Here is a 70,573-nt window from a genome sequence, read left to right as displayed (position 1 = left end):
TCATCCTGACATAGTCAAGACTTCTTTCAAACACTTGAGGTCCTATATATTTGCAATACATTTGTAGAAATAAGATTATTATGTTTTGTAGAAATAAGATTATTATTGTAGAAATAAGATTATTATGTAGAAATAAGATTATGTTTTGTTCTGTTCTTTAATGATGAAGAGGGGGGCTGTGTATTGTTTGGTACCTGAATGTGATAAAGCCTGTGCCAGGCACCAAGATTAATGCAGGTGGGAGTGGGCCAGCACTGAACCCCCGGACATTGTCTGGGCATCCAGGATTTGGTAAGGTCACAGGTGAGGTCAGGTGTAATTCTCTGCCTGTTTGCTGGTCAAGACCTGACCCGAACCTGGTATGAGTAAGATGTCTGAGCAGTTGGCCAGAAAATGCTTTCAAGCCCACTTGAAGTGGCAGTGGGCAGATACCCATTACCACACCTTGTTTTCTCCAGTGAGCCCCTATGACTCCTTCTGGAAATGTGCTTTTAGCCCAAGAACAGATATGAAAGTCCTTTGGCACAGATGCAGGCACGTAGAGATGTGAAGCCCTCGGACCTGGCACCTCCTGGGGAGGCAGCTTGTATGGCTTGGTGGCTCAGCATGTGCTCCAAATGGTGCCAAGCACCTTGGCCTTTTGGAAGTGACAAACAGAAAGCCAAGCACTGCTGCCACCTGACAGGAAACATCTGCAATCAGTGAATCATAAAGCAAGCCCATCATGTTTTTTCCCCTTTTTTTTTTTTAATGACAAAAATAAAGTGATAAGTTCACTTTGAAACTCCTTTAGTGCCTAGGAACTTAAAACAAGCTGGTTTATACCCCCCATCCCCCCCACTCTGATATCTCTGCTTGCAGGTGGCAGAGGCAGGCTCAGCCTGATAAGATTACTGATAGGGGGGCAATGCGGCACAGAGCAAATGCACTCATTAAGCAGGAATCTTGAGAAGCCGGGGATATTTGCCTAATGCCCTCCTCCTCCCCATTCTCTCGGGGCCAGGCAGTAGCTGGGCGAACAGGAGGGGGAGCAGAGGGGCTGGGGGCAGAGCCGGGCTGCCCCGGCATGGCCCGAAACTCAAGCAGGCACAGAGGGAAGCAGGACTCAGCTGACCCCTTGCCATAGGGATTGCAGCCAGGCTGGATGTGGGACCCTAAAGGGACTCAGGGCTGTCTGGTGAGCCTAAGCTGAGCAGCTACACCACAGTGCCCTTGGCACAGCGCCCCTGAAGACACCACTGCAGAGTGCCTCCAGATTTGGTGTCATCGTTGCTCATGCAGTGCAATAACTTGCCCTGGTTTAGCACGTGATAAATGTCTTAGTCATGGGACCAAAGACAGGGAACAGGCCTGCAACAAGCACAGCTCTGTTCCACCTTTATTTGAAGACCAGTTGTTAAGCAACCCATTTTTGTCGGCCTTTTTAGTGGTTTAGCGGTTACACCAGACATGTTTCGCTCTTGCCTTTTTCTTTTCAGGAGGGGATAAAACTGTCACGGTGAAAGGAAATAAGTTCCTCAAACTGATTTCTCTCTGTTTTCTGCTCTTTGGCCAAGCATTTCCATACGCCTGAATTCAGAACTTCCTTCTTCCTTATTTATTGTCAATTAAAATAAAAGCCACGGCTGTTTGCCATGATGGAAATAAGAGGGGGAGGCACAAAATGTTACCTATCATGGATGGGGCATCGTCTCCCTCCTTGCTCTGCTCCTTCCCTCCCCTGATGGAGCAGGTGAGACAGCCAGGGACACCAGGGCTCAGGGGCTGCTCCACCTTGTTCAGTTTGAAGTTTTACATATAATTGGAGAGATACAGACCTAAAGAGTATAATTCTGGAGTGCTTCAGCCAAGATAAAACAATTACAGGGAGAACAGCACTATGTCAGAAAGGGCACAGATCTAGGAAAGCCAGAGTTCTTAATGAAAGAGGATTTCCCACATTTCCATGAGTTTATTTGGTGCCCAGCAGCAGTAACAACACCAAGAAAGAAATGCCTGGAAACTCAAAGTGGGACTGCTGTAGTTGAGTATATTTATAACTTGGTTTGATTACATTTCTCACCTTGATTCTAAACTTCCTTTGGGAACTTACCAAAAAGTAAGGATAGGTCCCAGTCTCCATGGCCTCACCCCTCTCCTTGCAGTGTGTCCTCTCTCTGGCACAGCCTTCTCTCACCACATCTCATCTGTCAGCTCTATGGCAATTACTTAGGGCAAAAGATAACATGCAAACACCTAATTAGTATTCAAAGTGCCCTGCAATATCAGCTTCTGTAACTACTATATAACAAAGCACAGAGACCACAGATCACAGCCCATGGCCCAGCTCTGTGACTTGCCCAGGGAAGCAATACCAGATGTAAACACAAAAGCTGCACGATCTCTTTTGCATGTTAACCGATCAGGCTGGGCAATCATGGACACAGGAGCACTGCCTTGGTCTCACTGAGCCTCCTGATTTGCTCCTGTGGCCCATACTTGGAGATGTTTCACCTCTGTCTCCTCCAGGCATAGCCTTACAGTGGTTCAGGTACTTCTCCTTCACCTGCACAATCAAACCTACCAAGGTTTTCCCCATCACTGATCCCCCACTGGAATGCACTGCCTGGTGCTTTGCAAAACCCACCTCCAGCAGCAAGACATGGCCTGAGTGGACAGGAGGGAGATTTCACAGAGCTCTTACCAAAAAAAGAGTGGCACCTCTTTATGTGCCATGCTGAGGACTGCACAGCTGAGGTGCGGGGTGAAAAGGGAAGGTGTCATCTAACACAACAAAACCCTGCCAAGATGTGAACAGGGAGGGATGTATGGAAGCAGAGAGTGCAGGTGAAGGGTGGAAAAGGGCTGGTGTGGCCTGGAGAGATGAAGGACAGGACTGAGGTGGGCAGGGGAGCACAGGCCATAGGGAGCTAAGGGAGGGATGAATGGCACAGACCGACTCCTTCCCTTGTTAGAGCCTTGATTTCTGTGTTTGCACACCCAGGCTGCTGAGTATCTCCTGCAGCAGCACAGATGTGGCAAAGAGCCCTGCAGAGGCAGACTCTTTTTTCTTAAATGAGCAGTGTGCTGGCCATAAACAGGGTATCAGTCTGGCCCTTCTAGAAAACAAACAAAAAACCACCCCAAGTGAAACTCACTGACATTCCAGAAATAACAAATCTGCATCCCTCAGTGTCTAAATCACCCAGGAGGCGGCTCAAGCTGGAACACGCTGGCTGGTTTCTGCCCCGTGCCGCGTTTTAGCCAACTCTCCGCAGCAAGCCGAGAGCCTCGGCTCCTCCTCCCGGGCCAGCAATAGAGAAAGACACCCTAAATTACTGCAAGCAGGAGAAGTCTTGCTCAAGGCTGTGCGGTGCCTCAGCGGGGATCCGTGTAAAGCAGCCGGCGTGAGAGGACGTGACACGACCTGCCGCAGGAATTGTACTGAAACTCGGAGCGTGTCAGAGCAGGAGAGCATCGGGGCAATGACTGATGAAGATTAGCCTAGATAGCGAGGAGGAATGGTATGTCAAAGAAGGAGGGGGGAAACGATATGGCTAGAGGGAAGGGAAGGCAGGGTGGAGCCAGGATTCGGGCTGGTGCCCTGCCAAGGTACATATATGTTAATTGAGCAATCCTGCTCCTCCGCTTCCCTGGCAGGCAACAAAAGGCGTGCACACCTCTGTGGAAAGGGTGCATGGGGAACGCTCCACCGGCAGCACGGAGCTGGTCCCCGGCAGAGCCCGCACCAGACAGGTGCCCCCTGCCCTATGATGGGCCAGGGTTCACTGCCACTACTGCCAAGCCATAGGGGAGCTACCTGGAATAAAATAAAATTAAAATAAAATAAAACAAAATATAATACAATAAAATAGAGTAAAATAAAAATGAATAAAATAAAAATGAATAAAATAAAATAAAATAAAATAAAATAAAATAAAATAAAATAAAATAAAATAAAATAAAATCCCTAAAAAGGCTGGTAAGCCAATGGCAGATGTGTAGGAGAAGGATTAACCAGCCACTTATGGCAGGACAGAGGTGCAAGGGTCCACAGGGATTTTAGGGTTGTTGAGGATGAGGAAGCTGACCAAAATCTCCCACTGCAGCAAGGAGAAGCTGGCTGCTGCCTCATAAAGGGCCTCTGCTTCACCCAGACACCTTTACAGCCACGAAGACAGAGATGTGTGGCCACTGTCTCCACCACCATCACGCAGCAGAACCCTGCCATCCTCTTCCCTGCTGGCCTTCAGCCCTGGGGCTGCTGCCTCTGCTTATGAGTTTTGGCCCTCCAGGCTGATGTCTGCACCAAGCAATGGGAATAACTGGGATTTCCTGGCACAGAAGAGAAACTTGGGAACCTGCCCTCTCTGAAGAGCTGTGCTCTGCTGCACCAGCAGGCATAAGGAATATTGCCACTCCATTGCAGCTTAACTCAGCAGGCTGCAGTGCTCTTCTTGTGAACCCTTCTCTGAGGAAAGGAAAAGGAAAAGGAAAAGGAAAAGGAAAAGGAAAAGGAAAAGGAAAAGGAAAAGGAAAAGGAAAAGGAAAAGGAAAAGGAAAAGGAAAAGGAAAAGGAAAAGGAAAAGGAAAAGGAAAAGGAAGCAGGGCAAGGCAAGGAAAGATGTGAGGAAGGATTTTACTGTGCAGATGACTGCACACTGGACAAATTTCCCAGAGTATTTGTGGAGTCTCACTGGAGATTCAAAACCATTTGGACACAATCCTGTGCACGAGCTCTGGGATGGTCCTGCCTGAACAGGGGGGTTGGACCTGATGTCCCACTGTGGCCCCTTCCAACCTGACCCATTCTGGGATTCTGTGAAAGCCTAGGCAAGGACAGAGGCTCATGGTCTAAAGTTGGGTTTTTATGAAGCCCAGCAGCAGCCACTGCAATCACTGATGCTCCCTCACTGTACAAATCATCTCAACAGCCACCCAGACTCATAAGTCAGCACATAACAAAGAGTGAAGGAAGTCTTCATAACTTTTGTGTCCTTCCACATACTCAAGCCTTCCTTGGAAGATATTTTTTCCTAATTGTCATGGCTTGAGCAGGTCTTTCCCTGGCCACTGAGGGTGATGAGTGCATGGGAGGAGGGTTTCAGAGCAGCACAGCACCTCTCTGTCACAAAGCTGCAGAGCTGGTGCCCTTTGGTACCCAGGCTGTCCTCCCAGAAGGAGGACCATGGATGTCCCCAGAGATGGTTGAGGTCTAGGGCTGTCCTTGAGAGCTGTCATAACACATGAGTCGAGTCTCCTTTACACATGCACTGGCTTTTGTTGCTGTTGGTATTCTTGGTTTTGTTTTCTTATAGCAAATCCTGATGGCATGATTCGGAGGGCAGGAAACTCTCCCTCCTCTGAGCCGGTGAAGAAAAGGGTACTAATTCTCTGTGCTGCCTGCCTGCAGCCCACACATCACAGATGATCCTTTCTGATGGAAACCCAGGACTGCAGGCCATGGAGCCACCCTGGGCAAGACCTTGTGTTGAGAAGCAGTGCTGCCTACAGGAGGAGTGGGGCTGGGGGCAGCCAGTGGGTTGGTTAGCGCAGCAATAATCCCTGGGGCCACTGCTGCTCCATCAGGGAAACATGCTGCAAAGCACAAATTAATCCCAAGTAGAAGGGATTCGGGTGGCAGCTCCCTTTCCTTCCTCCCAGGGATTTCTGCTGGTGTCTGCAAGCTGTAAGCAGCTCTTAAGAGCACTTACCAAATAGGAAGCACTTGTACCTCTCCACACAAGTATATATTCCAGACAAGAGGTGTGCAGGGCTCTGGGAGTCTTGCTGCATTTCCGTGCTGCTGGGAAGCACTGGCACAGGTTTCAAGGAGAGAAGCTGCATCAGGCTCATTTCCAGCTCTGTTGTTCGCCCTTGCCTAAGGAGGGATAAAATACAAATAGGGCACCCAGAAATAAGGCACCTGTAGGTTTACCCTCCTCCATTCCTAGAAACAGTGCCAATCTTCACTGCTGCCTGGCACTGGGAGGGTGAAATGCATAACACATGAGACAAAGGTGTCCTGAGCTGGCAGCCCTCTGACTGCAGTGGGAGTGATGGGTCTTTAGCCCTGTCTCTCTAGCTGGACAATATGTGACCAGCCAGTATGTGACACTGCTGGCTGTCAGGCACAGGCTGCACAGGGCCACTGGCACCCTCTCAGCTAGCTCAGGTCCACCCAGAGCAACGTCAGCTGTGACTCACATGCAGCACTCCCGCTGTCCTTTCATCAAAGCACTGAGATCTGCGACATCCAGCAAGCCAAAAGACACCTTTTGTACATGCATTGCAATGGTTGGGGCTGTCAGCAGATCATCTGTTGGTCACAACACATGACAGGTTTCAGTGAACACTACTGCCTCCTCCTTCTCTGAAACAGGCCACCATTAGACATTGCTGACACCCAGCATTTGCATGGATTTGATTATGTGGCAAAGTAAACTGGAGCCTTTCTGTTAAGAAGCCGGGGCAGAGCATCTCATTTGCCTCTCCTCTTGTTCACTTCCTGCCTGTGTGCAAACTAAATTTGAGTGATGGTGCAGCAAAAGGCACCCTTGGCAAAGCAGAGCCCAGGAGGAGCACAAAGCAGGGGAAATCACAGGTTTGCTATTTCATCACCACAGTGTCCTGTGTTCAGGCTCCTTGGGGTGTGCAAGGCAGCAGGCAGGCCAGGTTCACAGGATCTCTGCCCAGACACCAGCATCTTTACACCCTCCTGACCCAAAAGCAAAATGGTAGTGATGACTTGCCAAGAAATAATTGCATGAATTTTCATGAGCCCTGTTTTCTTTCCACTCTCGCCTATGTCCACTGTTTGACCCTTGGGGAAAAGACATAAATGAAGATCCCTCAGACAGTTCTGTCACACTGATGGATCTATTTTGCCATTTGAATGCACAAGGGAATTGATGCTTTCACATTAATGGGGTGAAATATGCTCAGTTCCTTGAAGTCTGAGGCAAGAGCAGAGCCTCTGAGCTTTCTCCTTTCAATAGCTACAAAATGCCAAGAGAAAGTGGAACTGACCCTCAATGCAAATAATGTGATACTGGTGAAACAGGAACACTTCAACAGAAAGGCTGTAGCTCTAAGCAGCACAGAGGCTTGTTTGCTGTGAGGAAAGCATGGATACGAGAAATCAGGTGTAGTGCTTAGGGCTCTACTTAGGTCCTACACCAGCTCTGCTTTCACTGAACCTCTGATTTCACACACACACACACACACACACACACACACACACACACACACACACACACACACACAGGTCTTTTCTTGCTCTTTTGTTTTCAGCTGAGATGAACAAAAACAAATGGTCATAAACCAGCAAGACAGCAAGGGAGAAGGAGAGAGGACATGCATGCTCCTGGTGGTCAAACAGTGTTATCACGAAGGAGGGTGCAAAAGGCACTGCCACAAACCTGGTGAGAGGGAACTCACATGCTGGGACCTGTTCAGGCTTAGAGAGGTGTTTGTAGCATCTGTGTCATTATCAGCCCCATGCGTCCCATAAAGAGAGAAACAGCATGGAGCAGGATGCTAGCAGGTCACAACTGCAGGGTGAGAGGGAGCACAGCAGGACAAATGACAATCATCCTCATCCAGGGACCCAAAACACAAGTCATCCACAGAGCAAGTGTAGCAGAGACACAGATGCAGTGAGTGAGCCATTGGATTTCTCAGTAAAGTAACGTCATCAAAACTATACAAAACTGGGCTTCAAAGGATAACTTGGAGTGGCACCAGACTTTGGGCAGCTGAAACATGTACTGTTCAAGAAACATGGGTAGTGTGTGCACAGGGCCCAGTGCTTGCTGCACAGCTCTCCTTAGGGATGTGCATGTCTTGGGCCCACATCTGAGGCACTTGTTTCTGAAGACATAGCCCCAGGGCTTAAGTTTATAGCTACCTTCAGTGATAACCAGTACATCCAAGCAGGCAAAGAATGCAGTTACACACGTGGCCAGCTGCAAGCAGAGCAATAGCTCATGAAATCTTTCATACTTTGCAAACAGAGACCAACCTTATCATCTCTGTTGGCATATAAAAACCAGCCAAGGCAGGGCAAGGTGGATTGAAGTTCCACAGGCTGTGCAGAAATCAGTGGTGTGCAGTGGCACCTTGGCTGCAGCCTCTGGGTGCACCAGTGACCTGTGCACAAAAGAGGTCTCAGGAGCCACAGAGGACTGGATTTTCCCCTGGGCACCTGCTGTGGTTTAACCTCAGCTGGAATATGAGCACTACAGAGCTGCTCACTTACTCCCCCAACCAGTGGGATGGGAGGAAGAGAACTGGAAGTGTAAAGTGAGAAAACTCGTGGGCTAGAATAAGAACAGCTTAAAAATGGAACCAAAATACAACAATAATAATACTAAATTGTAATAAAATGAAAATAATAGTAATAGAGAGAAAGAAGTCAAGCATTGCTGGGTACCTAAAGATATAAACAAGCCAGTACCTAGAATTGCAGACTATAATTTAGAGTGCTTTTAAAAATCTCAGTAGATGCTTATGTGCCTCACGGGCCTGAATCATCTACAAAGCCCAGCCCTCAGTCAGTATTGCTAATACATTCTTGGCCAATATAACATGTCTGAAGAAACACTTTAATGCATGTTACATTCAGTAAAAGGTTGCAGCATCAGTATAGCTCCTTTGAAGAGATCATTTGAGGACACAGGTAGCAAGGGAAGCAGAAAACATATCTGCTATTGCAGGAAAGGTTATTGCAGAAGAAAAAAAAGACAGATTATTATAACCAGTCCTCTGCTGTGACAATGAACTGCAGCTGAGGGTGAAAATTTTCTCTTTTCCTGGGTCATATTTGGCAAGATCTCAAATCAGAGAAGCTAAACCATAGCCCATGGTGAGCTTCCTCCTGTTTCCTTGATTTGCTTCACTCACATGACCTTTCATAATCAAAACTTTGACTTCTGCTCAGCAATACTCCAAAGAGGTGGGCTGGGGAAGCTGCGTGCTCTGCTTTCAAGTGTTTCTTGTGACAAAGCTTTAACACTCTGGCAGTGGGGTGAAAATTATGCTTATTTGGGTCTCAGTATAGTTTAAACTGAATAATAATTTCACAAAGCAGCTATTAGGATAAATTTGTAAATGCAGTGAACAGTGGTGCTTTGAATGAGTAGATTATGGTATGTGTGCTGTCAACAGGGTTTTCCTCTTCCGTTTCCAAAGAAAGCTCTCAAAATAGGGAAAGGTCTGGGCATTTTGGGATTCAGCCTTTGTCTCTACTTGTAGAGGCTGGCACCAGGCTTGCTCCAAGCCACATTTGTCAGCAAATGACAATCACCTTTCCTGACAATTGGTAGGACCCTGGTGGCTCAGCATCACTCGAGCAGGACAAGGCAGAAGGAAGGAAGGCCACTGGGATGGCAGGACAGGGTTTAGCCTTCCCACTGTGAATTGGAGTCCATTATATGGCTCAGGGGTGACAAGTGGCACATCCCCAAGGGACAGCTTCCACCACCACGTGCCAACGCTGCAACCCATCCACAGGAGGAGATTCAGGGGAGCAGTGAGAGACATGGGCACACCCAAGGCCACATCCCCCTTGCCTGGGGCAGAGAGGATGAATGGTTGGGAGGGTCGGTGGTCGGGAGGGCCAGTCAAATAGGCTGAAACCACACATGCTCTCCACAGTCTGACTCTTGTTTCCTGGAAGAAGTTTTATTGCCACTGAAATGCTTCATGCTCTGTGAAGCCCTTGCCAGCTGGAATAGTCTCTTTGCACCTGTCTTTTTGTTTACACAAATCCCTTCTCTAATAGAGCTAATCACTCCGCTTTGATAAATCTGCCAGGCCCCCGATACGAGCTCCCCCCATGCTAAACAAACAGACCATTGTCTCAGCAGGGCCAGCCAGCCTGTTAATGGTTAAACTGGGAGAGGGCAGCATGGGGGGAAAGAGGCATTGGCCACGGGCAGCCTCTTTCTTTTTCCTCCCCCCAAACCTGCAGGTTTCCCCATCCGTTGTGGGGGCTTGAAACTCTGCCTGGGTCCCTGATGTCAGCTGGGGACACCAAGCATGGTCTGACTGCTTGGGGATGTGCAATTCACTGGGAAGCATCCAGGGCCAGGATCTAAGGTAGGATGGCCGTTCCCAAAAGAGGAGTGATGAGGCACAGAGAGGTTCTTTTAGGATGTACTCAGGAGGACATCAGGCAGGACAGAAAAAAGCTAAGTCAGTCTGAAGCCTGACTGACTTAACAGTGAGGTTTAAGAGTGTCACAAGTAAGAAATATTGACTGTCAAGAGAAGACAGCTGGAGACAGAAAAATGAAAGCTTGGGCATCAAATAACAAAACCTAGGTAAAAGCAAGGAACAGGAGGTATTTGACTTCACTGGTGCTTTCCTCCAGCAGATCTCCTCCAGCTTTGGAGACCTGGTCAATGCCAAAACCTTGGAGTAATGCAGCACCAACATAGTTTCCAGTGCTCTGCTGCACCCACATAACCCTGATTTAAAGTGGGTGATGCTGCGACAAACACAAGTTCTCTGCAGATTTCTCTCCCCTGAGGAAGCACTACATGAACTGCTTCCCATCACAGAGCCTTGGCTGGTCATTTCCCAGCTTGTGTTGCCGAGCTGAAGAGTCACCTCTGGTGACACTTCGATCCAGACTCTTCTGCATGCATAAGGTGAGCAAATGCAGAAGTTTTGACATGCTGTTTCATGGTAATTGAGCAATGCCTGCAAAATTCAGTCGTGCCATCTAGCTCCAAGGCAGAGCAGCAAACAAACATTAGCCTCAGCCCTTGGCTGATATTAGCTGCATCTGTAGGAAGATCTTTGAATGCAACAGCCAGGAGAGCTCTTTAGCAAGGTGTAATCAGCCTTGTGGTGTTCAGATGAAACCAGTATACCCTTTACACCACCTAACAAATCCATCAGCACCGTTGGATGATTTCTGGATTGCTTTGCTTGGGCCTGCTGTGTGCCTCAGGCAAGCATTATTTGTTTAAGCAGGGAGACAGGAGATGCCCCCGAGGCAGCTCTGGCAGCCTCAGTTACACTCCAAGCACCAAACAAGGATCCAGCCTCGTGTCCCATCTACATTTGCATGGTGTCCAGCCCACCCACATCCCCACCACCACCGAATAACCCTGTGTGCCTCGATGTCCTTCATGGCTCCAAGGGAAGAAGCAGCCGCCAGGTTATTGTTGTTTGGAGATGCTGTACATAATGGGTACCTGTCGGATCTCAGCCTAAAATGCGTGTACTTGTGTGTCCATGCTTTTTTTTGGAGCTGTGCTCATGAGAGTTCTTCAGCCGAGGCTGGCACAGGTTGCAGGCTGGAAAGGGGTAGCGGGAATTGGCACCAGAGCTGCCACAGCACCATCCTCCCCTGAGCCCCTGCAAACACTGGCGCTGCTTTGCAGGGAGCTGCCACACGCTTGAGACCGGAGATTAGCTCCCTGCTGGGAGGGGTGAGGTGGCTTACCGTGAGATTGCCAAACTGTATGATTAGGGACTTGTTCGTGCACGGTCTAATCCTTCTCCACTGCTTGTGTGGGTGCAGGAGCCTTCCAGCTCCTCTATACCCACCCCCAGAACAGGACAAAACTTGTGCCTGAGGAACTCGGCGATGCAGGGGAGCTGCGAGGTCAGGAGCCTGGCAGCGCCCGGCAGGGGATTACACACGGTACAGGGAGAGAAAACAATAGCAGGAACCAAGGCTGATATAAGACACTCAGAGGTTTAAACCACCAATACCTTTAGCAAGCATTCGGATCCTCAGGCATCGCTCGGGAATGAAGCGGTAGAGGAAGGCAGAGGGGGTCTGGGCGCAAGAGCTAGAGGGCTTTGGGTGCCTTTACTGCAGCACCCACCGCCGGGCAGCCCCAGAGCCCGCTCAGCCACCCGGGCACGGGCACACAGCGAGCACCGCGCGGCGGGAGGAGGGGGTTCTTCCCTTCTTCCCCGAACAATTAATGTCAATGCGGAGAGGCAGGTGCTCCTGGCGCCCTGCCCTCCGTTCTGTTTACAGAACACTCCTTGAAGATTATTTGTGTTGAAATCTTTCAGCTTTTCTCTCTCTCCGTCTTTTTCCCCCCCTCCCCCCAGCTTGTTAGCATTCTTCCAGCCGGTTTTCGTGCCCCTGGGCGAGCAGCCCGAGCGGCGGCGGAGCTGCGGCCGGGCCGCCCTCGCCCTGCCCGGGCCGGGGGCAGCGGAGCGGGGCTCCCCGGCAGCGACCCCCGCTCCTTTGTGCCCGCGGGGAGCGGAGCGAACGGGGCCATTGTCCAAGGGCGGCTGCTGACCCTCCATTTCCATCTGAAAAGCCGCTTTCAATGGAAAGGGGCAGCTCCCGTCCCCTCGCCTGGCCGCGAACCCCTCCTTGCACCTTCCTCCTCTCCCCGGCGCTGCGCTCAGGCTGCCTGTCCCTGCTCGCCCCTCCGCTCCTTCCTCCTCTCCTCTTCCTCCTGCTCCCCCTTGCTCCGTGCCCAGCATCCTCATTGTCTCCCCCTTCTTCAGCTCGGAGAGCGCCCGCGCAGGATGTCCCGGGTGAAAGAGAGCGGAGAGAGGTGGGAACAACTGCGGCAGCTCCAGCCAAAATCCTCGGCGGGATGCAAGATGCTCGTCTCTCCTTGGAGCATGAAAAATCCCAGCTGTGGCTCTGCAGAGCCTTTTGTTACCCATCTCAGCCATAGAAACCCTTCAGCCATGTTTATAAAGAGATAGCACGGGGTCAATGGAATAAGCACGGCCTCTTTTCTTCCAGCCCTCTTGAAAGCATGCCCTTTTAATGGCAAAATGCATGAAAAATTAGATAGCTGGCTGTATCACCTTCCTGAGGGATAGGTACAGCAAACCCAGGGATTAACAAACAAAGAATTACACAAGTTCCTGCATAAAACGTCTTTATTGCCTTTCAAATCCACTCACTTGGCTGCACATTTGTACTCATCAGCCCCACAAGGCTCCAGGCAGATGGAGGTGAGGCTCCAGGGGTACCCCACACTTCCATCCACCCCTGGCTGGTCCTCACTCTAAATCCCACTAAATCCCACTCAGGGACCCAGTCAGGGAGCACAGAGCCACCGTCATGGACCTGTGGCATTTTGGAGTGAGTCATCCCAGTGAGACAGACAGACTACAGGGAGCTTTGCTGTCATCTTCTCACCATTTCAAAACAGTAAGTGGCTGGAACAGGTTTGAGGCAGTGTTTGAAGGTTGCAGAAGATTGAGACAAAAGACAACAGTGCACTCATTTTTAATTTTTTTTTTTTAATGAAAACTGACCCTGAAGTCTGTCGTAAAAATTCCCATTGATTTAATCTCCACCAAAATTTTGCTCCACAGTGCTGGGGATGGCTCTGCTCAGCAGCAGTCTGTGATCCTCCCTGCAGGGCTGAGGAGGGCTTCCAGCAGCTCCCCACCTGAAGGAGTCCATCACTAAATGCTGAGTGAGCATCCCTAACTTTCACTCAGAGGAAGGTGGTGACCTTGAATGGCATCTGCATCCACTCAGCACCTCCTCTGGGCTCCCAGGCAGCAGTGGTCAGGCTGAACTCTTGTTCTACCCAGTCACTGAGTTTTGGTAAACAATGATGAATGCTCTGGTTAAACTGTTGCTGCAGTATAGCTCGGCCAAATATTTCTCTGCCTGTAAAATTAGCAAACAACCAAGCGTTTAAGTTGACTGGTGACAGGAAAAAAATGGCATATTGCAGAATAAACTCCTGAGGCATTAAGAAACCACGTGGAGAAATTGTCCAGCACAAAATGAGACATGCAAGCTTTTGTGCTTTGCAGTGTACAGCCAACACGTGAGTGGGACAGCTGAGTGTAGTGGCAGCAGAGAAGAGATTTAGCACAGACTGGTGTAATATTTCCAGCTGGTTCTTTAGTAAGAGAAATGTTTAAATCTTCATCGTGAAATGACAGGACAAATGACTTTCTGTCACTTCGTTATTGTCGTGTTGTTTTCTCTGCTGCTGCTGCTGCTGCTGGTCCTCACACAGCAGTCAGCATTTCTGCTGAGAAAAATAAGTCTGACTGTGTAGATTTTGATAGTTCTTTGTCCCATTTATCCTACTGAGCTGGGATCAACATCTCTGGCAGATTTGTCATGGCAGAGATATCCAAACAGCCAGGCAGCGAGGGCAAATGCCCCATGGGCCCCTGGGCAGCTGCCCAGCAGCCAATGCAGCCAGTAAAGAGCTGCCCAGGAAACTGCAAAGGGCTCCTCTGCTTGGCTGAGGCTCTCAGCTGGGCTTGCAAGCACTGAGGGAGCTCCAAAGCCACCATCAGACTCCTGGAGCTGCAGTTCTTCCCTGCCAACACCAACAGCACCTGAATGCGCAATTTCACAGATCAGATTGTTTTCTTTATTTTTAGCTTTAAGTTTCATTTCCTACCCACCCTGGAGCACCACAGGCTGTGCCTTTGTGGGGGATTGCTGCACAGCCTGCAGTGCTCCAAGTCACCCCCTCTGGAGAGCCCGGTGTCCCCAAAGGTCCCCGTGGCAGGGCCAAGTCCCCAGCAGCAGAGTGCTGCTTGTCAGGTCGCGTTGCTCACACAGAGCACCCAGAGCTTGTCCCCACTGCCACCACATTTCCTCTGGCAGGAAGAGCATCTCTCCAGCATGCTGTGCACAGGCATACCATCCATCCCTGTGCCAGAGACAGTGCTGTCACACACACACACAGAGGGAAATGAGACCTGGCCTCCTCCATACCCTGTGTGATACTACAGCAGCAGCAGGGACCCTGCCCACCACATGGACCTGCCATCCTGCAGCTTCTTCAGCATCCCCATGCCAGTGTCAGGCTGGGGCAAGAGAGGTGCCCATTACAATGCCCTCCATGATGAGGCAAGCAGCTGAGGTGTTCCAAGAGCGGCTTCCTTTTGAAACAAGAATAAAAGCCAGTGAGCAGCTCCAGCTAATCCTTTCCTCATTGTGTGTGCTGCTTGTGTACACGGCTGGTTGGCTCTCCACGTGTGCACAGGGCAATGTTAAACCCAAGGAAAAAAAGAAGAAAGCAGCTCAGAAAACCAATCCCCCAAGGAGCACTGGGAATCAGTGAATGGGGTTTAGCTGTGCATTTTGTTACCCAAGAAAGGCGGCTTTGCAAAAGGACTTTCTAACTCATCGTCTGGGCCCAAGACTTCCTTGTAAAAGGCTCTTGGGCTTGTTGCAACATATTCCAGGTGTGTAAGTGATGCCTTGCCTTGTGCCTTTCACAGTGCAGAGCCTGGGGCCTTGAAGTGAGCAGGGAGGAGAAGGGAGGGAGAGGTGTGTGTGTTCAAATTAAATGAAGCAGAAAGAGAAAGCTGGAACCCACAGTGCCTGGGGCACCACTAATTGAACAGGTTGAACCTGATAGAAGTGCAAAGGAGGCAGCAGGATGGATCCTCGAGCTCCTGGCTGGTGATAGAGAGCCAGAGCCAGCCATGGTTCATGAAGTTATGCTTGAAAGAAAGGCTCAGGTGGTGGGAGAGCGGGGACAAAGTGATGAGGCAACTTATTTGGGGCTGGAGAAGGGAGACTTCAAAAGAAAAATCTAATTCTTCAATGACAAAGGGAGACAAATGAAAGCAAGGACAGGCATAGTCCTACTCTTACTCTGCTCGTTCCTGGGGTCCCCAGCTGCAGATCTCAGTGGGTGCCCCTCTCTGGGATCAGCTCTGTCTCACACACATGGAGATGCAGAGATGTGCAGTGAATGAGCACAGAGCTGTGCCCATGGAACCTGGGGGCTCCTGCCCGGCCTCCTCCTCCAGAGATCCCAGATATAACTACATGCAGTGTCCATTCCATCCTCAGCAGTGCCCCAGTTGCAGGGATGTTGTCCAAAAGCCAGGGCACAGGCACAGCTGTATTCTCCTTCCTAATCTCAGAAGAAACAAAAAGCATCTTCCTCTGCAAGGGAGCCACATCACCACTCTCTGGCCTGTGAGGTTCTCCTTGGTGCTCTGTCCTCTGTGGGAGCCAGTGGTGATGGGGCACTGAGAGGACCATGCCCACACTGCTGGGATGCCCTCACATCCATTCTCACTTTCTGCTCCTGTCTTGGCCCTGTTTGGAAAGAGAAAAGAATCCCTTGGCTCCCAGACTATGCAGCGATTTCAGGAGCTAGAAGATCATGCCACTTTGATTTTTTCTTTTTCTTTCTTTGTTCCTTTCTCTTTTTTACCTTCCTCTTCCTGTCTGTGGCCCCTGCATCACAGAACAATGAAAAGCAGCCTGAAGGGAGAAAACATTGCACTGTGGAGACCTTTGCTATTGACTGCAACAAGAACAGGTAATGTGGCAGCCCAGTGTCCCTTCTGGACCTGAATCCCAGCCACTCTGTGAGCTCTGCAGGTTGCTCCCCACCCTGAGTCCCCAGTGGTGGCTTCATGGCAGAAGCGGTCCAGCGTGGTCCTCAGGACACCCCTCTGATCCCTGCTGCCTAAAACAGCACAATTCAGCTGCGACTCAAGGAGAAAAGGACAGTTTTGTTGGGATGAAAAGCTAGCTTGAGGTCCTGCTGTTTTGTGGGTAAGCTTTCAGGGCCTGGCCTCTGCCCACCTGGATGCTTGCTCTCTGGACAGTAGTGACTCCAGGCTGCTAATTCAGACCTGTAGGCATTACTGCAATATAAACTGCAAACAGCCATAATAATAATTAATAAGCATGCTGAAACAAAAACGTTCTCTGTTTAATTAACATCAGTCTTCAGCAGCTTTATCTTGAGGTGAGTGGCTACTTTGTTGGCACTCTGCCTTCACACTGTGCCTTTCCCTCTGTGGCTGGGCAGGCAAGTCTTCACTGTGGAAATGGGAAAGTTTCTTTTTTGCTCAAGCTCCTACCAAATGACTCTGAACCAGCATCTTGCAGACTGCTTCTCACCTGAAAGTAAGGCTACAGCCAAAGAAAGAGCAGCTAGAGAAGCCCAGTAGCTATTTTTACCTGGCTGTGATAGTCTAAGTACACCCAGAGACAAACATTACAACCAAAGGAAAACATGAAGTGGAAAGGTTTTGAGTAATCAGGCTCAGAAAATAATTCATGGCTTGAAGTGAGGAGCTGGTAGCACCCTGGGACAAGGGACAACGTGGCCTGAAGGAGCACAGCACTAGAGCTTCAGGAGCAGGGGGTTACCTGGAGGCTGCAGAGCCTCCTCAGCATAAACCAGGCACTGCCTGCCAACATCCAACAACCCTCAGGTACAGCTGGGGAGCCCCAAGCAATAGGTGCTGAGTGCCCAGCTGTGTCCCCTGAGTGACAGCCAGGTTCCAGATGGGTGCTGAGCAGTGCTCGGGTAGAGTCTCAGGAGCAGGAGCTCTGTGACTCAGCCACCTCATGCACGTGTATCCCCAGCCAGGGACATGGCAATGGCCGCACCAAAAGCCAAGCTGAGGCAGCTGGAAGCCAGCAGTGAGCTCCAGCCTTGCTCATGGCTCCCTCCCACCCCCCTTATCGTGGGGGCTGAAGGCTCAGCCCTTGACCCCTCCCAGGCAGATGGGGAGGAAAGGCATCCCCATGGGCTCCCATGGCCCTGGTGGGAGCAGGGTGGGCGTTTCCCTGTCCCATGCTCCACTCTCTGTTGCTTTGAAGAAGCACATCTGTAATCTCTATGAGGCCTTGGAGATAGGAGCATTCCATGTACATGTTAAACCACACTGGCCATCTGCTGCCCTCTTTCTCTGCTTTACCCCAAAGGATTTTGGGGAAGTGTGGACAGGAGAGGCCATCAGAGCTGGTGCCAGGATCCAGGTGAGTGTGTGACTTCAGGGCTCCTGTTGCTGCTGGTTCTGAAATGGATGTTAAACACACAGTGCACACCTGATGGAGGGCAAAACAGGGAGGAAAAGGGTTCTTGACATCGGAGCTGCCTGGCCTAACTGGGCTCTTGGTGCAAGATGGACACTGGTGGCTGCAGAGTCATGTTCCAGCAGAACTCAACCTGGGCAGCACAAACAGTCTGGGCTTGCCAAAACGGGGCCAGAAGAGGGGTGCTCTGGCAGCCTGGTGTGGGCAGGCTCCAGTGTGGGCCAGCCATGCCCTCTCCCTCCGTTGAGATGCAGGAGATAGGGCTGCTGCCGCCTATGTACACCAGGGATGAAGAGCTACATGCAGGCTCTTGCAGGATCAGGGCTTCCTGATGGGCATCTGCTGTCCTCCTGGCTTTTTAGTGAGCACTCCTTGTAATCAGCCCTGTAAAACTCAGGGTGGGGAGCTGTTACTGATTAACGTCCGTGGTCTCCAGGGAAAGAGGAGCAGGCGATCTGCTGGCAAAATCAGTGTCAGAGGAGCTGCAGCACAGCATAGCATGTACACAGCCCTGCACGTGTGTGTACCCACACACGTCCTCTGGCTGACTGGTGTCATCACCAACCCGCCCCTGCCACCACGTCCTTTGGTCTCTGTGGGTTCTCAAAGTTCTTTGCAGCCGCCTGCAAAGCGAGGATGATAGCAGAGGTGCAAAAGTCCTTTCTGGTGATTAATACATCATGTGTACAAAGAAGGTCTGTGGTAAACGGAGGCTGGAGCCGGGATTAATTGCATACCTTGAAGTGGAGAGATTTATGTAAGGAAACAGACTTGGCAGGCTGCCCTGCTCTGGGCTGGGTTTACCTGCCTGTGCCTCCCCACACCTGTTGTGCTGCAGCAGCAAAACATTATTTAATAACATTTGAAGGGAGATCTTAGTAGTCATGTGCCCTCCCTGCCTCGCCCCTCCTCCCTGAGAGCTGTGGCCAAGCTGGGCCTTGCTTTGTCAGGCTGCTGGGCAGCCAGTCTGTCCACTCCCCATCAGAGCTCTCCTGAAAGGGGCAGCCCCATGGCACCCTTCAAGTGCCCACAATCTGGGATGAGGACAGATGGGATGGCTGCAGAAGAAGATGAAACAGGCTAATGCTGGAGGCCAGCCCCTGAACTGATGGCAACCCGAGTAGCTCCCTTCCAAATCCATGAGCAAAGCAAGGTTTCTTCCTCCTGAGCTTGAAAACACTGGCTGGGCACACAAACATTTGCATGCATGCAGGACTGCATGTATATGGGTGGGTATATAAATGTATGAACAACAGAGTTCAAAATGTTCATCATGACCATTCAAACGAGAGACAAATAATGGGTAAAACCCTGTTCAGAAATGCTTGAGTATGAAGCTGTTTCTTTAAAGGGATTTGGCTATTAATTGAAGTTCGTTTGTTAATTTGCATCCTTATCTGCAAAGGAACAAGACTAAAAAGGGCCCCATGGGCCTCTAAATGGGAGCATGTGAAGCTTTATTTCTTACCAACAAAGCCTCTTGGTGATTATAAGCAAATGAGGGTGCACTAAGGACTTTTGGAGGAGCGAAAGCAGAAAGGTATCCCACCCGCTGGAGAATGACCTCACTCACCAGAGCTTTCCTCCGTGGAATTACATGCCCTAAACTGATCTCTAGTTGTCTCTACTTAAGGTGCTGGTTGTTTCACCTCCTCCCCTGCTGTCACAGCAGGTGTGTGACCCGTGGGGTGATCACACCAAGCTGACAGCATTGCATGCCTGAGAAATGCCAACCCCAGCAATGAGCCACCACCATGAGCCAACCCTCTCACCCAGAGGCCTAAACTTTGCCCTTGAACACCTCCAAATCAAAACCACCCAGCATCAACTCACACCATGGCACTGTGTTAAGTGCGGGTGCAGTTCAGACGGTGTCATTGGCTTTCCTCCTCAGTCTGCTGCAATGTGCCAAACCACAGCACAAGGTGCACCCTGCTGCTCTGGGGAGAGCCACACTGCTGTTTGCAAGGATGTCAGTCTGCTCCAGCCAAGCAATCCCAAATATAAGCACTTGGCACAAGCAGAAATGGGAACACCTTCCCTTTCCACTCTCCTCCAGTGGCAGGGATGAATAATCCGAATCCCAGCTGAAGCCATGAAGAGGTATTATAAAAAACTAAGAAATCATTGCCATCACTTTTTGAAAGCAAGGACTCTATTCCATCCTGTGTCAGTACAGCCCTAGCAAAGCCAGGGTCTGCCACACAGCCAGGAGAGAAAACAGAGGGAGGTCAAGTGAAACCCTGTCCCCTCTCAGCCGCTACCCTGTGGTTTTACACTTTCTCTTCTCCCACAAGGCAGGTGAAACAACTCTTTTGGCACCACTGTTGTCACTAACCCTGACTGTCCCAATCCAGATTCCCTCTGCATTATTGAAGGAAAACACTGGGGTTTGGGTTTCTTTTTATCCCTGCAAGCAAAGTTCAAAGCAGCGATTGAGAACTCTCCATTTCAATATGAAAAGAGCAGGGGACCTGTTTTCCAGGGCCCACCCCCCCGCCGGTACGAACTCATCCCGCCTCATTTCACCCGATAATCTCAGTGGGGGGCTCTGGAGGGGGATGGCCGGGGACAGGGGGACAAGGTTCTCCAAGGTTAATCGCAAACTGCTGCCGCATTCATCGCAGCCGTGCCTGATTGATGGGCACCATTAATCACTGCCCGGAGAGGCTGGAGGTGAGGCAGGAGCGGGGGGGAGAAGGGAGGGGGGTGGCCGAGCTCTGGGGACAGGGAAACGGTGCCAGGACAGGAGCAGTGACACCAGATCAGCACGGGCTGGGAGACAGAATGGCCGCATCTGTTCACCTACAGAAAATACACATGCTGAGGCTCCTTACAAGGAGCAGAAGTGTACCTGCCCCCTCTCTGGCCGTGTCATAGATACGCGTCCCCCTGCAAAGCAAAGGGCAGGAGCGGAGGCAGAGAGGAGAAGATTCCTCCAGCCTTTTAAAAGTGCCCCTGGCTTTCAGTGGGCAACAGGGATTGGGGATTCTGGCAAGGAGGAGGGCTCAGGGCAAGGTAGGGGTGGGCTTGTCTTGCAGCCATAAGGCAATTAATAGATTTTCCATCTTCTTTATGGACTGAAATGCCTCTGAGGTTTTTACAGAAACAATGAAGGCAGTAAAAGCCACCCAAGTGAGGTCAGATGAGGAGCTTGTGTGGGCGATCTCTCCATTTGGAGACAAGATACTGGCATATGCATTTTCTGTCGTTCCTGACAATTTAATATACTCTTTCTTTCATACTGACCCAAGCTGTTGCTCACATTTCTAGGCAGGCTGAGGGTCTGCCTGTAGTAATGAAATGTGCAGCAGTGTTACCTACCTGGCTGCAAATGACAGCTGGGACAGGCAGCAGGGCTTGACACGCTGCAATGGGACCTGTTGCATTACAGAAGCTTCTTGTGCTTTGCACTGCAGACACATGAGCCTGGCTTGAGCAGCTGTGCCAGGAGGCTTGGGATGATTTGTTTGTCCCACTGCAATTGCTTTTGACATGGAACAACTATGGAACAACTCATATTACTAAATAACGTGACATTTCTCTGTTGTCTTCCTCATCCTGCCTTCTCCTGCTTCTTGCTTTGGATCTGGAATTCAGTGCCTTGAGAACATGTACACACACCTATCCTTCTCCTAAACTTCTTGTCCAAAGCAACAAGAAGGAAAGCATGGTTCCTAATAGGAATATCCTCCAAGTATACTTTTTTAATTGTGCCCCTTTGAACAGCTGGTGTGACAATTTCAGTTTTGCTCTTGCCATGTCAAAGGCAGTGTAACATTCGAAACTCGTATGACTGCTAGGACACGATAAATATATCACCCAGATTTTGTGGGATGCATTTAGTGCCATTTCAAGATGAAGGGTTGATGCCCAGTGCACGAGGCTGTGGGCTTTTTTTCAGTCTGTCCCATGCTGATCAGGTGTGGTGACCACCAGCAGGGAGCTGGGGTCTATTTCTGGTACTGTCTCAGAGGGTACAGATGTGACACAAAGGCCACTGGAACCTACAGCAGCCTGGATTTCAGTGAACTTTGGGGTGAATAGGTGTTTGTTCAGAGATGACTTCTGGGATGGGAGAGGTGCTCCAGCCTCCACGAGCACCCAGGTGTATAGGGCAAGAGGCAACTCCTCGACCCATGACCACCTAAAGCTGGCTGCCACTGACGCATCTCCTCACCACAGACCCACCTCTGGATGTTGGGAGGGCCAGGCTTCACCCAGGGGCGGCTGATCCCATGTCCAACACTCATCCTAGAGCAAGCAGAATGAATTGCTCCCAGAAAATGCCTCTGTGTTCGTGGGCTGCTAAAGCAGATGAGTAGCCAAATGACTAACTTAAAGTAGACACTGCACTCCTAGATGGCTGAAGGGAAGTATTTGGGCTGGATTTTTATCCTCTCCCTTTATACCCTAGAGCGCCTCTTTCACCAGAGGCTGTTGACTTTCAAACAGAGTTTCTGCAATATCCAATGACAAATAAGAAGAAATAATCAGAAAATGTGGGTTTATTTGATTGTACATTATTCTTTCCATAACTAAGGCTGTCAGGCTTGTGTACAGGGTCGTTTTTTTTTAAGTATGGCCACCTCTGATCCTCCAGCAGGGCTCTGTAAATCTGGGATTACACTGAATTAATTTACTCTCTGACAGCTATCTCCTCCCAGCAGCACATCTTCCTTTCTCTGCTTCTGGCCATGACTGCATTTAGTTCTTTCACAGAGAGCATCTCTCAGCATAAGAGTTTCCCCTCAGAGAGTTAATAATCAATAACTATATTACTTTAAACATTTATTTTAATCTGAATTACAGTCCTTGTAATGTTGACCAACATTATAAGAGATGTAAATCCCAGTTAAAGTAAGAGCCAACATTTCTCAGTTGCAGTGATTCTGGGCACTTCCAGCAGGCTCCACAGCTCTTGGGGACCTATGGAAAAATTCAGCTCCATCAGGAACCTGCACTTAGGTAGCCTGGGTGAATACACATCCTTTGTCATCTCCACCCAACTTTTCCTTGGGGATCTTACTAGTGCCTAATGAAACCTGCCTGTTGATCTGCATAAACAGGGATAAGGGTGTGCCGGGCATCTCGGAGCGGGCGGCTTCTTTGTGTGAAGGGAGGCATGGTCCTTGGGTCTGGAAACATCTCTAAGTTGTTTTGCCATCCTTGGTGCATGTTCCAACGGCAACATTATTGTAAAACAGCTTGGTGTTTACTTTGTGTACAGAAAAGATAAAATCAGCATTTATATGCAAACATGAACCAACAAGGAATTTCAAAATCCTGCCATTTCACTCTCCTGAGAAGAAGAGCCAGAGTTATTGTGTAACCAGAAACATCTGAAAGCTGGGGATTTTCTGGGTCTAAATTCAATTTAGATTATAAGGGACTAATTTAGGATCTGACTGTATCACCTTGGGCAGCCAAAATAGGATCTGAAACACATGGAGACTAGGGCTTTGGGGTGGAGAGTTCTCCATTTGGGACAACCTGGGGCACTGTGTGGATCTGAGCTTTCCCTTTACGAATAAAGCTGGAGTAAAAGGTGAAGTAACACAAGCCAGATGCTCAGTCAGGGAGAGCCACCTGAGCCCACTCTGATATCCTTGTCTGCCCTGGAGAATAGGAGGTGTTCACGTGTCCATCCTAGACCTTCCTTTGCAGTGTGCACAGCTGGAGCACAACTCAGCACAGGCACATCTGCTTGAATGTCAAGGCCTGAAAGCATCAGACATGCAGAATAAATGGCTTCACTGGGATTTCATGCCTGGATTTATGTTTTTATGCATTTATGGTTGCTCAGGAACATGTGCCAGGCTGCGGGCACTGGAAAACATGGCAGAGAGCAGAGGTGAAGCCTCAAGCAGGACCAGAGCCCTGGCAGGTGACTGAGCTCTGCCAAAGAGAGCAGGGACTAATAAATATGGATAAACCAGCAGGAACTGAAGGGAAATATGCAGAGGGGAGAAAAGCCAGGAGAGAAGTGAGCAGCCCCCAGGCACAACAGGATGGGCTGTGAGTAGGCTCATGCTGCACAGAGCCCAGCAAATGTTTTTCTCCTCCCTGTGAACATCCCCAATGCAGGCTGTGGCTGGACATTTGCTCTTCAAAGGCCCATGTGTCCACATGCCCTTGGCTACCCCAACTCAAGCCTGGCTCTGTCCCTCCTATGGGGCTGACTGACATGGGCATTTAAATGAAGTGGAAGTAGGGATGCACTCGCTCTCTTTTGGGGTGAAATCTGCATCTCCACCTCACAGTGGGATGCTGGGCAGGCTGAGTGTCCCTGGTGCACAAGCCAGCTCCTGATAGCTCTGTCATGCTCATTCCCTGCTGTTACCCCTGCCTCGCTGGGGCTAGAGGGGCTGTAAAGGGAGCGCCTGCCCCAGGGCCAGCTTTCCCCGTCCCAACTTCCACCCAGCCCTCGCCTCAGGGTTTATTTACCCGGGGGCGCAGGGATAAACTGTGGATACAAGGTAGAAAAGGTCATCTGGGTGGTGGCCACAAAGGGGGACATTGTGCCTCCAGGGAGGGGGTGGAAACGCCCGAGGAGCCGGAGGCACGGGGGCACTTTGATGCAGTCTGGATGAAAGCGGGCAGGGAAGGGGAGGGAAGAGAGGAGGGGGAGCAAAACAGGGGGAGGGGACGACACCAAAACCCAAAAGGCAACAAAACCTCTCCCATCTGGGACACAAGTCAGGATAGTCCCTTTATTTAGATGGATAGAGACAAGCACAATGTGGGGCAGCCGGGGGCCACCCTGCCTCTGTCCCTCAGCAGCCCTTTCAAGCCCTTCCTCCCCGCTCCTCCCCTCCCTCCTGTCTCTCACTTTCTTCCATATTTTCCATTTTCTTTTTTCTCCTTTGCTCCCTGTGCTCCACCTCCCACTTACAGCTTTTTCCCATGGTGAAAGCGCTGAGAAAGAAAGTGGGTTGATGTCTGATGCAAAGTTAATTTTAAGTAGAGATGGGGAGGGGCATCCAAAGGCACTGGAGAAAAATGAGCTTGGAGAGGACCCTTTGGGAGAACCCCTCCCTATATATAAGCTGTGATGCCTGTGTGTCAGCAGAGTCTTCTGCTCCCCAGGCTGTGTGCTGCAAATCCTACAGCAGGGCTGAATCTTGGGCAAAGAGCACTCAGGGCTGTTAATGCCACACAGATCCTGCCCTCTGAGATGTTTTAGGAGCATATTTTGAACATCAAGGCTACCTCCATGGCTGGAGGGGTTTGGGGACAAGCTGTCACACACATCTGTACCTCTGCTTTTTCCAACCTGCTGTTTTTCAGCTGGCCACCTGACTTTTTCTCATGCTGACTTGCTATCACTTTGTTAAGGAAGAAACAGAGCCCAGAATTTTTGTGGTAGCTCAAATGTCATCACTGTACTTTGATGTATCTATAATTCAGAGGTACCTCAAAAAGAAATTTTAAACTAAGTTTGAACTAAGTTTCACCCAGAGTGAAATATTTTCTTCAGCAAACAGTCTGCTGTTTGACCATGAAGAAATTTGTCAATCTCAATAAAATGTTGAACATTTTGGAATGAGAAATCATTGCATTCAACAGCTCCCAGAACAGACCATTTTCTAATGCCAACACTTCACTTCTAAAACTCTTCTTATTCACTGCATCTGCTTTAATGGTCCCAAATCCTGTCTCCCCAAGCACAGCAGAAGAAAACATCTTGTAGGCAGCCTGTGAGGCCTCCTGCCCCAGTCTGTGTCCCACTTCCTCTGCACCCTCTCCAGCTTTCTGCTTCTCCCATGATTTCTGCAACGTGCACACTAAATGCACCCCAGAGTCCACCAAGGAACATGACACTGCCCTCGCTTTCTCCAGCAGGTTTTACTGCACAGAGTAGGTTGGTTATGATTTCTGCTAGGCCTGAAAGAGTGCCCAGAGGTCCCTTTAACAAGTTGTGTGTTTCTGTTTAACAGCGAGACTTGCCTGCCGGCAACCATTAGCGCTCTTCAGCGTCATAAACAATCAAATTCAGCTTGCACCACGTCTGAACTTGGCTTAGGCACTAGTTTTTCTGCCAGTACATCACTGTTTTCAACTCCAGTCAGCACTGTTTTGAAGTTATTACTGTCTGGTGGCTGGGGTTTTTTTGGTGGTGTATGCATCCTAAATGAGCTTTGTGGTCTCCCCACTTCAAAAGCCTCTCTGCTCTCACCTCCCTTTACTGGCTGTCGTCTAGCAAGACCAAAGACCAAAGGGTATAAACTATCTCAGCAGCACTCTGGGTCCATGCAGGGGTGCAGCCTGTGGGACACTCCTGGGGCTGCTGGAGAGAGGGTATGGGAATTAGGCAAGGAGATGGTGCAGAACTGTGCTGCTTCACCCCGACCCCATCCCCATCCTTGCCTCCATTCAAATCAGGCCCAAACACAATGTGTGCTGCAAACTTCAACCTGCTTGAAGCACATCTCACCCTCTCCAGTGCCCAGTTTCCTCTGGTGTCTCCTGGGTGAGGAGAAGAGGACAAAGGAGCACCCTGGGCACTGAATCACGTGCAGGTGTTTCACTGAGGGGACCAGTTGCTTCCACTGACACCCTCTGGCTTTCCTTTGATAAAAACCATGGTGAAAGCAGGAAAATGGGAGTCAGCAGCCTGTGCAGAGGGCTTTGCAGGTACTCTGCTGGTAAGGGGATGATGATATTTACTAAAGCTTCTAAGCTAGGCTTTTATTTACCCAGTGGGTTTCACCTGCTTTTTCTGTGGATGGTTCTGCTAAAGTGTCTGTGGCTCCTTTGTGGAGCCTTGAAGGAATTGTACATGGGAAACAGAGTGAAAGGGAAAATGTGTTATAGCATTGCAACACTTCCTACTAGTATTTAACATCCTGACAAAATTCATCTTTTCTTCCAAAAAAAAAATATTGAAGTGCTTCATTCAAGGGAAAGATATTTGCTGCGTTATAAAAGTGTCAACATTTCACTTACAAATTGGTCATTCTTTTGGCAGTGACTTTAACAGAAAATTCCCCTTGGGGCTATCATGCCTCTTTGTTGGTTTCTCTTCCCTTAAAAAAAAGGCAAAACCAAACAACTTAAAAAGCAAGCACAATTTACTGGGTCTGGTGACTGGATAACTGTTGTACTGCAGGCTGTGAGTGCTGGGGCTGAGGCCAGGAGATGAAAGGAGAGAACTGAGGCTTCTCCAGCAGCAAAGTGGATGCTCACAGGTCAAAGCCTGAAGCACTGCCCTGGTCCCTGCAGCCTTACCACAAGTTTCTCCTTTTCTGATGTTTATGCTTCTGCTGTTATTAACATCTACCCATAAACAAAAGCATTTATGGAAGGGGAGGGAAGGGTGTCACAGACCAATACCTGAATCATTTCTCTGTGCTTCTTGCTCTGATTTAATGCACTATGCTTTCCACTGCTGACCGCTTTCTTACACTTGCTTCTCCTTTCCATTTCTATGTTTCTCTACATGACTGTTTATTTCTCCTCTCTTTTACAACAACACTGATGGCTTTGGCAGATAACAAATGTGTGTCTAGTCTTGGGCTTTTCCTGCTCACCATGTGTGGATGCTGGTTTTGGAGCCTGCCATCTGGCTGGGGTTTCTCCATGAGTATCTCTCTCCTGCCTCACCTGTAGCACAGCTGTGATAGGACTTGGGGGCATCACTTCATTTACTCTTTTGCCACTTTGTTGTGCCTGGGGACAAAAGAGAGGTGACAGCAGGAGTAAGGGGGCAGGCAGTGACCTGCAGAAAACAAGAATTTAGTCATCCTGACCTGAACAATGATCTTTGTCTGACTGTAGGCTCTCAAGAACAGGAGAGACTCTCAATTTAATTTACAGCAGAAATCTCAGTCTCTGATGTTTTTGCAACACTTCCCCTAAGCTAAGGATGCTGATGCTCCCCTTCAATTTTCCCTTCTCAAAGATGGTGACAGCAGAGGTGCAAACCAGCCTCTATTACTGGGAAGGGCCTTCACCATGCACCTCTCTCTTTTTTGTATCAGCTTTACCATTATTCTGATTAGATCTTTGTTATGGGAAAATAATGGGTGGAAGAAAGTACTCAAATATAATAAAAAAGACTGAGAATCTGTAAGTCTAAAACCCCTTCATGTTCTCAGACTCAGCCACAGGAGCATCCACTCACTTCTCCAAAGAGCAAGCCCCAGGGACTGGCTTGAGAAGACCTGCAGTGAGTCTCTGAAAGCACCTGGCAGAGCTCCTCTGTTCCTGTGTGCACAAAGCTCCAAAGGAGCAGGGCGTGTATGGTGTCCCCGGAATTCTAAGCCATTTGTTAGAGTGCCCGATAGCCTCCTTAGGGTGTGACATTCACTTGTGATCACACCTGGTGCTGCTTTCCTGTTGTTGGCCCCATTATTCCCAGGTGTGCCTTTGGCTAATGCTTTGTTGGTGGCAGTTTCTGGGAAGCAAATCGAGCCCTCGTTGGCCAATGCCCAAGCTGGGCAAAGCCAGGGCAGCTCTGCTGCCGTCAGCTGTGCAAGGGGCTGCCTTTCACTCCTGGCTATGCACCCTCCCAGCCTCCTGGCCCGCATCCAATCCAGATAAGAAATGCCTGAAAATTGTAGCTGTTAGCCAGCTATTCTGTGACCTGCATGAAAAGAGTGAAATGACCTCGGGACTAGTCTCGGCACACAGCCGTGGCAGCCGAAAAGCCTCGGTACTCAGACCAAAGGCTGGCAGGACAAGTATGTTCTTGGCGGCTGCTCCTCACGGATGGGAGGGGAGGCAGCAACAAGCTGATTCGCAGGAGCTCCCTCGCTGCCTGCTGTCCGTAACAAGATCTTTATGAGGTGTTAATGTAAAGTGAGCTGTTTTACATTGAAACCAATCGTGGGCTATTTTCTGCACGATGATCTGTGGCAAAGAGGGTATTTAGTGGTGATATCTTGTGGTGGTAGGAACAGGAGAGAGCCCTTTTCCCTTAGACTCTTATCTCTAAATGTTCTCTTTTCTGTGGTGCTGGGCTCTGCTCAAGCCACTTTCCCTGCAAGGAGGACCAGCAATGCCATTCTGCCATGGGGATGCTGCAGGGCATCTCCTGCCTGCTTCCAGGTCTTCCTGTGGTGTACAAGCCTTCAAACAGACTGCACAGGCCCTTCCTTCAAAATTATTTTCAGTAGTTTGTGGAGAAATTTGGAAGGAGTGTAGCCATGGAACCGAAGCTGAGGTTGCCCGTGACAGACAACATCATCATTTAAACACCACCAAGCCGTAATGCACAGGACTATTTTTACCATGTACTGGGGTTTAAGTGCTTTGGGTAACAAGAAGAGCTTCAGTCTGAGTAACAAAAAAATGCCAAGGAGGGGACCGTGGTTGAAAATGGAAGGGTTCTTTCTGCCTGGGGATGGGGGCAGCTAATCTTGACACCATCCTGCAACTTGTTTCTGCTTTGTTAGCCATGTCTGTGGCCTGTGAAGTGCTGCTTGGGAAAATGGGAACCCATGGGTGGATGGAGATGTGAGAGGTTTACAGAAGTGTGCTTTGTAACTGCACATTGACAAGCCCTATATGCCCCCTGGATTCCCCAGCCTTTTTTTTTCTTAACTCTCAGAATTCCTCAGCATATCTTCTGCCTGAATCTGACTACAGGACTTTCCTGCAGCCCTGTACCTTAGGGCTGGGTTTTTGTCTTGCTGGGAGCTAGGGTTTCCATTTTAGGCACTGAGTTTCTAGTTGTACATCTAAAGAGAAATGATGTTCTCATCAGAGGCATTCCCCATCCCGGCCACAAGCGTTTCGTGTAGCAGTTCAGGCAGGCACCCAGGCTTTCTGGAGTCCCTCAGGGGAGCTCTTGGTTGATGGCAGCTAACCCAGACACTGAGGGTCCCATCAGCAAGTGTAGCTGGCTCCTTCAAGCAGAGGAAGTACCTGGCTGAGAGACAGGTCCGTTGTTACTCTTGCTGCTGACAGGTGACTCTCACGGTCAAAGGGCTTTCATCTCCAAGTCTTTGAACTGGCAAGTATTTTACATAAATGGAGTAGAGTTCTAGGTGTGAGTTTTTAGGGTCAGAAGACTTCTCAAGGAGGTCCCAAGCAGTCTTCAGGTGGTGCTGAAGATGAGTGAGCTGGGCTGGGTAAGGTACCTGCTGCAACTACCACAGAACCTCCCTTGCATCCTCCCTAATGCTTCCTTCAGAGGGCACAATGATTCAGTGCCCTTCTCTCTGGTGTAGCAGAGCTCTCTTCAGCAGGTTGATCTGAGAATCTGCTAGTGACTTGTCACCACAACCATGGCTGGGGAAAGGAGTCCCTCTGTCCATTCTGTGTTTCTAAAACCCACATACATCCTTTTCTCACACCTTCTTCCCCCTCAATTGTTTGGAAGACTCATGACCACTGTGGGGTTTCTAAAATAAAATTGTACCTTTCTGATTTCCCTATAGTTCTGACTGACAGCATTAAGGTAACTTGTGATGCTGACTAAGCTCTTTCCCCCCTGATATTAGTATTGCTTAAGTGAAAATTGCTTACAGCTGATACTGCTTCAAAGTTGCTGCAATGGTATCTTCGGTGATCAGATGAACATGGTAACAATGCTGGGAGTTACTTGACTGAGAGCCAAATACTGCTTTTGGAAATACTAAAATGATCAGTGCACCTAAGGAAGGAAAACAAACACTCTGCCCAGCAGTAGTAACATGCTTTAAAAAAATGCATTCTGCAATAATGGGACACTTGTGCAGACCAATGTAGCAGTCCCAATTCCTAAACTGCTTGAAAAGGTGGCATTATTTTGGTTAGGCTGAGAATAAATATGTGAGAGTCTATATGAGTTTATGTTTGGCTAATTTTTTGGAGGTTATCTGTGAGGACGAAGCCATTCAATCTCTCTGGGGAAAGGAACCGTGTTACTCCCCCATTCCACCAGCCCTCCCTGCTGCTGCTGAGCACAGCCCACATCAGCCCACAGCTCTTGCTCCTACCTGGGGTACTGTTGAAGAGCCACAAAGGGTATAAAACCTTTGCAAGACATTTATTAAGCATTTGAATTCTCTGTCACTTTCAAAGGGACAGTTTATTAGAGCAACTTTTATTAGGGAATGAACTTGAAGCACAGTAACTATTGCTCTTGATTGCAGGCTCCTAAATGCTGCTTGCTCTTAGAGCCTTCATTTTCCCGTGGCTTGTTTTGGAGGTTTTTGTTTCTTCTTCAAATGGAATCATGTATGTGGAATACTCTTACAGATCTGGATTACAGAGTATCCACTGCAATTACTGAATCTGGAATTGCTGAGTGACACTCCTGAAAAATTTTACCTTCACAGTAAAAAGGCAGCAGAGATTACACAGAGGGTCCCTGTAAAGTAGGTCAATTTTAATAATCATTTCTGCTTAGTGTTCGTTCAGCATATTCGACAGGCCAGCCCATTTTGCTCCATTCAACTCCTAACATTCACTAGAGCTCTCTAAGGGAATTAACAGTCTCTGCCATAGTTTTTCATGGCATCAGCCCTGTGTTTTATTTCACAGCATTTTTACCCACACGGTTTTTACCTCTGGCTCACCTGCCCTGAAGCAAGTCTTCAGTATGAGTCCAAAAGTAATGGACAGAGCTTATGAGTCTGCCTATAGTTTCCAAGGAGTGATTCACATTTGCCACATTATTGCCTTTAGATAAAGACTCTGTACATGCAGCTCAAGTTAGAGTAGGACAAGGTGGGACACTGTGGTTATGGGTGGTTTTTAAAGGACAACACTATTCTCAGAGGTGCTGCTTCCCTGAATAAAGGCACCCCAACCTTCCTCCTGAGAGCTGCTGCCAGGACAAACAAACTTCAGATACCCACTTCCTCTTTACCTTCCCACGAGTCTCCCAGCATCCCAGGCACGGGCAACACAGCCTCCTGCAGCTGCACTTTCTGCATGTTCAGGACAGGGGTTAGCAGCACCGAACCTGCCTTGTCTCCTACGCACATCTGCAGCTCCCCACATCTTCCCAGCAGGACCTGCTCCAAGCACTGAATTTATAAAACTTGAATGGGGGAAAGAAAAGTAAGCCTGGAGATTATGCTATGCTGCTCCTTATTCCTTTCTGCATGTGAAACCTGGTCCAGGGAGAAGTGCCTCTCTGCTGTACTGCCCCTTACTCCCCTCTCCCACCTCTTCAGGCCACAGTTAAGTCACCTTGGGCAATTCTGGCAAATACACACATACATTTTACAGCCCTGAAGCCATTTATAAATAGATTTTTATTTATAAAGTCAATTTACATAAAATATTATACTCTCTTAAAAACTGCATATGTACAACATACGAAACCCTAGCAAGTGCATACAAAAATGCCTTCAATACATTTTTTTTAAAAAAACTTCAGTTTTCAGAGAGGCGGACCTTCACACAGGCAAACTCAGACATCACGTTAAAACACAACATAAGTTTACAGTCTTTTACCAAAGTGTTTGGAGAGAATAGTAATAAAAAAAAAAAACCAAACAAATACCTTTGCATCTATAATATGTATGTTTCCAAAACATTCCAGCTGGTAGTGTTCAAGAACAAGTGGATAGGACCTGCTAAAAATAGAACCATCATATCCCTTTTCTCTAAGGTTTGCTGTACAAAAATAAGTCTTCATACACCAATGTCCCTATAGGCAGTTCAAGTTACATATAAAATAGAATCTGACATGATAAAAAATTCCCTCCCCCTCCAGAAATAAGGAAGTATCAAGTGTTTCTAATGACTTTTTTTTTTTTTTTTCCTTTTCCACCCCACCAAAGCAACACCAGACAGCAGCGGCGGGGGAAAGCAGCTTCGCTCGGGCATCCTTTCCGTGGGTCGGCAGCTCCCGGCGGGCAGGCGGAGCCGCTGTCCCCGCGCAAGGAGCGGGACCCCGCAGCCAACTACCCCATTGCACTTTCCACAGCCAGAAGACGACGGCTGAACCCGGCGAGAAGAGCAGCCAGCGGGGCCACGCCGGGGTGGAGGTCAGGACTTTCGGGGGATGCTGCCGCCGCCGAGACCGCGGGTGCCGATGCGCTGCGGGCTGAGCGGAGAGACGTGAGGAGAGCCGCGGTGGGTTCGTGCCCCGCTCCCCCGAGGGAGCGGCGCCCCCTCCCTCCGCTGCCCCTCACCTCCAGCCGTGTCAGTAGCTCCCCAGCCAGCTGGTGAAGTCCAGCAGCTCCCGCTCCTCGGGGCTCAGCGCCACGTCGTAGCCGCTCTCCTCGGAGGAGCACGGCGAGCCGGGCGCGGAGGATGCGAAGGAGGGAGAAGCGGAGGAGTAGCCGCCGCCGCCGCCGCCAACTTCCCCGACGGCCACGCGCCCGCGGCCGTCGGGGAAAGAGGCGGCGGAGTCGTGCTCGTCGAGGAGCCGCTGCAGGGCGCGGATGTACTCGACGGCGGAGCGGAGGGTCTCCACCTTGCTCATCTTCTTGCTGGCGGCGCCGTGGGGGACGTGCTGGCGGAGGGCGGCGAAGCCCAGGTTGACGAGCCGCACGCGGTTGCGCTCCCGCTCGTTCCGACGGGCCACGGCGGCCGCCGCCGCCGCCCCGGTGCCCGGCAGGGCGGCGAAAGCCAGGCGGCGCTTGCAGCGCAGCAGCTCGGGGGAGGCGGGCCGCCGGCGGCCGCGGGCTGCGGCGGGGGGCAGCGGCGGCAGAGCCCCGCCGTTCATCGCCGGGCGGCCACGGTGGCGGCGGGCGGGAAAAAAAAAAAAACAAAAAAACAAAACCAAAAAAACCAAACCAACAACCAAAACTTTAAAACTAAGAAAAAAAAAATCTCAAAACTAAATTTAAAGCGAAGCAAAGGAGGCGGGGGTGGGCAGCGCGGGGCAGTTCACCCCCATGCCCGTGCTCTCCCGCCGCCGCTCCGCGCCTCTGCGGCGAGTCCCGCTGCCGGCCGGCCCCTTATCAACGCGCCGCCGCCGCCGCCGCCGCTCGCGGGGCCCCGCCGGCCGCACGCGCCGCGCACGCCGCGCCACGCGCGCCCGCCGCCGCCGCGCCCCCGCCCGCGCCCTCCCCCGCGCGCGCACCCACCCCCGCGCGCGCCCGGCGCGTGGCGCCGCCGGCAGCCGGCAGCCCCCCCACCCCCCCTCACACACACACACACACACACACAAACCCCCACACACACACAACCCCCCACACACATACACACAACGCTGTCAGCGGCCCCGCTGCAACCCTCCCCTCAAATCACCGCCCCTGGCCGGGCAGTTTTTAACATTTTATTTGAATTTAGTTTTTATTATTACTCGGGGGTGGGGCCGCACTCTCGCCCCGCCTCCCCCGCACCTCACGGCGGGTGCTCGGGAGCAGCCGGGGCTCCCCGCTGCCCGAGGTGAGGTGGAGGCCCCGGGTCCTGTCCCTTCAGGTGTGCCAGCAGCCCGCCCCCTCCCCAGGCCGGGTACGCCGCGGTGCCGGTGTGCGGATGGCGGTGGCCCGGCAGCCCCGCTGCTCCCAGGGTTTGCTTTCCCTGCGGAGCTCAGAGTGCCCCGCACCTGGCCGCCGGTCGGTGCTTGCCTGACAGACAGACGGGACACACCGGGGCTCTGCTTTGGTACATCCACAAAAATGTATAGTAACAAAGATTTATAGTAATGGCGTGGGTCCTCTTACCAACGCCATTCTCCACAGACCGGCTTTTTGGGCTTCAGTGGGAGTTTCAAGGATAAAGGCATGGAGGCAAGAAGGAAAACAAAGCTTTCGTAGCTCGGGGGTTGCAGCCCGGCTTCCTTCCGCCATGCCGAGCAGTCCTCCTTGGCTCTCTCTCAAGCAAGCCTTTCTTCCAGCTCCGGTGGGAAGAGCAGCAGGGTAAGGTGTGTTCTGATAGCTGGGAGGACAAAGGAGCTTCCCCTTGGAGTCCTGGGAACTTGCGAGAAGAAATAACTTGCATGGTGTTTTGCTAAATAAACAAGATGGATGGAGGGAGAGCTACATGAACCCACTGCCCTGGGGCTGTGTTCACTCTCAGCTTCAGCACTGCTTCAGGATGTGCTGTCCTCAGGGCTTTGCTCCCACCCAGCCTTTAAAAAAAAAAAAAAGAAAAGAAAAAAAATTCAACCGTGTGAGGCAGTTCAGTTACAGGGCTTCACTTTTTGGGGGCGGACATAACCAATGTCAGGAAAGTGCTCCAAGCTGGTGTCTTTGGAACCGACTTGGTGGTGGGGATGTGTCATCACATGGACAGGTGCCAGCAAGGCTCTGCAGCACGATTTGGATATCAAAGGGTCTGTATTCCCCTGGCTGTCCCAAACCACATTGCTGCTGGTGCTCAGGTGTATCTAAGACAAAAACGGTAGTTCAAAGAGCTATCCATGATTCCTTGATGTGACACAGAGGGGGCTTTTTTTGTACCTGTGTGGGGTATTTGGGGAGCAGCAAGGCTCCACTATGTTGAAAGAGAAATAGTTTCCCTGGGGATTGGTTGCAATGGCATTGGCTTGAAGGAACCAGCCCCACTGCAGTGTCACAGGCAGCTGAGCTGAAATTCCTGACACTAAGGATCCTGTGGGCACTTTGATTTTCTGGTAGTCAAGCAAGCAGGAGCCTTAGCACCCACATCCAGCAGCTCCCGAGACATTCTTGGCTGTGCTGTAGACCTGGGGGCAAAGCAGTGAGCGGTCCTACAGCTTCTCTGAAGGACTTGACCCGAGAGGAGCAGCTCATGGCACGCAGCACAGGCAGGAGCATTTTTCCTGGTGGATTCCCAGCAGCGCAGGGGAGCTGCCTGGGCCTTGTTGGGAGTGCACGGGTTGCTTGCTCAGCTCAGGCCATGTCATGCACTTGTCTGCAGCATCTGCAAAACTGCCCTGGCTGGAGCAAGGGGCTTCCCTTGTGCTTGCTGTCAGATGTAGCTTTGTCAGTAGGAGCATTGTTCCAGTGGAGTAATACTGATGTTCTCTTATTACCTTGTCTCTAATTTTCTGTTGAAAACCTTTCACACAGGAAAGGGGAAGCTGCTGCCCTTGAAACTTTTCAAGAGAAAGCCTAATAGAGACACTCAAGACTAATAACTGGATTTTTATCATACAAAAATAGCTACAGGGAATTTTTTTCATTAGTAACGCGCACCAGTAAACCCAGTCTCAAGGGAGAGCAGGCAGCCTCCAGCCAAAGAGATTCTACACTCAGCTCAGGGATGAACTTAACTTGTCCAAATTGGCTTCAGAGCTGCTGATGTTTCCATCCAGATGTGGCCATCGGGTCTGGGCCTGAGCACAGCACACAGCAAGTGCTTACGCTTTCCTAGCAGTGCAGCTGGCTTCCCAACAGTCTGAAGGAAGGTAGGTGGGTAGGTACATCTTGTACTCAGACAAATGCAATCTCTTTTGAAATCTCTTTATAAAGTTAATGACTATGTAAGGATCCAGTAGAACAAGACATCATTAAACACTGTCTGTGTTCACAATCAACTTCCTGATCATAATCTGGGGAGAGAGAGCATCCAGCAATGTGCTACCCATCCCCAGAGAGTGGGGAGAAGAAATTCTCCTCTCCTGGAGCAGGTGAGGCAAAAATGGTAACTGCATGGTTGGTGTGGACACCTTTTAACTCCATGTGGCTTCAGCCAGCTGCAAGGTGGCCAAACGATGCTCAGGGAGAAGGGGAAAGGGCCTGTATACTACATGTTAGTTCTTGCACCTGCCAAAGGTGAGAGCAAAGCGCTGCCCCTGGCTTGGCACGTGCGTCAGCAGGAAGGCTGCAGGTGCGGTGCTGGGTCAGTCCTGGTGCCACCCATGCATTACAGCCAGCTGACAGAGCTTTTTAGGGTATTTTACCAAAACTTTCAGGACTGCAGTGGAAAGCAATGGAGGTCCAGTTGCAATAAAGCTTGAGAGGGTGAATGTGAGAAATAAAGGGTGATGGAGAGTTAAGCAGCCCTGTTCTTGGTGAGCCTGTTTACCAGGCTGGGCTGTGCTCACACTGGTTCTGCCAGGAGCAGGGCTACATGGGGCAGGGCTCGCATTGTGTCTTCAGGTCTATCACCTGCACAGCTGGCTCCTGGGCAGTTATGGTGTGCAATTAGATAGCATGTGAAAAAGAAAAAATAATTTAACTTGAGTAGAGCACTGTGCTTTAGAGCTATGAGTACGTTTCTTTCACTTTCAGTGGAGAAAGAAGTTCATTTGAGTTTATTCTTTGAAGGGAGCTCCCTGCCTTCAGCTTATGCTCTTTTCCAATGTAATCTTTCTCTGGCTTGACGAACTGTTTTTAATAACTCTTCTGACATTTTATTTGTTCATCTATAATAATTTTAAATTGCCTGGGAATCACTAGAGGACTTCTGAGAAACACTTTGAAAATAATAATAAGTAAAGAAGTGCTTTGGAAATATTATGATTTCTCTCTGGTTTTGTGCCTTCCACTGCAGCCTCCAGCCAGCCTTGTTTCCATTCACAGTGGAGTTGTATGGTGCATCTGAAGCTTGGCAAAGCCCAGCATCCCCCCCCTTTCCTCCTCTCTTTCCTTTCTTGAAAAGAGATGGCCCCGGGTTTAAAAGTTGATTTTTAGCTTTGATTGTGTGTATGTGCTATATGAATGCTAAGCAGCCTTTACAATGCATCCTTGTGATGTGCCGGGAAGGCAGGCACAGGCTGTGAGGTCTGCCCGGCCTCCCAGCATCCCTACGGCTGCGCTGCGGTTTGATATGGACATGGTTATTTACGAGCCAGCTTTAGGGTGAATCCAGCCGTGTTACGGGCAGTAGCTGAGGGACAGAATGGGCTGAGCCACTGACACTTGTAAATCTGACACGTTTGGAGCTGCTTTCTGCTGTGGAGGAGAGGAATTTTCCCCAATGGTGCTGTGGGCTGGAAAAGGAGGAGGCTTCTGAGAGGCAGCAGGGATCTGGCACAGGTGTGCCTGGATGATGGGTGTAGTTTTGGCTTCTGGGTGACATCCTCCTTGCTTCCAGCACATCCTTTCTCAGGAGCATGAGTAGCAGTGCCCCAAAGCCAAGGGGGAAGTTTCTCTTCCCTGCTGCATTGACAGAGTTCAAGCAGCCGAGGCTGGGGTGCTGCTGTTCCATCGCTGGTTCCATCACTCCATCACTGCTGCTGTTCCAGCACTGATGGAGTGAGAGCCGGAAAAGTGGATGTCAAGAAAGGGGGTGTCAATCAGGATGAATTCAGCCTCTTCTTCTCCATTTGTGTTTAGTGTACCAAGTTCACCCCATGCAGCATTAACACATCAAATCCCCCTTTCGGAACATCTCTCTGACAGAGTGGCATTGTTTCCCTCCAGCTCAGAAGAGGGTTGGGGGTTTATAGCTTTGCAAAAAAATATGATCTGGCTTTGTTCCCTTTTTAAAATCAACCCTTCCCTTCTGGATGAGATGGCACATCCCTCTGAGACCCATACAGCTGGGGATGAGGTTTTTCATAATAGAAATCTGCAAGCTGCCACAAGGCTAGAAAGAGAGCACCTGTGCTCCCTGGGGTATTTTCAGACTCACTACCATCTTTCCATGCTCCACCTGATAACCAGAGATAAGGTAGGAAGCCACAGGCAGGAGCTGCAATCACCTGTGGTTTTTGCACTGCTTTTGGGAGTGATAAGTTGGGCTTTTGCAAAGGGAATCAATCGATGAAAACCTGCCAGGGTGGGCAGGAGGCCGAGTCTTGCTGGAAAAGCCATGCTGCCATCCAGCCTGCATGCTGGCTGTGAGGGTGGTTCCCTGGCATGCCACCAGCCCTGCCTCTCTTCCCACTGGGATGAGGTTGAGGGGACACCCTGCTTCTCACCTCTCTGGGCAGAGAGGTCAGTGTGTGCCTGCTGAGGGAGGTGTCTGCCAACAACAGGGCACCTAGAGGTAGTTTAATTCCATAGAAAATGAAGTGTTGCACAGCTTGCCTTGTTGATGGGCACAGGTAGGATGAGCACACAGTCCCCTGTTCTCCCTTCAGCAGTGCCCTTCCATGTGCCAAATGTGCCTTCCTTAATCACAACCCAACATCTTAATACCCCAGCTCTACTGATGCTCCTGCTTTCTTTTGGGTGAGGGAGTGACTTTGCTTTTGGCTTTTGTGAATGTGAGGCAGCAACTCTTTTTGCTCGTTATTTTTGTGATGTTAGAAATCCACATATGCTGTGCCCCAAACAGGAAACTTTCAAGGCATACCTGTATGGGATAGAGGGTAAGAGAGAGAAAAAAGGAACAGCAGAAAATCCCTCCGCCCCTGAGCCCAGCAGGCAGGCACCAAGCGCTGCAGGTAGGAGAAGCATCAGAAGATATGGCCAAGCTACTCAGGAATAGTAATTTTCAACGAAAACAGAGGAAGTAGCTGTTTAAACACAGGTGTTTGAAGTTGCAGACCTGCTTTCAGAGCTCTGTGAGTCAGTCAAAGTACCCGTTTTTATAGCTGGAGACAAAAGTAGGCAGGACATCTTTTGTGGGAAAACTAGCAGCCCTTGCAAGGCGTGTAGATGACGATTTTGGGACCTCTCAGGTGGATTTGAGGTGAGGTGCGAGGCTTTGCAGGAACGGAGGAGACTCTTATGGAACTGGGGAGGGAAATGCCCTTCAGAAAGCTGACGTCGATTATCTCGCCCTTCGGGAAAGGGTTCTGCTGGCCTGTGGGGACCTCTAGTGTGAGACTTGGCTTCGCACAGGTCTCTGCGGTGGCAGGTGTTTAGGATTGGAGAAGGAAGTGGGATACAGGGGGAAGCGGAGACGGGCTCCATGGTTTTTTTCCCTGTCTGCCGCTGTGAAACAGACGCTGGGTGTGCTCAGGGCAGGTGACACGGTGACTGTCGCTCGTGGCTGGGCTGACGTGGCTTGGTGTTACACACAGAGCTGTGCTCATATTTTCTTGCAGCCCTTCCAGATTTAACCTGTAGCTCCACCGGTGGGCCAGCTCTTTTATTTTTGTACAAGGGATCCTTCCCCTTGAAAATGCAGGTGACAACACCCCCGTCTGTCCTCTAGTACCAGAAGAAGCGATGGGTGCCCACAGTTCTGATTTCTGACCCAATCCTAACTCTGACAGTGTCTTCTTATAAGGCATTTTCCCCACATGGTCTGTTCCCAGGGGTCCAGCTCCTAAACGTGGGTGGCTTGGCATCAGCTGTCTCACCAGCCTGTGTCCTCTCCCCAATGCCCTCCTGCCCTGCTGTCTATCCACTGTTTTTCCTCAGGTGGTCTCCAGCTGGTGGCCAGAGGAGGAAGGTCCCTGCACATGGGTACCTCAGTGTCTCCTCCTGAGCATCAGGGCAGGGACCCATGAGCCATGGGGATACCTGGTTTTGGCTCTGGCTGTGACAGCTCTCACTGGTGTCTGGGGAGGATGCAACCAAGATGATCTGCAGGAAAACTTGCAAGAAAGCTAGTGATGTAGTCAGAAAATCATAACATGCTTTTCCCCGTGCTCATGGCTTTGTGCAACTCTCTTTCTCTTCTCTTTGCTTTACAAAATGCATCTTCCTTCCTTTTTTCACTCCTCTCCTCCTCCTTCTTTGTCATCTTCCTGTTACTGCAGTTACTGTTGTGGGATGGTTTTACTTTTTTACTCCCTTTGTTTGCCACCTGTCGGGAATGCAATTATTCACCTGTTCTCCACCAGTCTGGTTCCAAAAGGAAGGATAATTAAGGCACTAAGTCATTCAGGCTCACTGGCCAGATCCTTCTTGAGGCTTCTTTGCAATTTACTTTTGAGAAATATGCATTCAGGAGACAGCTGGTTTTGAAGAAATCAGCTGAGTCTTCTGCAGCCATGGGTCCCTGGAGTCTTCAGTGTTAGGAGAGAGGAAAGGAAGAGTTAAAATGTCCACAGTCAGTGAGGGTATCCTGAGCAGGGGGTTATATCTCCATATAACCATTTTCCTGAATAAAATACTACCAAATGTGGTTTTTTCCCTTATCTGCAAATACAAGTTCTAATAGAGGCTCAGCCAAAGGTTATTGCCATGTGGTGCTTTTACATGGGGAGAGAAGACTCTTACATAGATCTGTTTGGGGGGGGTGTAATCTCTTCTTTAAACAATAGGTGGGAGTTTTTTTAATAGCATTTTCCTAGATGTTTTTACAAAATATTATTTATATATATTATGAAAAAATGTTATGGACAATATTCATTAAGCAAAACTGCATCCCAGTGAAAGTCAAAATTGGGATATTTTGACACTCTTGACTAATCAGTTTAATTATTTTTTAAAGGAGCTTTGCTCCAAACTCCATGAAAGGTTGTCTTTCTGTATGCCTTTCCTTCTTCCCCAGCTGGCTGTGTGGGAGCTGACAGCAGCTAACTGAGGGCCTGTGCAGAAGGTGACTGCCCTAAAGAGGATTTAATAATCAGGCAGGAGGAGGTGCATCAGCACGTGGTGGGGACTCCACTTCCTGAGAGGCCCCACTGTGGCCATGCCTCCCTTTGGTGGAAACCCAGGCTTTATCAAGAGCTGGAGGGACCAACTGCCAGCTCTCTCTGGGGACAAGCTGCCATGGAACTGAGGTGCGGGATGAGGACCACCAAGTGCCAGCTGCTGGTGACCAGCCTCTGTGTCATGGTGAGCAGGCAGGTTTGGGGGGATCTCTGCAGAACCGAGGTGAGCTGTTGCCTTTCCCATCCCCACTCTGAGAGGGGATGGTTTTCCCACGTTCTGTTTTTGGCGGGTGGAGGGCAAGCACAGCCAACTGCCTGAGTTATCATCGCACCATGGGCGGTTATCGCTGGCCACCAGCATCCCCCTCCTCCTCTGATAGACTTCTGGTTTCTCAAGGCTGTCACACCACTGCAGCTCTTTCACAACTCAGCAGCTTCCTCCAAGGAGAAAGAAAAGGTTCCTGCTGGCAGAATGGGTGGGAGCAAAAAAGATATTTGCTCCTGTCTCCTTGGAGCAAAAGAGAGAGGATGGACCTGCTGCAGTCACACTTGCTGCTGGGAGGGTGGTCGACTGCAGGTCGGATCAATGAGGATGTGAAACCACAAGGCTTTGGTGGAAGTGTGTGTGAGAAACATGTGGACTGGCACTGCAAAGCGAAAGCAATTCCAGGGAGTCTCTTATCAGCTGTTCAAGTAAATTAAAGGGGAGTTTCTGGACATCTGCTGTTAGAGCTGATGGGAAATGGTAGAAACTGGAGAATACTTCTCATGGATGCTTTGACTTGTATGTTCTTGTTGCCTTTTCATTTCATCAAAACTTGCCAGCATAAAAATAATAATAATAATAATAGTAATAATAATAATAATAATAGTAATAACAATAATCTGTATTTAGTTCAAAGAGGGTTGGTGGTTTGTTAAGGGTTATTAAAAGGTAATACCTTATTTTGGGCCACAAATGAAGTTTGTAGTTTTTCCAAATTTCAACATTCCAGGACTGCAGTAGCTGTAAGGTGGTTTTCTCTTCCAAATAACATAATATGCCACTTGGAGGAAATGAAAGGAAGATTGGTACTAAGCATGTTTAGAGGAGACATTAAGGCACAGCTGCTGTGAATGGTTAGAATCACATTCTCGCTGTTGGGAGGATTTTAGACTGGTGTTTCTCAGAAATCTGAGCTAACTTAATATTTTGCTGGGCGTGGGTCAAGATATGCAGTAATGCACAGTCTGAATGATCAGAAGGTGACACAAATTAGGCTAGACAAAATGGTACATTTTGGATGGATTTAGTCTCTGAGACTGTAAGCCTCCAGCAAAAGCTATTAGAAAATGTCACATAGTGGGGATTATGTTGAGATCACATTGTCACATTTGACACAGGTATAGCTGCCTCATGTTTCTGTATTGTAAAGGCACAAAATGATGAAGCCTTATCTTCAGAGCTAGGAGTAGCCTTACATTTTGTGTTTTCCAGGCTCATTGCACTAGATTTGGAGTTCATTTTGCTGCTGGTGCCTTTGTCCCAGCTCTGCCATCAGTCATGCTGAAAGGAGCCCAGCCCTAGAGCCAGGTGCTATCAGAAATGTTCCCTCTCCATCACCTGGAGAGGTATGGACATGCAAGTAGTTACCCCATGCCTTAGGCATACCGGTGCTCTTGGGGATGGTACAGAAACAGACAGCACCTTGCAGAGACAGAAACCACCATAGACAACTTAGAGTAGTACAGGACTCAGATCTTTGTGCTCTGCCACAGGAAACAGAGCCAACAGCAGGCAATGAGACTGGTATTGCAAAGAGCAGAGTAGAGAAGTTCACCCCTGCTCAAAACCCCTCTTGTAGCTGGCAGCCCTCACAGCCATATGTGCACAGTCTGCAGAGTGGGGTGGCACTGCACAGGTGTGCTGCAAGAGCATCAATCCTCTCACTTTTCTTCATGTCATGCAAATTTAATCCATAGGCACCGGCCAAGAGACTGTGGGCTGCACAGTGTCACATGCACTCATTATGCAAAAGAGAAAAAACAGCTTTAGTATTTTTAAGTGTCTGGGGTTTGTCATTTTATGTGCATTTTGGGGTACATGTGGTGGTATCTGGATGATGAGGCTGTCTGCACTTGCATGGGGCTCAGGAGTATCCAGATACACTCAAACCTTTGTGTGCACCCAGCAAGAGCTGTTGCCTTGTAAATCCCTTCCTGAAACCCCTCTTTTCCAGCTGCTGGGGCTCTCCATTGCCACACTGAGCACAGTTGCCCACTATGGGCTCCGTTTCACCCTCATCAGCAACGTCTCCCTGGACAGCAACGCCTACAAGGTCATCCACCACTCAGGTATGTTGTGGTCACATCCCAATGAGACCTTTGGTGATACCAGAGCTGCAAAATTCCTTAAAGCTGTAGAAAAAAATTCAGGGCTATCTCAAGAGGAGGAAGGAGTTGGGTTTGCAGGATGCGTTAGGACTAACACAGTCCCACAGGCACTTTCTTTCCCCATATGAGACTTGCATGCCAGTAACCAAAGGATGCTGTGGGTGCATGGGGTGCTCAGGTGCTTCTGTGTTTGCAGCTGTTCCTCTATTCTCTGACCCCTGTGCTGTGGTAAGAGCTCAGGAGGAGCTCCTCAGTCACTAAAAGTGCACTGGGGCTGGCAGGAGACTGGAAGAACAAGGAGAGGAACTACAGGAGTTGAAGCAGAACATAGAAAATTGAGGCTGGGAGGAGAAATGCATGGCAGCACCTTGAGCTTTTCTGAGGAAATATGTGGTATTTTTGCTTTCACAAGGGAGAAGTATAAACTGAGTCTCAGGTACAAGGCTAGAGCAAAGATAGCCCAGATACTAAAACGCCCTGCTCACCACTGCTGCATTTGCATCTGCTGCTTCTCCCGAGCTGCACTCTGGTCTTAAACACGCACATGTTCTCTCAAGATCTTGGTTCTCAATTTCAGTTTAACAAGGCAGGTGTAAAAACTGTGTTAGCCCAAGGCTAAGGTATATTCCTTCCCTGTTCCTACACATATATATTGGCACTGACTGCAGGCTTGCAGGCTCTCCCACCCCAGTCACCCATCTCCAGCAACACTTCCACTTGCCTTGTTTACAGGCACTACCTCTGTGTGGTTAGGCTAGCAAAGCCCTTTGCAGTGCTGTGGTCCCTGAGCCCTGCTCCAGGGTACTGGCTATGATCCTGCCTGAGCCAGGAGGAAACCAGAAGGGTGAGTGTTGCACCAGATTAGCAGTGCCCGGAGTCCTGATAGAGGCTGTGGGACAGCTGCTGCACACCAGCACCCCCCATTTGGGGGGGATCCTTATCAGAATGCTGAAGTAATTGGCAGCTTCTGGTCTGTTGGGTGGACCAACACCGTTTTAGGCTGCTTCACTCTGCTGGAGCTGTGAGAACCCCTCAGAGGCTTACAGCCTTGCCAGACATACACAGCAAAGCACACACAGATGGGGGATATTGAATAAATTACAGAAAAATTTCAGTTTTGCAACCTGGTCATTTGGGGCCAGCTCCCCAAAATGCACTTTTTGGTCCCTCTCTGGGTGAAGCATCAGACTAGGCCTCTGGCATCTGACCACAACTCCCATGTCTGTCTTCCAGCTTTCTACTTTGGGATCTGCCTGAGCATGACCCTGATCCTGGCAGCCCTGCTGAGCTCTGCTGCCACGGTGCGGGAATCGCAGTGCCTCACCGCCATGGTGCGTATCCATACCTGCAGGGACTGGCTGGGAGCACTTTCTGTCACCTGGGGCTGGCCCCTTAGCCTCCAGTGCTGGGGTCTGCATTGCCTTATGCCCAGCAGAATGCATGCCTGGGGAAGGAGGTCCTGTTGTTCCACTTTGTGCTGCTAGGGGACATTTTTTAAAAAGCATCACCCTGCAGAGCTCTTAGGGCCGAGTATTGCATCATTCTGTGCCTAGTTTCTTTTGCCAAGGTCCTGTGTATGCAATTTTCAGAGGGAATGTGTTTATCTGCCAAGCAACTATGGTGATGACAATACCCAGGGTATTTTTTTTTTTCTCCTCATCAAGTCAACGCATGGTTTGTGTGAGGAAAGCTTAGCAGTGTGGTTTTGAGTCTCACATGCTTCTCCTGAATTGTGACAGCAAAACTAGCCCCTCTTTTTCCCACCTCACTGCAAACATTCACACAAAGCATGGCAGGTAGGCATGAGGGATTTGTGCAGGACCCTGAATTTCAGCCTACAAGGAGAGGGTGGAGAAGCAGCATAAGAGTGGAAATCCCCCCTTTCTCCTCTCCCTCAGCCTGTTTGGGCCTGGACCATGTTGACAGTAGTAAACTGCACTGTGAGATAAGCTCCATTTCAAAACAGAGCCTGCATGTGGGGCTTAGCCTGCACAGAGCAGCTTCCAGCCTTGGAGCTGGAGGAATGAGTGGTAAAGTGCTGCTCAAGGTGTGTTTTCCCATATGAAGGGCAGGAGTTAACAGATAGGTTGTTGAGCATGAAATCTTGCTTAATATAAAATAATTGCATTGCTGTCATACACTAACTTTAAAGAGATTTATCTAATCTGTGTAATTGGGGGAAATGATACTGATGGCAGAAATGAGAGGCTGACACCTGAAAATTCAGTGCAAAGCAGCCACTGAAATTAATGTTTTCACCTTCTCAATATACCATCTTCCTTTCTCTGGGATGCCCAATTCAGTTCCCATGAATTAAGCAGAATGTGTAACTCCCCTCTCTTTTGCTGAAATGTCTTTAATGTGTGCCTGCAATTACCACATCTAAACCAACAGATAGGTATGTACAGATCAGTGGAGGATGCCTTGGCTGCCTGAAGATATAGTCAAACTTCTCTATAATGTTTATTTGTTACCTTACTCTCTGATATAGTTTGAAGCATGCCACTCCATAGAACTGGCTGTTAAAAAGAGCACCAACACACACTGAGTGAACTCCAGAGCTCTGTCCAAAGAGCATTGTCCAAGGGCCACACAGTGCTGCTCTCCCTTCCCATTTTAACCTGAGCGATCCTTTCCTCCAGCCACCCATCCTCTCCCACAGCCCGGCTGGTTTGGGGTATCACAGCCAAGCTTTGCCTGTCAAAGCAGCCTCTGGCTGGCAGAACCCTCAAACTGGCTATTTATTTTTGTGGCTCCTAGTGCACTCTGTTGCTTGTCTTTAGCTTCCACAGTTTGGGTCCTCTGGGGGATGTGGCCGTCTGCATTTTGGGCCCCTGATGGCACATTTGTAGTGCAGTCACGGTGTCGCTGCCTTGCGGGGAGCAGAGGAAAGGTGCGAGGTGCCTTCCCCTCAGCTCTGGCGGCGAGGCTTCATGCCACGCTGCTCTCAGCAGGGATAAAGGGATGCCTCTTGGCTATCATTAAGCTCGGTGTCCGCCGGCTGCATGCCGAGCCGTGGGGCAGGAGGCGAGCGGGCCCCGGCAGCAGCCGCGCGGGGCCGCTCCAGCACCGCGCTCCGCCGCTGTCCGTTCCCAGGGGTGCCGCGGAACCGGAGCAGCCTCCGTGACCCCTGCGGGATGGTGGCACGTCCCCGGCCCTAAGGAATTAGCGGGAACCCTGGGAGGCGCTCGAGAGCTGCCCACTAGCAACGGTATTCTCGGCTCCAAGCCGCTCAAGGAGCTCATTGGCGTCTTAAATCACACAGGGAGGACGGGAGGACTTCGCCTGTTATAAATTGCCCCCTCTCCTCCCAACCATGTCATCCACCAAGGGTCAGCTCTCTGCTTGTTTTGCCCCCAGTTCCCGCTCCAAAGGCACGCATTTAATCTTTGATCTGGCAGCGAGAAGCGAGAGCAGCCCTGACGGCTGCAGCGAGGTGTAATCACAGCCAGGAGTGGGGTTTGGCCCTATGGGGCTCCAAAACTGGTCAGTGTATTGTAGAGCCCTGCTGATCCCTGCTGTGCTGTAGCTCACAGGAGTGATCAGCCCTGCTGCTTGGAGGTTTTTTCCTCCTTCTGCAGGAGACAGAATCTTTCATCTTCCCCTGCTATTGATTTTAAAGGACTTTTCCTCCCTGCATAGAGTGTGTCTTATTTGGAAGACCATTTAATTCACTCTCTAATCAAAGAGGGAAGACACCAGACTGTTTGCCTGACATCTATGGCTGTCCAGGAAACCGAGCCATGCATGGGGGATGTCTGCATTGATGTGGCTGGTCCACCACAATGCCACTTGGTAAACCAGCCACCCTAGGGAAAAGCTGACAAGGATCCAGACTGGGCTTACAGGAGCTTTTTTTTTTGTCTCTTTGGATTATATATCGTCATGCTGCCTGGCTGTCTGGAGGTTTGTGTGCCTACAGAGGAGGAGGCCCTGTTGTTTGGAAGCCTCACTGGTGCTGTTCTAATAACAGTAATAGGTGCACAGTGGTTAGAAACCAGGACAGGTCAAACTGGTTTAAGCACACAGGTCTCAGGAGATTGTCTTCTACCTGCATTAGCAGCATCATGAGACCAGACAGATGCTACGGTGCATCCAATGCTGCTTGTGAGGAAGCTGGTTCCAAGAAAGTAATTGAGAACTTAAGGATAAAAAATTATGTTCTAAAATCCAGCAATATTACATATAAAGCTCCTCTTAAACAGGGAGAATAGCAACAGACATACTCACTGTCCTCCAGCCCAGGCAAACTCTGCTTTCTGGTGATCCATGGCCCATCATGCAGTCAATCTGAATGTAAATATCCTGCAACTTTATAGCCCCTGGAGGCTGTGTTGCTATTGAAGGGGAGGAAAAGGAAGGAAAACAGCAGCTTTCCTGTTTGCATAAAGGAAAGACTCTGGTATCAGTGAGGTTTAAAGCACCATGTGTTGTTACCAGGTCAGAGAGAGAAAGGGAAAGAAAAGAAAAAAACAGGGAGCAACATGCCAGCTGAAATTCTCACATCTGAACTTTACAGTCTAAAACCTGACTAGTATAGAAGAAAATTTGTGATCAGGATGGAGCAGATGTTCCAAAAAAATGCAGTGGAAAAAGCCTCAGTGAATGCCCAATATAACCTAGGTTTTCATCAAGATTGATGAGCTAGTAGGGACAGCACACAGCACAGGCTGTTTGCTTTATTATACCCAGGTGTAGGCCAGTGTGTAGAGGGTCCTTAATATCACTGCAGCATACTTCAGCATCTTCTTTCTAATTTAATCTGCTTCCTGTGCTCTCCCTCATGGTGCAACACTTCTGAGTGAGGCATCTGTGTGCCAGTGGCGGAGCTGATACCAAGGACAGATTCCTCTTTCAGACTGATGTCACTGACTCGTGTTTGCTCTGTGGAAGGGCAAAAAATTGCATGCTTTTAGATGAACTAAAAGACAGAGAGGGACACAACCTGATGGATGCCATCTGAAATTTGCCCCCCCTTTCCCTGCCCCTGGGCTCTGCAGTCTGGCAGGGAGCTGGCCTTTGCAATGGCCACAGCAGCACCAAAAAACATCTGGAGCAGAGCAGGGCAGAGATCTGCTCCTTCCCTGGAAGTGTAGGAGTTTGGCAGAACACAGCTACAGAGCACAGTATGAGCTAAAGGATCCATCCCTCATCCAAAGCAGGCCCCCTTCACCAAAGGGGAAGCATCAGAAAGGTGAATTAAAGAAACACCAGCCAACAGACAGGGTGCTGTTCCTGCGGATTCTGCTGAGTCTGTCAAAGAGAAATTGTTCCTTGCAGCAAGGATGGAAGCAAGGTCCTTCATAAAAGAGTAATTGATGTCTGCCTGGTGACAGCCCTCCACAGGGCTGATGTGGCTGTCTCTTGCAAAGGGAGCAGGCAGAAGCCTGTGGCTGGCTCTGAGGACCTCCAAGGGTCTAGGAGATGGTGAACCAGCTTCAACCCTTCCACATTTTGTATGCAAACTGCACGTTGCCTTTTTCTTTTTTTCTCCAAATGTCTTCTAATGTAATTAGAAAGTTGCTCTTCCAAAAGCCTTTTGGCTGGGAAGGGAAAAAGCAGGCTATAATTCATTTATAAGATGTTCTCGGAGCCATGTAATTGCTGTGCACCAGCTGGATGGAGGGGGAGCTTCCCAAGGGGCTGTATCTTGGTATTCCCAGAGAAACCAGACAGAAATAAAGGGAGAGCTGATGCTGAAGGACTGAGATGTGGGGTGGAGCTGACGAAGGGAAGATGAAAAGAAGGATTTTTATCTGCTGGGGGTTCTGGCCTCAGAGAGGTGTTGTAAGTGCTGGAGCTGGTAGTGAAGGAAGGGAGAGCACAGGGGAAGGAATCTGGGTTGTCACTGGCATCCTGTTGTTCACACTCTCCGGGTTCATGATGGGTCACCTGAATTATAACTTTAATGGAATGATATGCAGAAGAGTGGTCACATTGCTGTCAGTACTGGTTTTTCCATCTAATTTTCTTATTTTTAAATTTTATTGTCTTTGAACTTGATTTTGGTGAAAATGCTGTTTGTTTGGTGGGGAAGTTGTTGGAGGCAGTGTAAAATGCAGGGTCTGGTCCTATTGAGCATCCAGACATGCCTGTGTAACCTCACCTCCTCCCTCCAGTTTGTGCTGTACCTGCAGGGTTGAACCCCTCACTCCAGCTGGGTTTTGATCTGAGATATCTTGCCCTGCGAGCTCTTCCACATCTTCATGACTTGTAACCACCTTGTCATGTCAATGTTGGACCAGACTTTTCCTCTCATCTTCTTTAGGGTCTCAGGTAATCTCATTTTAGCTCCTAGCAAGGCAACGAGTGATCTCATCAGCTATATGGCCAGGCAGCTGCCAAAAAATAAATGAAAGGGAGACTGGACATACATAATTTAAGATTTTTCATAAGAGCTGTACCAGGGTTTTCCCCAGTGTCTGATGCAGAGCCTGCAACAAGGCGGCCCCAAAAAAAGCGGTGAATACCAGTGGCAGTCTTGTTCCAGGAGCAAAGTCCCCAGGCAGAGCAGAGAAACAGAGCAGATGGACAAGAGCCAGCAAAAGGATTTTACTGGCACATTCACTTTCATTTCCAGGATTTGAAGTAACACATTTTCCTTTCTTGCTGCTTATGCATGAGTTTGGAGCTTGTTTTTTTTTTAACTATATCTTTAAAGCATTTTTTTTTTGTGAAGCAGAACTGGTAGAAGCAATATTCTTCTTCCTCTCTTAAGCTTGAATTTGGTTAAATTTCATTAAAGATTTAAACATTTCCAAGTTATTTCAACTATATCATACAATGAAAACAGTAATAGAAAAAAATTAGAAATCAACATAAGATGCAGTCAGCTGGGTAAGTTTCCCACATAATGTTGTGTTGAAAGAGGCACAGTTTAATGGAAAAACTTATAAGGGCATTAATTTTCAACCGATGCTTATTCATCACCTTTTGTCATTCCAAGACTAAGCTGTGGATTCATATTGGATCAGCCCATTTAGCCTTCAAACACTTTACAGGCACTTTTCCCTTCCTTTTTTTCTTTTAAATGTGAACAAGATCATTTGGTCCAGCTATCACAGCAGGCGAGTGCTTTTTATATCAGGGCGTGGGGTTTTTGGTCCAGATTTGTTCAAATAAAAACACAAAGCATGTAACTTCCAGCTTTGCAAGCCTAAGGAAGAAGACAAAAGTCAAGCCATGTCCTACATCATTGCTGTTATTTTTTAGACACTTCAGGGTCAGTTTCTGGCCTTGATGATATTTCTGTCATCCTGTTGTCTAACTAGGATGGTGCTGATCTAAGGAAAGCAGCTCGGTTGTGCAGTTGCCACCTTGCTCACAGAAAAAGTCCAGCTCTTCTTCCAGAGCAGATTGATTTCTACCTCTATCCCAGTTATTTCCTTCTTTATGAACTATTTGTGTGGGTTTTCCCCTCTTTGAAGCCAACAGCCAAGTTTTAAATGCAGGGGATTGAATCCCATGATTATAGAGCACAGTCCTGCAGCAGAAGGGAAGCATACTGTAAATATAATGTTTTATATGTCCTTTTCTTTGTCCAAGAGGAATTTGGGCAGAATAGATTAACTGCTCTGCTGGAAGCTGCCTGGTTTTTTGGTCAAACTCTTCAATTGGCCACAGTATAATTAGAGGGCTCTTGATGGAGAACCACATTATTGTCCATCTAATTTCTTTTAAGTAACTGACGTTATGAGGGATATTAAAAGAAGGTGATATTTAAACTTTAATGAAACTTGCTCAAACAAGCATATTAAATATGTCCTGATTGTGTTTGCAAATGTGTATTTTTCTCCCCAGGCTGAATGTTGGTATTTTTCCTCTTTATCCTCAGGGATTTTTCTGTTTTGCTCTGGCCTTTTGTGGATTGATCCCAGCTGCCTGCTGGAGATACACACACAGCACGGAGGTAAGTGTTGTCTGCTAGGAAATACCACCAGCATCTCGTCAGAGATTTTTTTCATAGCAACTATTTCACCCATAAAAAGGACATCTGGTGTTAATTAAGCCATCAATATTGAGGTCTATCAGATCCATGCTCTGTTGCATCCATCCTTTGGAAGAACAGGGTCACCTTCATCAGATGCCTCTTCAATGGGATCATCTGAAGGGAGAAGCCCATGGAAAATCTCATGCAGGGCAAATGCTTTGTGCTGAAAGCAAAACAAAATGCAAGCCTCCTTAGCTTTGGGATATTTTTAAGCAGATGTTTGCTTTGTTTTGTTTTGTTTTAAATGAGATGCCTGACTTTTGAAAAGTAATTTCCAGCTGGTTCTAATTCCTGCTAACATCAATTGGGAGCCTCTATTTGAAGGCAGTGTCCAGGAGAAGCACCCAGGAGATGTGTTTATTAACATGCAGCAGTGGTACATGAAAAACACAAGAGTGAAAAATGGAATTTTGGGTCACTATGATGCTGGACCAGAAAGAGAAGATTATAGGAGGCTGAATTTGGAAGAAAGCTGGGGTTTGAAGTTTTACCCCAGAGCTTGCTGGTGCTGGGGCAGATGGGTGATGTGGGAGATGAAAGACACTGGGTAAGTTGGTCTTTATTCCCCCTTTTGCATCCCTGCACTCAAAAAAATTAAGAGACTCGGGAGTGTAAAAAAATCATTACATCTGTCTTTTGAAAGCAGAACACTGGTATTTTTGGCAAATACCTAAATAATTCAGAGAAGTGCTTGGGATTTTGATAGGTGTTTCATGCAGTGGCTCAGTCCTTGTCTCTATTTTGCTCTTCCCCAGCCCTGGGCACATGCCATAACCTGCAATGTTCTGGGCACCAATTAGGATGTAACGTGAAACATCATCCCAGTGAATTAGGGATTGATGCTGCCAGCTCATCTTTTTGGTTACATGTACTGGGGGTGATCAAAGACCAATCTGAAGTGTCAGAAGGCTGGCCTTGAGATTTCCTTCTGTGATGGAGGAGCACAATTCCATCAAAATCCCAGAAACTCAGTTCACACTAGGACTGTGGCAATTGGCTTTGCAGGCACAAGGAGCCCTGCCCTGTACTGGTTCAGTGTCCTGTGCATAAATTAAATCCCAGTCTTTCTGAAAGTAGAAGTCAAGGTTAAGGAGAGGGATAAGGTCCTGCTTCTCCAGAAAGTTTTCCCAGAGCTGGCCAGTGCCCAAAGTAGTTGAAAATCCTTTGAAATATGCAGGTGTCTACACTGGACCAGGCTAAAGTTGTTGGCCAAGGTAGGAGTTGTTGGCAAAGGAGATTTTTGGCTGACCTGCTGTTAGCCAAGGTAGCAGCATAAAAACCCAGCAAGCACAAAGCAATGCTTTTTCAGATGCCAACAGCTTGTGGCCCAGGTGTCTGCTGGTGGCAACTGCTGGTGTCTTTGCCTTTAATGTTCTCCTGGGTTTTTCCTCTGTGAATTTGTCCAACTGCTTTGGAAACATTAGAGTGAGTCCTGATGGGACAACAGCATCTTTTATCTGTACGCTTAACTGGCTGAAGTGGAATCAGTCAGAGCTGAGGCATCCATGAAAATATGTCTTTCCACAGCCTCTTTTTTTTTTTTTTCCTTATTGTTTAAAGCAAAACTATCAACATTTATTACATTCCCAATAACAGTTTAATATGGAAATAATTTGGTTTTCATGACCAACACAGAAGGGAGCACACTTTCCTTCTTCTTTTGCAGACATTAAATTGTAGATTGAAGCACAGGCCGTGTCAGTAAAGGAGAAATGGCACCAGAAACTGTCTGGTTGGCATTGTGAAATTGGGTTTTCTAAAGAGACTGATTCGTTTTGCTGTTAATCCACATACATGGTGTAGGGCATAAAATGACTGCAAGAAAAAGGTTGTATGTTGGGTTATGTAATACAGGGATGTGCCATGCCAAAAATATTTTGCTGAAAATATTTTAAGTCATATATTGCATTGTATATCTCTTAATCAGTACATCTGGTTTTACTTCAAATTATTTTCATGGGTTTTTTTGCTCTGAGTGCCCTGCCTACAAAAGCAGCCATGGTTATGGTTAGCTTTGGTAATTGGTTGGGTTTCTGTTTCCACTAGGCAAAATTAGGGGGTTTTGTAAAAGGTTGACTTTCTGGGCAAAGAAAACCAGCAGTGTTTCTGACAACAGAAAAAAATACCCTTAGATACCATCTTCTGTTTCTCTGCTTCCTAAAATCCAAGGAAAAGCAAGGAATATAAATGAGAAAGATTTAATTAGAAGTGTCACTTACAGAACGTGTGGAAATTTAGTTTCGACTGAAAAGTAACCTGTCTCACTAGAGAGAGAAATGCAGATGTGAGAGAAAAATACAGGTGACTGAAAGAAATGCAGATGTGTCTGCCCCTCCAGGACAGGACCACAGTGATACAGAAAATTGAATGAAGTAGGGATAAGACTTCTGAAGTCTCATTATAGAGCTGGTTGTTTGAATGTCTTTCTCAAAAGAAAGAACCAAATTCAAGCAGGTGTCCTCTGCTGCCTACTGCATGTCAGTACTCTCAAAAATAGTTAATTGTGGCAATCTGGGGGGAGAAGGGGGGAAGGGAATCAAACTCAGCCAAGTGGGTGGGTGTCTTGTAAGCCTGATGGGATGTACACAACTATCAAGAAAGGAATGGAACTGAGGATGTAAAACTGAATATGGATGAATATGGCCATTACACGTGCCTGAATCACTAAGAGCACCAAGAGGTACTGCTCCACGTTCATGGCTAGAGCAAAAATTTCAGTTTTTCTCATGAAAAGTTCCAGTGGAATGCCAGACAGAAAATTAGGCTGTTCATTCTGGAAATGCCAGCTGGGAGCTGGTGTCAGTAGTTCCTGTCCTCTCCCTCCCTGCTGGCAAGGTTCCAAACACAAGCAGCACTGAAAACAGAGTCCTCCCCTCCCTTTGCAAGCTAGGGATGGGAGGTCTCCTCTGCTCTGATCCACGGCAGATGCTTCAGTGGTTTACTCCTGCTGGTAAAAAAAAAAAAAAAAAAATTAAAAAAATCCCTACATTTTCTTCATAAAGCAGAACCCTCTCACAGAAAATCACCTGAAACAGTAAACCCCAATACTCAGTTGAAAAATTGTTTTCATGGTTATTATCAAGAGACAATAGGTAGAAATGTAGTTTGAATACGATGAAAACAAGGTGCCCTTTTTGCCTGTGTGGCTCTTTTAGGGCCTTTTTAACAGTATTTCCTACAGAGAAGCTGGGCAGGGAGAAAGGAAGAGTTATTTGTAAATATTTGATATTCTCAGACCTGGGCACTGTAAACAAAATTAATCTTCTCATTTCCCATTCTTTTCTGCTTTCATGACTTTCTGTAGCTTCTGGATGAATTCTTTCCGACAGATGTTGAATGTTTTAATTTTAAGTTATCTGCATTCCAGATGGACTCGATGTCACCATAGTCTGTTTTCTTGTGATGTATGCCAGACATGCAGCAGTCATGAACCTTAGATTTATCATGCTTTATCGTAAAAGGTTGCATCCCAATTGTTCCTTCTCTCAGTGGGAGATGTGGTCTTGCTAGGGAAGTGTTGCAAACCTTTCTGAGGAAGGACAGTGGTACAATCAAAGTGAACGAGAGACTGACGTGCATGGGAGGGCAGAGGGGATGACCTCTACACAAGATCTTTGCTGGAACTGCTGTGGTAACCACAGAAATCATGATGTTTTCAAATGGTTTTCAGCCACATTAGGAACTCCTGCTTCCTGAAGCCGAAGAGCTGAGTCTTGTTTTCCAAAGTTATTTTTATGGCAGTTCCTTTGCCACAAACTGCTGCCTGTTTAAGAGAGTTCCCTCTGTCATTCACAGCATGGCCAAAAAGAGCAGGGATGTGGAATGTGGAGAGGGATGTAGGAGAGACATGCCACATCTAGCACAGCTGGTGGGGAGGGCTGCTGCTTCCTTCTCCTGCTCCCCAGCTTCCTTTCTCCCCTCACCCACTAACTGCTGCTTCAGAAACCTGTCTGCAGAGACTGGAGCAAAGCTGTACTTGCAGCTGCCATAGATAAGATTTTGTACCCTTACTAACCAACACAAAACAAGAATCATTAAGGTTTGAAAAGACTTTTAGGATCACCGAGTCCAACCTTTGACTGTCAACTAGACCAGAGCACTTAGTGCCATGTCCAGTTATTTCTTGAACACTGCACTTAGTGCCATGTCCAGTTATTTCTTGAACACTTCCAGGGATGGTGACTCCACCACCACACTGGGGAGCCCATTCCAATGCCTGACCACCCCTTCAGTGAAGAAATTCTTCCTGATGTCCATCCTGGAACAGCTTGGGGCTCTTGTGCTATCACTTGTTGCCTAAGAGATGAGATGAACCCCCACCATGCTACAAGCTCCTTTTAGGTAGTTGCAGACACCAATAAGGTCTCCCCTGAGCCTCCTTTTCTCCAGGCTAAACTACCCCCAGCTCACTCTCACTGGATTTCCTGTGCAGACCCTTCACCAGCTCCATTCTCCCTCTCTGGACATGCTCCAGTACTTCAATGTCTTTCTTGTACTGAGTGGCCCAGCACTGGGCACAGCCATCCAGATGTGGCCCCAGCAGTACCCAGTACAGAGGGACAATCAGTGCCCTAGCCCTGCTGGCCACACTATTTTTGATACAGGCCAGGATGCCCTAGGCCTTCTTGGCCACCTGGACACACGCTGGCTCATTGTCAGCTTTTACCCAGCACCCCCAGGTCTTTTTCCACTGGGCCCCTTTCCAGGCACTGCTATCTAAGCCTGTAGGGCTGCATGAGGTTGTTGACCTCATTTGACCAAAGTGCAGGACCTGGCACTTGGCCTTGCTGAGCCTAGGTTTTGGGTTATGTTCTGGGCCCTGCTGTGAAAGAGGCTAGAGGAGTTTCTATTCCACATCAACTTCTGCTGTTCCCTTTCTCTGAGCAGCTTCTAGGAACCCTGTGGTCCTGGCTCCATAAGCCAGGATGGTAGGGTGGGTCAGTGACGCTAAAATTGCTGCGTCATAACAGGAGTTTTGCAACAAAATGAGCATTTTAATTACAGAGATTTATTCACAGGTAAAAGCTTAAAATGGATTAAATTACAATTTCCCAACTCAGGAATTTGAAACTGGTGCAAATAGCTGTCCATAGTTCTGTAAAGGCCTGATTCCCCATGTCCTCTGACTGAAGATGTTGTTTGAATTTGCACTAGCTGCAATGATATGGTAATCTCTTAATTATCAAGTGGTTTCTCAGGTTGCTGGGTGATTTCAAAACGAGTTTCACCTGTGGCTTTTGGCTCCACATGAGTGGAAAGGCACTAGCTCCTCTGTGCTGCACTGCTTGTACTTCAAGAATAAATGCAAGGATTTAGCTTTTTATGGGCAGGGAATTAATACAAGCGTTTGTCTACATCGTGATTTTCCTGCAGTCTTGCTCTGCTTCCTTCAGAGGAACTTGTCTGCTCTCCCCTCCTCGTGCTGGGAAGTGTAAATGGAGTCTTCCATGCTTTGCTAGCAAGCCAGGTGGTACCTTTTGAGATGGTGATTTTCTAACCTGTTAGAAAGCCTGGAGTACACAGCTGGAATTAACAGCTGCAGCTGTTGAATAACAAACATTGCCACACCTGAGTCTTCTTAAACAAAGCAGCTTCCCTCTTCCCTCCTCTGCCTATGGAACCAGCACTGGTCTTCTGCCTGTGGGTCTCCCTTCCATGCAGCACCTTTGCAAAGCCAGAGGCAGCATAGCCTGGGCCTCCAGGAGGGGAATCATCCCTTACCGTGCATAAAACCAGCATATGCATCTTTTTTCTGCAGGTATGTAAGGAGCAGCCATCACTTCCCTGTTAATTTCTTAAGTGGGACTCTTGAGGTCCTTTCTCTGTGGATTTCCTAGGGTGTGTGTATGTCTGCAACTGCTGCCTCTGGTCTGTGTGTTGGGGCAAAGTCTTGCAGGGACTTAAATGATTAACTGCGGGCTGAAATACTAGAGATATTAATGGGATTTAAATAGAAGCTGAAGGTGTGCTCAGGTGTTTTCTGAAACCAGACCTGAAGCATACAGGTAGGTTCCTTTTTTTGGGCTTTGATTCAGGAAGGCTGGATCAGGATTGTAGTTTCTCACAGGGGTCTTCCAAGAGCATTTACAAAAGTCACTGATGTTGGCTGTGAAAACTGTGAACTATCTGACATGCTCTTTGCTCTTGCTCTTAATCTAGGAGGCACAATCACTTTAAACCATTGAGCTTTTCTCAGTCTCTGAACTCCATGGGAAAAAACAAAAATGGGGGGAAACCCCTCCCTCTTCCTTAACGTTTTTAAATACTGTGCCTCTTTCCCAGTGTTTATGTTCTCACCAGCCAGTGACAGCCCACTCCCCCCAGCGAGACACTGCTCTCCTTTGTCTGAGCTCCACACAGGCATTTGCACTCACGGGTTCTATAATTTATGGCTGCCCTGGCGCTGAACCCACGCGGCCCCGTTTCTGCCGCTTTCTGTGGCAGAGCTGGAGCTGCAGCTCCAGTCTCCAGCAGCACCAGCCGTGGCACCTGAGGCCACTCAGACAGCTGCCATTGCTGCAGCACATCCAACCTTCAGGCACCTGAAGGATGCTGACCACAGCAGGACAGCCACCACCCCCTCAGAGGTGACAGGGCTGCCCTGGGACTGGCTCTATTGCTGATACCACTGGTTTATAAGCTAAAACTGTTTGTTTTCAGTGTTGTTCAGTGCTTTATGTTGGGAAGCAAGTCTTGCCTGGCACTGGTTTCAAGTGCTGCAGGTGGAGGCTCAGGGATGGCTGAGATAATTTGACCACAGTTTTGGGGAGGGGGTGTTCACAAATTGATGGGTTGTGTGTTTTGAAAGATAGGAACACTGTCATTGTGGGCCCTTGGCAGCTTGTTGGCTTTGCAGTTCTGTTATAAAATGGACTGAAAATTTAATTTTTAATTTTTTTACAAAAAAAAAAACAAAGAGCAAACATAAAAAAGCTAATCCAAAAAAAAAGCTAATCCAAAAAAATTCCAAGAGGACCTTGATGTACTTGTGACATTCACAGCTTTGCAGCCACAGATTAGGAGGATTTAGGGAAAAAAATCCTTGTTGATATTGATTGATTGCCTGCCTGTGTTTTCTGCACTTCCCTATAAGGCATCTGGTATTCTGTCACAGACACAGCAATGCTGCATCTGAGTAGCACAAAGGTGGCCTCTGGATTTTATGGCTTGGCTGAGCATGAGGCTGTGATGTCCCCCTGCCCATGGGCCAAGAGGGATGTATAGCACCCACACAGCTAGAATCTGCTCTTCTTTTGCGGATATGGAGATAGGAAGTGAGGAGGTGAGCAGTGTCACAACTCAGCACTTTCTCATGTTTTAAGTGTTTTGTGCAAGAACAGGATGGAAGTGCTGAGGCTAGAGAGAAAGAGTTTTTTTTTTTTTCTGAAATTTTTGTTCCACAACAGTTTTTGGTCTGTCTCCTTCTGTGTATATAGCAGAAAGTAGAGGGAAGCCCATATGGTTTGGTTTGGGGTTTTTTTTAATGTATGTATGTATAGATAGATACAAAATCTGATCTGGAGGCGGAAAAAGTGGCTAAAAGCCTCATGTGGCTTGTGGCATCTGTGGTCTCCAGTGACCACTGTCAGTCAGAGGGGGAGCAGCACCTTCTTTTCTTGTGCCATTTTCCACAGGAGACCCAAAAGGCTGCTCTAATTTGCAGCACTGGCTGGATTTCTGCATCTGGGAATGACTGGTTAGAGGAAGGGCTCTAAAGGAGAGAAGCTGATGGGCAGCGAAGGAAATAAGAACATACAGCAAGCTGCAATGACTGTGTTAGATGGGGCTTGGTTGAGCATGAATGGGGCAAGCTCATCTTACTGTGTGTTTGATCCATGTGGTGGGAGTTGCTCTGCAGCCTGGCTAATGCCCCCAGAGTGGCTTTCTCTCCCCTGTTTCACTGCAGTTGCGCCATTGCTTTGCCCAAACCCAAGCTGTTGCATCTGCCCCACCCCTGTTTCTGGCATGCTGTGAAAGCATGCATTTCTGCACACTGGGGAGGAAAGGGAAGACAGAGACAGCAAAATGCAGAAGTGTTTTTCTTCTTGGAACAAGGAAGAGTTTTGACTGAGTTTGCTACTTTATTACAGTTTCACTTCTTAATTGTCTAGCTTGCAGTTCATAGCTGAGCATGGGAGTCTGCAGTAGCCACCTCTAGAGGGACATTTCTGAGTGAGGCTGGTGAGTGCATCCTCTGTGGTGACGCTGAAAGAACACAAAGTGCTGAGAGTGTAGTTTCTTCTGAGCCTGCACTGCATCTGCTCAGTTTGATTCCTCAAAGGCACAAAGACCCATAGGAGCAGAGGATCTTCCTCCTGCTTCCCATGCTTGTCTTTGTCCTCTGCCATGCCAAGTGTTCCTGTTTATTGGAAAGGAGGAAGGTGGTTTTGCCTCTGAGACAATCCTGATATCTCCTTTCACTGTGTTCTCCTTGAGGTTTGCGGAGGATTTTTACCCAACAGCAGTTGCAAAGGTGGTTCACTAAGACTCAGACCATTGTTCTTGGTGCAAGTCTACATTAGTCATTAGTTTCCACCTAAGTGACACTTCCAGGTTGCCTAGACACAGGCATTCACTGGCAGCAGGATTGGGATTCATTGGCATCTTTGGCTTGCAAAGGCATCAGGAACTGAAGGCAGACCTTGTGTCATCTTTCTGTCCCAAATCCAGTTACAGGTAAAACTTATCCTGATAAATAACCAAAGTCAAAAATGTCAGTTTTCCTCTTGAAGGAGGCACGGTGGAAATTTTCTTTAGTTTTAATAGCCAAAGGCAAGAACTCCAATTGCTTAGAGTACATGTCTTCCTGCAGTCATACATTCTGCTTCTTGGGAGATAAAGGACTTAAGAGGATGATAAATAATCTCAAAATTCCTTTTTCTTTTACTTAAGGTGAAAAATGGTACTTACTGAGTCAGTTGGAGTCAGCTGCATTCATTTCAGTGGTGATTTTCCATTTGTTGTATCCAGCAACCCATCAATATCATTCCTAAATGAATATTTCATTAGGAATGCAGACAGAAGTGGGAGGCAGCAATTATTTACCTGATTTAGAGCTGGAACATTTCACCCAGCTTCTTCCAGGAAAAGAATTAGTTTAAGGTGTGACCTCCATATCACTCAAGCTGGAGATTTTTCTTAGCCAAAGCCCAGCTGATGCTTTACCTTCAGCTCATGGTGTTTCTTACTGATGGGCACTGCAGGCTCAGTCTCCCTCTAAGGGAGACCTTTGTCCAGCAGAACTCTTCCAGCAGTGGATCACAGCATGTCACTAGGAACAGGAAAATCCACTTGACTATTATGATGCTCATATGTGGGAGGAGTGAAAGACCTTTTGAAAAACAGATGGACTTTCTCTTCTCCAGCTGTATCTGCCCATTGCATGCTAAGTACTGTTTAAGTGATGGGACACAGCCCTTTATCTTAAAGGACATTATTAACAGCAGCAGTGTAAGCCCTCAAACTCAACAGTCATCCTGTTGCTTAAATGTGAGAGAAAGCACCCTGAGTATTTTTAATGTTTTTTTTCCCCCAAGTGTAAGATACAGAAAGAGAAAATTGTCTTGAGGCAATGGACTCAAAGTTGCCCAACAGGGGAGTGTGTGATGGGAATCTGTTGAGGATAGCAATTGACTACAAAGCAGTGCTGCAGGTCTAGCTCTTCACTGTGCTAGCAGCTGGATCAATGGAAAATACAGGGATGAACTTCTGCTGGATGTAGCAATGCTGCAAATAAGTCATGAAACCACCAGGTGACTGTCTCACGCTTTCAGGCTTTAATTTTTACATCATCAGGCACGCATGAGCGAGCACAATGTTTTGGGCTGGATAGATGCTGCCGTGCATGACCCATGCTTCAGAGCTTGGCTGCAGCTCTGAGTATAAACATAATCCCATCCCAGGCAGCTAAGTGTGGTGTTTTGCTCTCTTATGTCTTCTCTTATTGAACCAGACCTCTTGTATGCTCTGTGGCACAGTCTTCTGCACAGAAGGAAATAGCCAGTGATAAATACTGAGATTTTTTACCATCTACCTACCGCTGAAGTATTTAAATGAGAAAGCTGTCTGCAGTAGTCTTTGAAAACAGACCATTATGTTGTATGAAAACAGCAGTTTTTCCCTCCAAAATCAAATGATCCTAGCAAAAATCAGAAAGAGGATGTGGTGGAACTACAAGCCATTCACTCTTTAAAAAATGGATTTAGAGTTTGATATTCCCTTACTAGGATCTGAATAGCCTATTCAGATAATGTCTAGATATAAATGCTTGATATAATTGCAAGATAGAAATGCTGAGAATGACTAATCAGCAAATTGTACTCTTAGGCTTGCCCAGACACACATTCTAAAAGGAAATTATTGCTATTAAACATTTTCCATTTAATGACTTGTGTTTTCAGCTCTTGGAGGCTGCTTGATAAAATGAGAATGAAAAAATCAGTAGGTAACAGAAGTCAGCTCAGAAGCAAGCTCAGAAATGGTGCAGTTGAAGTCTTTAGTACTCATTATGTACCTGGAGATTACCATTATCATTTCCATCACTGTAGCTTAGCTGGATGTGAAATTATAACTGCTTGTGGTTTTTTCAATTATTGTTTCGGATAGCTGAAATAATTTTGAGCCACTGTTTGTTACAGGCATTTTGTTCCTTCAGATCTTTCCTATCCACTCTTATCCTTCAAACAGCTACCTCTCCCAGTATTCCTTGGCCCAGATTTCAAGAGACCTTTAGAAAGTAGTTAAACTTCTGGATTGCTTTCACCCCTTGAACCCTTCCTTGAACATAGCCACTTGCTTGAACCCTTTCATTTTTTTCTTTTAAAGTCATCCAAATTTAGGCCTTTTGGACAAAAGCTCAGCATCCTGACCCTCATGGTAAATATGAAAAGACAAATATTGTGCATGCAGCACTGGTTCCCTTACCAAAACACATGTATGTTGTCACAGCACAAAATAGTTTTTATTCCTACATCTTAGACTGGGATCAGGATATTCAAAAGGTAATAATCGCTTACATTAAGAAACCTGCTGCTCTGTTGCTCTTTTCTCCACAAGAGGAGCTCAAATATTATTCTTTTTTTCATTATTCTTAATCCAATTCTTCAGTGGAAATGGACGTTCTTTTTATTGAATCCATTTATTTAATTGCTGCTTCTGGAAAGCTATTTCATGGCCCACAAGAAGTTAGAAAAGCTTGGATATTTTCTTCATTATTGGGTTATAAGGTTTGCTGTGGGGAAGGTTGGTGCAGAAGTCGTTTAGAAATCTGGTCTTACTGTTGCACCCACCTCACTTTATGCACTCTGATATCCCAGGGGGACAAAAGGAGCATCCTTCTTCCTCACTAGTGTGGAACAGCTCAGTGTCACACATTTTGCTATGGAGTAATTTTTCTTGGCCCATAATATCTGAGCTCTGTCACTGGTCACTCTTATGCCATGTTGATAGCCGTGGAAAATCTTTTGATGTGTGCTTTCAAACTCTATTCCTGGAGGCACAGAGCCAATCTGGATACAAATAATCTTCTCAACCCCCCCACCTCCCTGGTTATCACCCTCTGTTGTTGCTTGTGATTTGGACAGCTGGGCAGGACAAAGCAACCTTGCAGTAATAGATGCAACCACCTTGAATGATCCTGGTTTCACCCCTGAGCAGAGAGTGCTGGGGTTTTATTCCTTAGAGGAATTTCCAAGTGTGAACCCTTAGGCTGAGCTGCAAAGCCTCGCTGAGAGATGGCTCTGTTCCCAGAGATTTCCCTGTGTGGCCACCCACTCTGCCTGTCTCTCCCATTGATTTTTTTCCCTCCTGAAAGACAAGCACTGACTGCAGGCCACTCAACCGGTGCTGCTGAGGAAGCAAGGGAAAATGAAAGGAAAAAATAAGATTTTGACTCTGGGCACTGAGGACAACTGTCATATATTTTTTTTCTCTGACACCCGAATGGGAGTTGGCTGGGATCTGTCAAGCTTCAAGTTCTCACACATTTGGTAAATATTTAGGGTCTGACTCACCACTGAATCACTCCCATTATTTTTTTTACTCTGTTCAGAGAGATGGCTCTGCCACTTAGATAACACCAACCCTCTGAGGTCCTCTCACTTTTTGTTTTCTAGCATCTCATGGTCATGTGTGCCTGTCCTCACAGTACCACCTTCAGGATGGGCAGATGGCATCAGCCCTGGCTGGCAGAGCGACTCAGAGGCACACTGGTTGCAGGCACCCAAGTTCTTCTCTGACACAAAATCCAAAACTGGCCAAAAGCTCCAGCCATCAGCTGGTGAGACCCCAGCTCCTTAGTGCCTGGTGGGTCACACACCTGCTCCTGCTGCTGCCTGGGGGTCATTTTAGTAGCTGCACTGCCTGTTTTGCTATACTTGCGAGAGCTTCTGTGGAAATCAAGAAGAGCACAATTCCACCCAGAGATGACTGTGGTCAGTGTTTTGTACCTACAGACCTCTGCTTTCATTGCAGGTGGAAGACAGCATGATGGATGTGTATGATTTTGTGTATGAAGAGGTGAGGAGGAACACCTCCAGCTTCAGGAGACATGAACTGACTGCCATCCATGAAGCAGTAAGTTGTCTTTTATCTGCAGGAGAAAACTTTGCCCTGGGGTATCTTCCTGAGGGTTTTGGCAGGCTGGGGCTGACACCTGTGCTCTGTCTCATGAATGCTGCAATGCCATTTTTCCTCAAGAACCGAGTCCTCCAGCCTGCTGTGGAGTCTGCTCCTCCCTTCTTATTTTTCCTTTCTCAGATCTGACCAACCAGATTACCAACAGGAACAAAAGGTCACCTCTTTGAGCATCACTGTGGTGCAAGATCTACAAAGCTTCTGCCCTGCAGCTGCCATAGTATTTTCTGTCTCAGCAGCCACTGTGACTTGCTCCCTATCTGTGGTACAAGAGTGTGGATATGCACCGGGTCAAGTAGAGAGGAAGGGGCAGGAATTCCACATAGTCCAGCAGTAGTATTTGCACATGGTTATTCCTGTTTATCCTCAAGTTTGTGTCTGAGGAGACCTGGAGGCTACACAACCTCTTACAGAACTGGAGACTGCTATCAGGCTCCCAAAAACCACTACCCAGGATGCTGTTGGTCTCTGTAGCTCAGCAGGTAGGCAAGGGTGATTACCCAGAGCACAGGGAGGTCACTTGCCCCCAAAGCCACAGGAGATGAGTGAGGATGTCCCCCACAGTGAGAAACTCCCGAGTCCCTGCTGAGTAAAGGAGATGCCATTCCCTCGCACAGCAGGGCTTGTTTGGGGAGTGAGTTCATGGCACACACAAGGCTGGATGGGGAGGTCAGCCCTGCTCAGCTGTTTTCAGACACCTCCTGCACAACTCCCTGTATCCTTCTGTGTTTTCTTAAATCATCATAACAAGTACTTTTCCAAGCTGTTTCAATCTGTGCTTCTCAAAACACAGAAGAGGTCAAATGTTCCTTTTTGCAGTGGTGGTGGTGGCCCTCAGAGCCGTGCCCAAGCATGGAAGTGCTTGCTCTCAGGGTTGTGGAGCAGCACTCCCAGGGTCCCATTTGACAAGGAGAACCAGGCACAATGCCTGGCTTCACCAGTTGCTTATTTTAGTTGCCACTTGAATTGATGGAGAAGCAGTTTTTCTACTCCTGTTGGTTTTTTTTTTTCCTTCTGTCAGAGCTCTAAACTGTCCAGTGCACCACAGCTATAGGAAACCAGCTCCCCAGTGGGTGTTGCTGGGGATCCCCTTGGCCCATAACAATCACTGGAAATGTGAGTCTGTGCATCCCTGGGCTTTCTGGAGCAGCCACTGAGCATTAATATGACCACAGAGGAAGGGCTCGGCCCCACTCCCAGGCAGGAGTCCTGGGAGAGCATGAGCAAGTTGGAGGCCATCCACAGATCTCAATCAGATCCGTCCACCTCCCCTGAATTTGGCCTGCATTGCTGCAGTTGTTGATTCCTATGGGCTGTGCTCCTTGCCACCCTGGTTGGGTAGCCCTGCCTGGGGCAGCAGGGGCCCTGTTGCCAGCACCTCCTGCTGCAGCAGCTGGTAGCAAGGGGAGAGCCCTGGCAAACTTCTCCCTCTCTTGCAGTTCCTTTGCTGTGGGAAGCACTCTCCTTTTGGGGACACAACCGATGTTGAGAACACGACATGCCCACCCAACCAAGTGCACAATGAAGGACAGGTAAGGGAAAGGATTCTCCCACACCATAGTGGGGTTGTGCCTCTACTTCCTAGCTATCAAAACCTCACTGGTGCTAAAGTGTTAATGAGAATTGTACTTTTTGATAGTTTAGGGTTGAAACAGGTTGGGATTTGTTTTGTTGGGGTTTTGTTGTTTCGATAACACTGGACACAGTATGGGAGTAATGCATTCAGCTCTGGGGTCCAGCACAGGAAGGACATTGACCTGGTGGAGCAAGTCCAGAGGAGGCCACCAATATGATCAGGGGGATGGTGCATCTCTCCTATGAGGAATGGCTGAAAAGATTGCTTTTGTTCAGCCTGGAAAAGAGATGGCATGGAGGTGACCTAATTGTGTCCTTCTAGAAAAGGAGAAAGATGCAAGAAAGATGGAGTGGGACTTTTTGCAGGGGGATGTAATGACAGGACAAGGGGGAATGTCTTGAAACTTACAGTAGTTTTAGATTAAATATTAGGAAAAATTATATACTGTGAGAGTGGTGAGGTACTGGCACAAATTGCCCAGAGAATTTAGGAATTCCCCATCCCTGACAGTGTTTAACACCAGGTGGGATGGAGCTCTGAGCAACCTGGTCTAAGGAAAGGTGTCCCTGCCCATGGCTGGGGGGGTTGGAACTGCATGGGATCTTTAAGGTCCCTTCCAACCCAAATCATTCTATGATTGTGTGAATCAGGAGGAAGAGCCCTGGTGGATCAGCAGGTCTCAGACCCACAGGTGCAGGCTCTTCGCTGCTCTAGAAAGCTTTCAAAATGCTGGTGTTTGCAGCCTGTCGCTTCCCTCGAGCTTCCTGCTCATCTTCTGTGCTTGCAGAGAGTGTGAGATATCACAAGCATGTATCAGAGCACAAAAAAAACTGTTTGACTTTTCCACATGACACTAATTTCTGACACTTAAAATGTGTTCCAGTTAACAGCAAATGTGGAATTTTATGTAATTCCATTTTCTCCAGGGCATTAAATAGGTATTAAAATGAGAAGCTCATGAAGCAGGGTGATGATGCCCAGAAGCAGCTTCCTCAAGTATGCTTCATTCTGGCTCTTTCAAGCATCTCAGTGGGGCTGCTGGAGAAGCCACCAGTATTAGACTGTTGTGCACTGAAGCTACAACCCTCTGAGCATATCTATTGCACGATGATGTTTCTTCCACCAGAGTAGCTAAAGCCACCAGCATCAATATTTGGTGTTTCTAGGAAAAACAAAACCACGCGGCTGCAGCGATACAAACACGTTGTCAGGTGAAGATGTCAAGTGCTAGCAGCACCCGTGATGCACAGGCGCACGTCAGCCCGCTGGGGCAGCGTTTCTAAGCACAGCCTCCCGGAGTGCCACATCCCAGGGCTGGGTGGAACTCGGCTCTAAGAGCAGGAAGGGAGAGCAGAACAAAGCTGTTCACCGTATGGGCGACTCATTCCTCCCACTTAGTGGTCTGTTTCCCTCGCTTGGGAGCCAGGGAAGTGAGTGGGAGGATGTGCTTTGTGTGACACAGGAAACTGCAGAGTTTGGTGGCCACACTACATTCACTCTGAATGCTCTTTCTTCCTTCTGCAAATCCCTTCATCAAGGGCATGCTCTTGCATTTCTGAAATGGCTGGCTTGGCTAACACCTCGGGGATTTCTGTGGGGCCATTGGTATGCTTAAGGCTAATGTATATTAATGCTTGCAGCACCTCACAAAATTGAGCTGTTCATCAGTAACCTTGGGGAATGCATTTGGCATCACGGTGTGCTCTGCTTTTCTGTCTTTCCATTTCCTTCTTTCCATTTTTCAGTGGGTGAAAAGAAAAAAGCTTTTGCTTGACCACACTTAGGCACACATCCTCCACAGTCCAAAATGCATCACACCAATAAAATTGTAGGCGTGCTGTAGTAACAGAAAAGATACCACAGATGTTTGTCTTCCCAAGCTGCAGCAGCAGAAGGGAGAACTGCCCAGCTGTGCAATGCTGCACCCCTTTCTTGCCTCCTTTCTTTCTGAGGCTGTGGAAGTGCTCTTGTGGGGATAAAGCCCCCCACCAAGCTGCTGTTGTGCTGCAAGGGGTATTTGTTTCTCTCTTCCCAGGACTGCCTGCGAGAGATCCAGGACTTTCTGAAGAAGCACATGGACTCTGTCTTCTCACTCCTGGGCATCGCCATTGGCTTCACGGTAACAGTGTCTGTCCTTTCACGTTTTGGCCCTGAAAGGCAGGACAGGATCCAGTGAGGAAAAAGTATCTTAAATTAGCCCCCAGAAGCTAGAATTTTGGATGCTAGCAGCAGAGAAACAAGCAGTGGTGGACTCCACTGTGGAAATTGGGAAAGGGTCAGGAATCTGGACAGGATAATAGATGGAGGGGTTTTCCTGCAGGAGGAGGCTTCCTGCACAGTTTTTGTGCCCTAACAAGGCATAGCATCTGGGAGTGGGGAGTAGGATGCAGCAGTTGCATTTCATCCACTCAGGCTTGCCTGTGTGACTTCTGTGAGAGGCCATGTCACCTCCCCGGGGGCTTGTGAATTATGTAGGAAGCCAGCAGCAATGGAGATGCAGTAAAGCCTTCATATTTTAGGAAACTTGCTGCCTCCTAGATCAACTTGGGAAGTTTCTTGTGCAGCCAGAGCTGGAAGGTCTGGAAAGCTACTGAGCACCAGCAGTGGAGCTGGAGAGCTGTGCAGAAGGCGAAGGTCTCATCCTATTAATGACCACTATATGAATCTGATGAGGAACATCTCAGGCCATGTGTGGGGAACTCCCAGGCTCATAAAAATTAGGCTGCAAAGGAAAGGGGAAGAGTGTGTTGTCTGGGCTCCAAGGTTCTGTCTTTGAAGGAGTAACATGCAGAGGAGGGGTGAAATCATCTTCAGATGATAGCTCATGTAGAAAGGCTCTGAAGCTAATTTGGGGGAGAACAAAAGAGAAAATTAAATGCTGCAAGAGAAGCATATCTTTCCATGGTGAGGGGGCTGCATGGGGGTGGTCTCTTTGGAGCTGGAGCAGGCCACTAATTAAAACCAGCCTTCTTGTTTGCCCACCCACTGCTTGGCAGAGGTGTATCACTGTAATTACCTGTACACAAGGACTCTGAACATGTGGTGATGCACACCAGAAAACAGCATGTGAAAGGAGACTCCTTTGTCCACCATGAGGGCAGGTTTGGTCTGCTATGATATCTCCATGCTGCTCCCCAGATGGGATGACCTTTCTTGATTGAAACTGTATTTGGAGATTGTTTTATGCCTGTGTCCACCTTGGCACATTTATGAATTAGAAGATTCTTCTCCATCTAAATAAAACCCAGAGGAACAAACAATTTGTATTTTATAACAGTAAATTAGGAAAATCATCAGGCATTGCTATGGACCTGTAAATGTAAAGTCATGTGTGAATATTTGGTGTCACTTTCCAATTTTTCTCCAGTATAAGGAGAATTTCACTGCAGCTATATTCAGATAAAAGCGGGAGCACTTTTATAACAGATACACTTTTTTCACAGCTTGATGCTGTAGCCAGATAAGGCAGCTGTCTTTGAAGCCTGTGCTAGAGGAAATCTCACCGTGCAGTTTGCTATTGTGGTGGCAGGATGCAAGGGAAGCACGTAAAGAGGGCTGTAGCTGCTCTGATGTCACTGTCCCTCAGCCAACAATGCACACACATCCCCAGATCAAGCTGCAAGCAAAGGCATTAGCACATTAGGGCATATTTGAAGAAAGAGCACATTGTTAAAGCCCTCATTATCCTTCCCACAGCAGCCTTACCTTGGGTATGTTGCCTGTGTTAATCCTGCCGTGTGATACACCAGGCAGAGTATCACAATAGAGAGGAAGTACACTGTCCTCTGCATTTATAACTATTTGGGGTTGGTTTAGGCATTTGTCTGTTTGTTTGTTTGTTTTGTTGGGGTTTTTTCTTCTTGTCTCAACAAGACATGGGTGTTGTGTTTTTTTTCTCTTTAAAAAAGGCTACTATTATGAGAGATATTTTTGTTTGCATAGAGGAATGTTCTGTGGCAGGAATTAAATCTGAATTTCGTGGTTTCATTTTATTTCTTGGTATTTTTAGGGCCAGGTTTGAGCTGTGCTATTCTAACTCCAATCAGATATTTTAACCATGTGTTGCTTTTTTTAAAAATTTCCATGTCAGAAATGGTGTTCAGCACTTCACTGAAAACCAGCTCTCCTCAGCAAAATGTGACAACAGGCAATATTTATGATTGCTTATTTGCACAGATGGACCGTCATAATCAGTTACACACTTAATTGTACACCTATCTCATTTATTTCCTTTTAGGTTTATGGGATGTTCCTAACTTCATTCCTCTGGTTCTCCATCCACTTCAGCAGCAACCTGTACTGGAAAGGCAAATACACCCTGCGGGAGAGGTAGAAACCTGATGCCTGGGCATCCCTACCAGGCAGAGCCAGCTCTTGGCACAGGAAGATGTCTGAAGTCACCCACAAATTGCCCCGGGAAGGTATTGTGTGGGATCAGGTGATGGGATATGTGTCACACATTTCCCTTTCCTGCACTACACCTGGGCTCAGAGATGCAGACTCCCTCAACGGGAGACATACAGGCTGTGGCTCCACAAGGACACAAGGAGTTCTTTACAACCAAATGGAGAGAAAAGCCCAGCAAAAATCACAGCATTAAACCAAACTTCTCTCTTGCTGTCGTCTGAGCAGTTCCCTGTGACCCCCAAAGATGCAATGTTTCTAGGAAGATGGCTTTGGATCGCAGCCCAGGATCAATGTTGCACTATCAGTAAATAAATGACAGGAAGTGTGTCACCACTGATGCAAAATGTGCTTTCCCAGAGTGGAACTTGCAATGATTAACTTTGGGCATTTTTCTGATCATGCTGGATGCTACATAGGTATCCAATGACTGTCAGTTAGTTTTTCTGTTTTCAAGTGTTGCCAAATGTATAGAACTTTTGGTAGAGATCAGAACAAAAAGTCAGAAAGTAGTGAATGAGTTTTGAAACAACTGACCTACAGAAGGATGTATTTCTGTTATTCCTCCTTGCTAATGCAATT

The 70,573-nt window shown here is 48.2% G+C and overlaps 2 protein-coding genes across 2 annotated transcripts; one reads left to right on the top strand and one right to left on the bottom strand.

Annotated features, from left to right (window-relative positions):
- Positions 1-31,928: 31,928 nt before the first annotated feature.
- ASCL2 (achaete-scute family bHLH transcription factor 2) lies at positions 31,929-33,368 on the bottom strand. The gene is made up of 2 exons (XM_036384636.1): positions 32,833-33,368; positions 31,929-32,744 (listed from the first exon to the last, which is right to left on the bottom strand). The coding sequence occupies exon 1, from the start codon at positions 33,366-33,368 to the stop codon at positions 32,844-32,846; it is 525 nt and encodes a 174-aa protein (XP_036240529.1). The 3' UTR covers positions 31,929-32,744; positions 32,833-32,843.
- Positions 33,369-41,133: 7,765 nt separating this feature from the next.
- Positions 41,134-69,920, top strand: TSPAN32 (tetraspanin 32). The gene is made up of 8 exons (XM_036384922.1): positions 41,134-41,199; positions 43,235-43,349; positions 44,622-44,719; positions 51,223-51,297; positions 63,850-63,951; positions 65,451-65,543; positions 67,623-67,706; positions 69,825-69,920. Exons 1-8 carry the CDS (start codon positions 41,134-41,136, stop codon positions 69,918-69,920), a joined length of 729 nt encoding a protein of 242 aa, XP_036240815.1.
- Positions 69,921-70,573: the final 653 nt, after the last annotated feature.

The sequence above is a fragment of the Molothrus ater genome, chromosome 6 (genome assembly GCF_012460135.2).
Source record: "Molothrus ater isolate BHLD 08-10-18 breed brown headed cowbird chromosome 6, BPBGC_Mater_1.1, whole genome shotgun sequence".
NCBI lineage: Eukaryota > Metazoa > Chordata > Aves > Passeriformes > Icteridae > Molothrus > Molothrus ater.
The sequence above is the reverse complement of the archived record's forward strand: the minus strand, read 5'-3'. Positions and strand labels throughout refer to the sequence as shown.

What these genes read in the sequence shown, in the direction of transcription:
- ASCL2 (XM_036384636.1), bottom strand. Translation starts at nt 33,368, where the DNA reads ATGAACGGCGGGGCTCTGCCGCCGCTGCCCCCCGCCGCAGCCCGCGGC.
- TSPAN32 (XM_036384922.1), top strand. Translation starts at nt 41,134, where the DNA reads ATGGAACTGAGGTGCGGGATGAGGACCACCAAGTGCCAGCTGCTGGTG. An exon ending in GATACACACACAGCACGGAG is followed by an intron (nt 51,298 to 63,849) that starts GTAAGTGTTGTC and finishes CTTTCATTGCAG; the next exon opens with GTGGAAGACAGCATGATGGA. An exon ending in GCATCGCCATTGGCTTCACG is followed by an intron (nt 67,707 to 69,824) that starts GTAACAGTGTCT and finishes ATTTCCTTTTAG; the next exon opens with GTTTATGGGATGTTCCTAAC.